Raw genomic sequence first — 58,468 nt, 5'->3', positions numbered from 1 at the left:
ATCCACTGAGCCAAACTGGTTAGGGCTCAGTCATTATTTTTTATGGCTGAATAATATTCCATTGTATGGATATACCATTGTGTGAATAGGCCACAATTTCTCTGATTCAACTATTGATGAACATTTGGGTTGTATCAGTTTGGGGCTATTACAAATAGTGCTGCTCTGAACATTAGTGGGTGTCTTTTGGGCACACATATGCATCTCTGTTGGGCATATACTTGGGAGTGAGATTGTGCGGCTTCCATGTATTCTCTGTATTTCCGGACTACAATCTACGGGCATGTCTATTTTATTCATTGTTATGGTCCAGTGCCTAAGATACTGTAGGTGTTAAATAAATATTGCTCAATGGGAAAATGGGATGCATGAATGAACGATTTTGTAAGGGAGATCATCGCTTCTTGTGTGTCTGTGTGGGGAGAGAGAGAGAGAGAGAGAGAGAGAGAGAGAGAGAGAGAGGTGGAGGTGGTCGAGGCTCTGGGAGGTCAAGTCGCTTGCACGAGGTCACACTAGGAGTCAGGACTCCTCTCAAACCTAAGGAAAGAAGCAGGTATGTGGCCGGCGTCCTTCTCCCGGGCCCGCGGGGTCACCAGCTGCCCCGTCCGGGCTGGAGACTCAGCGTGGGGCGGGGGCTTCGGGCGGGCGGAGGCGCGCCGCGCGGGGGCGCCGGGTGGGGGCCGGGTCAAGAGGGTCCCTCTCCCACCTGCGCGCCCGGTCCGGCCGGGTCCCCGGTCGGCGTCCCTCGCCGCAGGAGCCCGTGCCAAGGAGGGCGGGCTCCGCACCCGCCGCGCCAGGTGAGGCTGCGTTGGGCCCGCCGAGCCCGCCTGCCCCGGGCGGCCAGGGCGCTGGGTGGTAAACGGCCGGGGCAGCCGCTCCGGACCGAGGACTCGCGCTCGCGATGGCTTCGGGCGCAGGGTCCCCGCCCTCGGAGGAGGCGCCGGACGGACGTCCGATCGCAATGGCCCCTAGGCTCCGTCCCCCGCCGCCTCGGAGAAGGTTCCCCGCGCCGTCCCGGGGGAGACCCGGGGGCGGGGGGGGCTGTGCGGACCCCGCGAGCCGCAGGCCCCGCCGCCACCCCCGCGCCCGCTGCGGCTGAGCGACTCGGTGGGCCCCCCGAGCGAGCGCCGGCTGGTCGCCCACCTCCACCTGGCCCTGGGCCGCGAGGCGCGCCTGTGGCGGGGCGGCCACCACCAGGTACCGGTCCCCGCGACGGGGCCCTCCCGGGAGCACCCGCATCCCCCGCTTCCCGCGCGCTCGGGACGCGGCCGGGCCCCACCTGCACCCGCGCTCAGGTGAGCCGCGCCCGGGAGGCCGGGCAGAGCCCCCGGTGGTCCCCGCACGAGGCACGAGGCGGGACTCACTGGTTCTCTCACTCGGGGTTGCTTGCGAGTAGAGTAGGTGCTTGAAGGGCCTGTGGGTGGGGAGCTCTGCCCCCGCCGGGAAGCGGGCGCGGGGAGGCGCTTCCCCCTCCGCGATTTTTTCCCCTTTTTTTCTTTATTGATTAAGTTATTACATATGTGTCCTTATCCCATGAAGGCGAAGGGGCTGCTCATCTTAAGCAGGCGGCTCCTGCCACGGGTGGACGGGCCCAGCCGCCACCCACCTTCCCTGCCACCCCCACTCCCCCTTTGAGCAGGTGGAGCTCCGCGGCGCTTTGCAGGAAGTCGTGCTGCAGCTCGGGAGGCTGCGGGACTTCTTCCCCTTCTTCCACACCACTTCCAACCTGGCGCTCACCACCTGCCGCCGCCTCCTGGCTTCAGCTACGGTAGGGAGCCATGGGAGGGATGGTGAAGGGTGTGGGAGAGGGAGCGGACCTCCCCATGCTCGGCTATAAGTACCTGGCTGCAAGAGGGAGGCCTGGCATCGGACCCTCTCCGCACCCCGCCTGTGCCTGTGGCTTAGTGCTGTGTGGTCGTCAGGGGGGGCTTGGAGTTGGGAGAACCTCGCTGAGAAGGGACCTGCTGTTCGATAAGGTCTGGACCTGTCCAGCTCGGCCCAAGCCAGGATGGGACTGCGGGTTCCCTGAGAAGGGGTCCATTCCCGCTTCCAGTCAGTCCCCTAATGAGGAAAGGACTGACTGGGCATCTGCCCTTACTGATACCAGGAGCAGTTCCACTGGTCAAATCTAAAGCTGCCACCAACTTGTTTATGGAGGAATACAATCAGTCTTTTTAAAAGGGGGGTGGGGGCAGGGGTTGGGGCTTAATTTCTTTAAAAAAAATCACAAGTGCTTCACAGTTTGTCTCTGACATCCATCTTCTACTCACTGGTTCGTTCCACACTGCAGACAAGGGAGAGCTTACTCCACGTTGTCACCATCGCCTGCTTGAGACTTGCTGCGAAGGTCAGTGAAGAAGAGGAGGTAGGCACCCCTGGAGTCCACTCTGGACTGCTCTTGGAGGTCTCAGGGTGTAACACTGGAGCACTCAAGTTTCCTGTGTACTTGGGAATGGTGGGCGTTTTGTCTTTATTTTAAATATATCTTATTGATTACAGAGAGGGAAACGTCAGTGATGAGAGAGAATTATTGAATGGCTGCCTCCTGCAGGCCCCACACTGGGGATGGAGCCCGCAACCCAGGCATATGCCCTGACCAGGAATCGAATTGTGACCTCCTGGTTCATAGGTCGGTGCTCAACCACTGAGCCACACCAGCTGGGGAATGGTGGATATTTTGAAAAAGTTATTAACTTCCCATGATATCTGCTGTCCTTTCTTTTTTAAAAAATATGTTATTTATTTTTGGGTGCCCTCGATGGGAATCGAACTGGTGACTTTTTGGTGCACAGAACGATGCTCAATCAACTGAGCCACACTGGCCAGGGCTCTGCTGTCCCTTCTTAGGCTTGTTGGACTCTGGGAGCCCACAAATAGAGAATCAGAACAGCTGCATCTCCTGGCCCTGCAAACCTGAGCTCCTGGGAAATAGATCTTGCCTCATTGGTTGATGCCAGATGCCACCTCCCCCACTAAGCTGAGGCATCTGCTGGTGAGCTAAGAAAATGGCCTCACAAACCATGTGGCCTAATGTCCACGCCTGGACACTACATCTAAGAAAGGTGCTTGAGACTCTAAGATGTGACTGTGTCCATGAAACTGGTCCTCAGGGATTCTTGGACCCTTTTTGGAGAAGAGCAGGGGTGGAGGAGAAGCCTGCACAAGAGCTCCAGGCTTGCTTCACTTCTAAGTTTCACTGTGGCTTCTCTCAGAAGATCCTCTCCCAATGCCCTCCCCAGACCTCCTTCCCTCCCCTTTGGGTATACTGGAACCACTGCCACTTCCACGGGGTCTCCCTTAGCTGATCTCAGGGTCTGAGGGGATAGAAGAAGTCACTTGTGTCCAGTTCCAAACCTTCAATGAAAATACTTTTAATTTTTGTTTAATATAATTTATGCCCCCAAAAGTTACTTTGCCCAACTAAAAATCAAGTAAGTGACCTTTAAAAGAAAGATTTCTAAAGGTTATAGTAATACTTTATCTAAAAAAGCAGAACCAAGTCTTTAATACACTTGGTACTTGAATGTTTACTTAGAGACAAGCCTTATTAGTCCGGGGGGGGAGGGGGGGAATCAAAGTCTTTCCAAAACTGAACTGCCTTAAAACAAGGCTACGGGGAATATGTTTGCAGCTATGGTGTTGCCAAAACCGAGGCTGTCTGCTGCAGACCACGGAACTCAAAAGCCTACTTTCTCTCTCTACCACAGGCAATCCTGGTAGGGCTCAGGAACAGGCCCTGGAGAGCTTTGGGTGAGTTCCTACCGCTGAACAGAGAAGATGGCATAGCCCCTGTCTCCAAAGCACCTTTGGGTGTGAGCTGAAGTGCAGGTGGGACTCAAAAGCTGTTTGCAGAGGGTGACCATGTGATATTCACTACACATTGTAACAGCTACAGAGGGACTTGACAACCTAGATCTGGGTTGGGTTTTCCCTCAGAAGTAGTTTCTGTCAGGTCACTTGAAGACAATTCTATTAGGCTCACGGATGTCCAGCCCCATGGATAAGAAAACAAAAGCTACCATGACGTGTTACAGGGCTTTGGCCTCTTTATTGTCTTTTTACAGTTAATTCCACGCATAAAGGACTTCATCAAGTACTGCGGCTCTGACTATACCCCGAGTGAGGTGCTAAGGATGGAGCTGGCTATTTTGGACAAACTGCACTGGGATCTCTGTATTGGGACGCCGCTGGACTTCTTGAACATAGTGAGTACAGGGAGTTTGCAGAGTCTACCCTAGACTCATCTGTGCCTTTGGAACAGCTCACAACAAAGGACGGCCAAGCACACGCGTGCACACGTCCTTGCACATGCACCACAAAAAGGTGGCCCACAAGGCTCATGACATATGGAGCAGTGAAAATGTATCTTAAATCCAACACAGTTCCACCAGACTTCCACTTCTAAAGGACATTAGAGTAACTTTACAAAGAGTTTTAGACGGCACTATTATGGTGAGTTTCTCTTAAATACACATTGCAAAAATATTTAACTTTCCATTCTATGAATACTGTACATAAAAAGCTGTCTGCTCTTGTTACACTTTACACACATTCACTTAGCTGTCTTGATTCACCTACACACAATCCTTATTGAGGCTTTAGACCATATTGATCTGGCACTTAAAAATATCATATTAGTCGGTATTTGTGTTAGTTAGGGAATGATGGTCATCTTCAAGGATATGATTCTGTTAGTAAGGCAAAATTATGCAGTGTGGAAATGTCATGGGGTTTTGGTTTGTTATGAGGCATGAAGATTATATCACCAAGGGCTGTTTCATTATGAAAACCGGCCACTGTTGCCAAGTTGCAGTTTCTTCTCCTATCAGGCAGATACAAGTAACTTTCCTGCTACTTTTCAGCATTGAAACATTGTTATCTGGGTACTTCGGGCCTCTTAAGGCCAAGTGAGAAAGCAGACTGCCTTTTCTCTCCAAGGTTGAAACTCAGCTTGACCACAGAATGGGCATGAAGCCTCGAGCCCCTTGTGGGGCCATGGATGGAAGTGAAAGGGACTGGGCAACATCTGATGCTCCCTGATGAAAATTTAAGTTGTTTGCACTTTTGGTCATTGATATATGAAAAGTATGGGGTTTTCTGTTCTAACATTAAAAACCACAATCTCCAGTTCCACGCCCTGGTGGTCGTGGGCTGGCCCCGCCCACAATCTCCAGTTCCACGCCCTGGTGGTCGTGGGCTGGCCCCGCGTGGTGGAGCTGCTGCCTCAGAGGAATCCTTCCCTCCACGTCGCGTCCCTGACCAAGCAGCTGCAGCACTGCATGGCGGGCCACCAACTGCTGCAGTTCAAGGGCTCCACACTGGCCTTGGTCATCATCACCTTAGAGTTGGAGAGGCTCATGCCCGACTGGTGTGCTCCTATCTCTGATCTGCTAAAGAAAGCACAGGTAGACATCAACTTTGCCCCCAGACCAAGCTCTCAGTTTTGTTCCCTGAGCTGCCACGCTCTGTCTCCGAAAGGGGACCCATGGCCCTGCTTGGCCCTCGGCCCAAGATGCTCTGGCCACGATGACTCTGGGAAGGGTCTGCCGCAGGGCGAGGCTCTCCGCACTTGGCATGCCCTCTGGACTTGGGTATGGGATACACGTTCTCCTCACTGGGCCCGTTGGTGGATTTCCCTGACGGTGAGAAAAGCTTTATCTCGGTGGCAGCCCTTATAGCCAAGAGGAGGGGGGGGGGCCGTGGTGTCCAGTTCAGAAGGAAGCAACCCAGAGCTTAATACTGAGGAGTGTACATTTCAGACCTCTCACCATCTATGAATCTATGATCCCAGGCATTGGGGGCGGGGAGGGGGGGCGGTCAGAATCTCTCAGGATGGACAGAGTAGGGTGGAATGCATAGTTAGACTCATGACAGTTTTACTGGGGTTGGAGATGGGTGTCCCTGAGGTGATAAGGTTAATGTGCTTATGTTTTGTGATTGGACCCCTTTCTGAAATTGCTCCATGCTAACATCTGGACGCTCACTGCTCATTCCTTAGAATGTAAAGTGGTTCCGCACCAAGATGACCACTGTTTTAATTACAGGTCGGCATTGAGCAGTTTGTCCACTGCAGCTGACAAGTGTTTAGTCCTCCTCCTGCACAAACTACTTTTTCTTCCACCTGCCAGCCTGCGCTCCTACCCCAGTGCCCTTCAGAGCGTAATGGCAACCTCTCCTTTTTTGGCCTCCTCTGAATTCTTGGCTGTATGGATTTTATAACAAGAAAGGGAAAAAGTCCTAGAAGAACAACTAAGAAAAAAATTCCTGGGTCCTTAGAAGAAAATAAAGCGGAAAAAAGGTTGGGGTCACTAGAGATAAGGGCCCTGCTCCCTTCTTTCCCCTGGACCTTTTCCCAGGGAGAATGAATGAGCGCTTATGCCGCAGCTTGGTTTTCCTTCCCCAGCAAGGGCTGGTATCAGCCCCAAGCGAGCTGGAGTATGAAGCCAGGGGAAGGCCTTGCTCAGGGCTGAAGGGCCGGGCTGGTTGTTTTTTTGTTTGTTTGTTTTGTTTTGTGTGTTTTTTGTTTTAGTGCCAGGCTGGTTTTGACTGACCAGGTTCTGCTGCTCTACCCCCCAGAGGTGGCCAGGTCCTTCCGGCCTCCCAGGCTCATAGCAAGCACATGTGCAGCACCTCAAGCCCCAGCCAGCCTGCCTGCCACTGCAAAAACAGGACAGTCCCTCCAGATACAATTACCCTGATTTGGCCATGACTTATGTCTTCTCTTCACAAGGACTGTATCATAAAGTACGCTTTGTTTAATGTACGATAATTTGATCAAGCTTTAAGAATATTTTCCCTTACTCTTAAGCAACGTCGTTGATCGGCATAACTAGAGAAATTTTTATGCTGAAGAATATTTCAAGGTGTGACCCCTGTGATGGGAGGTGCAGCTCCAAGAGCTTTTGTTGAGATGAGCAGGTTCTGAGGCCGAGCCTGCTCCAACCACAGTGCTTCCGGAAGGAGGAAGAGGAGGAGGAGGAGGTGATTAGCATGGCTGTGAGGGAGACGCCAGCTGCCTCTCTGAAGCTGGGACACTATAGAGCCATTTTTTAAGCAGTGGAGTCCAGCTGGCAGAGATGCCAGCTGGAGCTGTGTAAGTAGTGTTGGGATGTGAATGACTGAGCCACACATTTAGAGGTGGTTTGTGAAGTCTTTCCAATGTGAACAGTTTTTGTAAATGTGCTAAGCCATGGGGTGTATGACCTGCTACTGGGTGCAAAGTGGTCAAGGCCCAGATATTCTATAATAGTTGTCTGCACTGTAGTCAGTACTGATCCTGACCTTTTCTTGAAAAAAATTTGCTTGTTGGAGCTTTTGTTAAAATAAACTTTAAGTCCTTGCAACCCTGTCTGAATATTTTACATATAGTGGGTACCATGCACTTAGACTTGCTAGAGTCAGGCACAGTTGGAATACCATCTCCTGGGCCCCATCAATAATTGTCCTCAGCACAGATGGAGATGCCAGGAGCAGCATGTAGCTCATGGCCACAGCTCTCATCAGTGGCCAGGACTGTCCTCTGCCTCCTTCTCTCCACTGTCAGTGGGAACTGCAGTGGGTGGGGTGGGGCTCATCCTGAGCACCCACACCAGCTCAGGCTACCTTTGACTTTGGGGAACTGGTGGGAGGTATCTGGACCTCTTAGATGGGTAGCTCTGGATGTAAGCTGAGTCCCCAGAGCAAATCCAACTCTGAATTTAAAAAGATAAGGTAAATCTGTGAAGCCCAGTATTGGGCTAAAGGACAGCCTTGTGGCTCCATCTTTCTGTAAATAAAATTCCTGTTCTTTGGGGAAGCAAACTTCTGTATTGCCTAAGTATCATTTGTAAGTTAAAAAAATTTTTTTTGATGCTATTCAATATTGAGCTGGGGTCCCATCCTACTCTCCTCTAACATTTCCTTCTCTCTCTCTCTCGATTTGGAACTCATATTCCACCTCAGATCAGAGATTGGGGATCATTGTGGTGGGAGAAATATGGACACAATCCATCTTCCTTTTTCCCCCCAACACAGGACTGTGGCTGCAGAAAATGGAGAGGGGAGAAGGCTCAGATGGGCTAAGGGTTGGTGGGCATCATGTACCTATCTTAAACTTGGCCAAATATTTCTTCCCTCTAATGGGTGAGCCGAGTTGTACAATGCTGTCCCCTTTACCAACAAGGCCCTTCTCCCCTGGTTCCAGGAGAATCTGTCATTCAAATCTTGGTGAAGACTTTCCTCCCTGCTCCTTGCCTCCCCGGGGGTAGAGTTGAGCTGTACCTTCATTAGGGGTGTCTGCATACCAGTCTCCCTGCTGGGCTTTCAGTTCCCCAGACTTCAGTCCCAACCTACTCATTCTGGTCTTCACAGAGATTAGTCTAGTGCCCAACAGAGAAAACTCAACAAATGGACCCATGCGCTTGTCATCACTTCCTTCAACCACAAGACTACCTTCCTTAACCAACTATTTGCCTGCCTACCACAGCATCCCACCTCTACAAAACCATCTCAGGCCCATCCACCCACACTCAGACTGAACACTTTCATACTGGCTGCATTTCCACTGTTCTCCCAGCATTCATAAGGTTGCCAAAGAGCAGCTACAGCTCACGAATTAAGGGTATAGGTTACCAATATTCCAATCCCAATACCTCCAAGTTACTAGCTGTGTGACCTTGGGTAATTAATTAGCCTCTCTGTGCCTAGGTATGAAATGGGGGAAATGGTACTTAGTCATAAAATTGTAAGTTTAGAGGGATTAATGCATGTACTGCACTTGGGAGCAGCGCCTGGCACACAATAAGAATTCAGGTGTTAGCGGTCCCATGTCAAGCCTCTTCCACAAGGGTGGAAACTCTTCAAGGGCAGGCTTTGCCTTCTTCGTGTCCTGCATAATCCCTGTAATTCCTATAGAAGCTGATCCACCCCACAAAGTTCACAGAAAAGACAAGCTGTATTTTACCACAGTGGTAGCAGATTAATAGGCTAGAAAACTTGTTAAATCAGAAAAGCTACTGCCCAAAAAAGACACCACAAAAAAACTCAAAATAAATGCAAAATTTAATGGGGGGAGAAAACAAGTACAAAGTGAATGGAAAGGAACAAAAACAGTCAATGAATGAAGGAGTAAATGAATTGACAAGGGGAGCGTTTTTAGAAAAGCATGTTAACGTAACAGACTAGCAAGCCACACTTCCCTCAGGCCCCTTATCTAGTAATATGAGCCCCACTTAACAGGGAGCCCACACAGAGGCATGAAAACATCCATGCAGTCCGTCTGCACCATTACAAACCACCTAGGCTCCAGTTCCCCATAACTGGGGTGACCATACTTCCCGGTTTGCCTGAGATAGTTCTGGCTTATGCCTGTTGAGCTGGAATAATTAACAGCATCTCCTTTCACTCACTTTCACCTCTCAGTTTGGACAATAAATTATATGGTGATTCTACCCCAAACCAACTTGATTCTTGAAAGACAAATGCCAGCATGATCCCACTGACATCCCAAATAATGCCAATCAATGATACTGAGAAACAAAAGGAGGGGGAAACAGACTCTGCAGGCAGGGGCCACATTCCACGAGGGGTAGCCAGTTAAATAATGGCAAGTTTTAAACTCACCTTGTGCACCAAGGATTAATTTGGTCTCAGCTAATGATGACAAAATTCCAAACACAAACAGCGCAGGGAAAGAAGTGTAGTGAGGTTCGCCAAAGCTAATGAAACCTGTGGAGGCAGCTCAGACCCCAGAAAGTGCAATTGGAACCAGCCACCATCTGGCCTTCCAGCGTGCCCCGGGAGTGGCCCGCCGGCCATGGTGGATGGGTAGCAGAATCTGCCCACTCGAGTCCCCAAATGGGCGCATGAACCAGGAGTCCTCATTTCTTATAAAACCAGTGAACCCACTGGGTCATCAAGCCTCATCCTCAGAAATACATTAGCTGACAGCGGCTATATCTTCAGGTCATACTTCTGCCCAAGTTATACTTTCACATAATGGCTCTAAAGACAAGCCACATCTGCCTTAGATATGCTGATTGTGCCTGTTTGGATGCCCACATGATCACAACCAGAGGTGGATGTCCTGAGAGGCTAATGAAGCCCAGTCCTCAAGGCTCCGTGCCTAATTGTGTATTCATGTGCTTCTTCTTGAAGAAGGCTTCTCCAATAGTTCAGGTTTCTACCCCTTCAAAATCTGGATCCACCGTGGTCATGGCGAAACACTGGGAGAACTTTCACTTTGAGCATCAATAACACCTGCTCTGCTCCTGGCAAGTGGAGCCCCTCAGGTGCAGAGGCTGCCTTTTTCTGGCCATGCCTCAGTGGACACAGGCAGCTCACCCCTCCTCCCCACTCTGAAGGGAGCACCATCTCAGAAGGGCAGGAGGAAGCCAAGACATGGTCCTGCAAATCAATAAAGCAGGCAATGGGGGAGGTTCGGGGGGAGGAAGAGGACATGAAAAACAAACTATCAACCCCAAATCAATCAGCACGGCTGCCGAAGCCTCCAGCCCGGGGGTGCACTAGGCTGTGATGTCCTCGAGAGGTGGGCTGCGTGTTACTCTGGAGCCTGTGCCCAGCACAGTGCTTCATCAACATCCAACAGAATCCTTCCCTCCTTTCATTCATTTCTTGTCTCCCATTTTATCAGCCATATTGTCAACCCTGACCCTCTGGGTGGCTTGCCAACCAACAGGAACATAGAAGAATCAATGATGCTAGTACTTTCTTAAAACAACCCCCTTAAGAATGCAGCTGAAAGGGAAAAGCTCTTTGCTGGTAGTTTTTTTTCTTAAATTGTCCACAGACATCAGACACCTTCATCTTTTGCCCTGTGACTCAGCCAGGAAAAAAGGAAAGAAGGACCTTGAGATAAAAACCTCTTCCCGGCTGAGTACTTTGGGCCTTAGGAACACGCAGGACTGGTTTGGGAGTCTTAGTCCGAATAAAGAACACTTAACACACACCGAGTTGGTCCCTGTTTACAGGTAGCACCTCAGGGGCACAGACAAGGGCTTGGGGCTGCTGTTCCATTTACATTCACAGTGAAAACTCCGGACGTGGTCTTGTTCATGTTCCGCTTTCATCCGTAAAGAAATTCCAAACACTGTCATTACAGGATGTTTATTACCATCTCTCCCTATATATGATAGGGATACTTTTACAAAAAAAAGGCTGAGATGTTTTTAGTCTTTAAAAATCGGGGTATCTGTGTTACGTATGAAAATAAGGGGAGAGGGTATTATTTGTCTTTACGCTTGTGACAAAATAAAAATTTAGAAGTGTTTTAAAAGTTGTTATTGAAATTAAACTCTAGGTTAGAAAAATTAAAACAAAGTGAATCGGGCAAATTTTTGCAGCATGTATACCACACCACACGGCCACACCTAAGGCACCAATCTTGACGCTGAACAATTAGGCCGAGCATCGCCGGTGGGGGGCCTTCGCTAGAGCGGCACATAACTGCTCCGTCAAGGAATAGTGACACTGTAAATGGAAGACCAGCCACTGGCTCTGAAAAAAATAAGCCTCGTCAGTTTGGGATTCCAGCATTCGTATGGCTTTGTCATGTTTGCATAGAGAGGGGGGTGGCCTGTCCGGCCCGGCATAGCCTGGGGCGGGGGTGGGGACAGAGCAAGGCTGTAAACACTGGAGTCTGTACCGGCTCCCAGTCCGTCCTCACACCATGTTATGGGAGAAGGGTCACAAGGTGTAACTCAAGCAACTTAACACATGAAAGTCTAAAGTCCGCTCTTGACATGTAAGTCTGTGCGTGCGTTAACTGAAAAATAAAAATAAAACAAACAGAACAAAAACAGACACATTAAAAGATACGCAGACGACCAAATCAAACAGAACCAAAAGACAGCCAGATGGACACTGGGAAAGGGCAGTCAGTTTGGCATTTGTCACGAGTAAAGCAGAGAATTCGCTTCAGTTTGTGTAGTCCCAGGCTGAGGGTCAAGATCTGATTGGGAAATAATTTTGCAAAATATGGATTAAAATTTAAAGAATAAATACAACCAATCAAAGCCATTTAACTAAATGGTCATAACTGCCCCCTCGCTCCCCCACAAAGGCACTCCTGACTCACCCCGCTCCCCTGACCAGGGCGGGAGGGAAGGGTGCTCCCAGCCACCCCACCTATACCACTCCTGGCCTCCACAAGGCCAGCCTGGGAGGAGAGCTCTCTCTCCCAGAGGCCAAACTGACTGAAGCTTTCTGGCATGTCCAGTAAACAGAAAAGACCTGTTTTTCAGGCCCAGGCCACACGGGATAAGCAAGGAGACCTGGCACCAGTGTCCAGCCCCCACCCTGAGAGCTGTGCCGGTGCCCATGCAGGCAGCCTGCCGCCCACTCACTGGTCCTCAGACCCTGACCTGGCCACAGGTCCTTGTCTTCGTTTCTGAGTGGTTTCTCCATCGCTTATTTTCTAGGGGGACTCTGCCTGACTTTTCTCTATGGCCTGGGCCACGCTGGCGGGGAACGGGACAAAGTCACTTTGGGTGTCAGCACCTGAGTCATAGACCTGTGTACCCCCTTCCAGGAAAAAACAGATTTCTGAGCCACTAGTTTATAATCCACACAGATTCCAATTAACAGAGCCCCCACACCCACCAAGCCCAGAGCTGGACAGGGAATGAGGGCTGCAAGCAAAAGCCAAGCAGAGGGGAAATCCATATGGCTGAGGGGAGTGTGGGGCTGTGTGCTCCCTGGGGCCAGGCAGGGGCTCATTAATCCCAGCAGTCAGCAGGATGGGGGAGCCGACGGAACAGAGGAGGGTCCGTTCCAATGCAGAGAGCAGGCCTTAGGAATGAGAACTAGCACCCAATTCCTAAATGCCTGGCTTTGTCCCCCTCGTGTCCCCCAGGGAGAAACTCTCCCAGTTTCATTTCCTTAGATGTGTCTGTGCTTCTGTGCATGCGTGTCTGGGGACGGGGTGTGTTGGCAGGTATGTGCCTGAGCCTGTGTATGTGATGAGGCAGGAGAGGAAGATAGTGTGCACGTACATGTCTGTGTGTTCATGGGGGTGTGTTTTGGGGAATGTAATACAGCTATGCACTGCATGGCCTTCATCATGGGGCTCCACTGCCACCAAGAAAGGAAGGGCCTGGTACACACATCCCCAAACATTTCAGGGGGAAACAGGCTACCTGCTTAGTTCCTAGGATGGCAAGGAAGGAAGGTGCCTGACACAGGCCAGGGGCTGGGAGGTGCAGGGATGGGCAAGATCCCCACAGTGTAATGTGGTGGGGGGCACTGAGTGAAGTGAGTGGGGGAGGGAGATCCCCAGGAGCCAGGGCATCTGGACTCCAGCTGAAAGGGCGGAAACAGCCTATGAAAAAAATACCAAGGAAAGGGGACTCCGAGATGCCTGCACCTGGCCAACCTGTTGACTGACTCCTGGAGGCTGGGGAAAGTCTCCTTGCCATCCCCCCTTCTTCTCTCCTGAGTCTATTCTCAGGAGAAATACCTCCAGCCTCTACTTGAGGGACGGCCCCTTCCCCACCCGGGAGCTGCTGTCCTTCCTTCAGCCAGGAAGTGATCATGGGGTTCAGGGGGTCAGTGCTGGTTGGGATCAAGTCTCCGCTGTTCTCAGTCACCACCTGCCAGCCAACAGGGATCCCACGTCCACTGCCTCAGGGACAGGGTGGGGGAAGGGGGAAGCACCACAGCTGTCCAAGCAGAAACCACAGGAGCTTTTGGAATCTGTCGGGAAATGCTGACCTTCCCAGGCCCTGTCTTCTGGCCTGAAAGACCTGCTCTGAGACCCCTCCACACTCTCCGGGGCCACTCCCTGCCTGTGCGGCCCAGACTTACCACCCCCAGCTCTGTGGAGGCTGCAGGAAAATGAGAGGAGGGAGGGAGAGAGAAAGAGAGACATGTGTGCAAGAGTGCACAAATACCTGATATCTTGAGATATCAAGATCACTAGTGAAAAAGAAAGGTGAGCAAGAAGGAGGTGAAAGGGCAAGTGAAAATGAGAGGAAAATGGTAAAACAAGCAAGAGTGAGTGAGAATGAAAGTCAGCGTGAAGGAGCCGAGGGAGGGACAGGGTGAGAGCCCAGGAGAGAGCGAGAGCCAGGGCAGCGCAGGGGGCCCACACCTACTTCTTCTTGTCCTTGTCCTTCCTCAGGGGCTGCTGCAAGGTGGTGTGCAAGGCCTGAGACTGCAGGGCCTCCACGGCGGCCTTCCTGCGGTTGAAGGCGTTGGTCTCCTCCTCCAGCTCCCGGCGCTTTTCCTCCACCTTGCGTTTCTCCTCCTGGTGGACCCGCTTGAGGTGCTCAAACTTCTCGTGGAGCTGGAGCAGAAGCGGGGAGTCGGGCTTCCATGTGGGCCGGGAAGGTGCCAGGCCCCTTCGGCCACCCAGCCAGGCCCGGCCTCGCCCCCAGAACCCCAGCCCAACACTCACCTCCCTTTCCTTTTCCTTCAGCTCCAGCTCTGTCTCCTTCACTTTGTTGACGAACATCTGCCTCATCTCCTCCTCCTTCCTCTGCAGCTCACTCAGGAACTCCTTCCTTTTGGCCTCGTATGTTTCCTGCAGGCTGTGGAGACCCAGAGAAAAGAGACCCAGGGTGGGATTATAGCGGGGTGGGGCGGCAGAGCCCGAGAAGCCGAATCATGTGAGCGCTGGGGGCAAGAGGATGCAGGATCCCGACAGCCTCACTCCCTGGCTCACAAGACCCCAGAAGCAGATGCCAGCACGGCAAGTGTGGCTGAGGCTGCGAAGACAGGTTCGCTGTGTTCAGGACGTCACCTGAAGGGGTGGCTGTCTCCATCGCTGTCCTGGAAGCCCATCTCCTCCAACTTGCAGCGCCGGTAGAGCTCGTAGTGCCGACTGTGGGTCTGCTCGCGGAGGTCCTCCATGTTCACCCGGATCAGCATCTCCCGCAGCTTCACAAAGTCACAGTGATTCTCGTTCTCCACTGCAAGCAGAGGGCACACGGCGTCAGGCTGGCACACGGACGGGCACAGGACAGCAGCAGACTCCAGAGGCAGGACAGGCAACAGGGGGGCACAGGGAGAGCACAGGACGGGGGCTACAGGCAGCAAGCAGGACAGGGGACTGTTTGGGCCCCCAGCTGGGGATGTGCTCTCCCCCCCAGCACTCACCCTGCACCACTCCCCACGGGTACTGCCGTGCTCGGACCAGCTTGTTCCCCACCTTCACCTCCTCGGTGCTGCCCACCACAGCGAAGGGCAGGTGTGCCTGGAAAGGGGCCCAAGGACATGTGAGCTGAACACGGTCTGGCCAGATGCTCACTTTCCGGCTATCTTTTTTATAAGTATCCTGGGACCTCCAAACAAGGGACCGGGCTAAACCCACAAACCTCCTTCCTCGTGTTCTAGGGTGTTCTTTCAGCCCTTGGGCTCCCCAGGGGCCATTAGAAGCTCCCTCAGAGGACTGTGGGCCTTGCTCTTCCTTAAGTTCCCAGCCCTGGCATCCTGCCTGCTCACTCCTACAGGTTTCAGGTCCCCACCCTGACTCCGTATCTTGTGAAACTCAACTCTGGGGAAGCCCCAGTACCAGCCCAATACCCAACTCCTCCCGTCCCTTGTCCACAGGACACAGGACTCGGCCAGCTCCCAGATGCCCACCCATCTCTCCTGGAGAAGGAGAGGCTGAAATCCTGGGGAAGAAGTCCCCCAGGGCTGTGTCCGAGATCTGTGCTGCCTGCAGGCCCTCTGGCCCCACAGTCCTGAGGCCCTTGCCCAACACTCACATTCATGACTGCATTAATCTCTGCAACTGCCTCGTCATCAGTGGGAAACTGGTAGATCTGGACCCCATTGCTGACCAACTCGCCCATGATCTTGATCTTGAACTTGTGGAGCTCACTCTTGGAGATGGTGTCAGCCTTGGCGATGATGGGAATAATGTTCACCTGCCAGGATCAGGCGAGAGGGGGCAGCATGTTAGTTATTCCCCGACTGTGGACAGCCCTGCCCAGGCCACAACCCTGGGCAGAGGGCAGGAAGCAAGAGAGATAGAGCTGCTCCATGGGGAGGCCCAGCCTGCACCCAGCCACCTGGGGCCATACTGATGGGTTGTAGCAGCACTTCTTAGAGCCCCTATTCCCCCAAACCCACCCCCAAATTAATCTCCTGGGCATACTCAGCTTTGACCCAGAGTTCTCTGAAGGTCTTAACGGGCCTGGGACATGATACAAGTAGCGGTGGAGGGCTGAGCTCCCACCTAAGCAGGTAAGATGACCCATCAGCAGTAGCCACAGGAAGGCCTCAAAATCTCGAGGGCTATGGTTATCCCGTTTTCACAGTGAAAATGAACTCCTGAGATGGGAGGGCAGTCATGTTGCTGACAGTGCACGCCTTCTAGGGCCCCAGGCCCTTCCCATCGTCCCCATGAAGCTGCCCTCTTAGTCCTTACTCAATTCTGGGCCTTAACTCTCCTCTCCCGAGTGGGCTCAGGAGACCCAAGGGAAATGCATGGCAGGAAAGACAGGGGAAGTGAAGGGAACAGAGGAACTAGGAATTGAGAGAGAGGAAATGAGCAGAGAATTGGGATGCTCTGGGGAGAGGGTCAGAGGGTCGAGGAGGGAGAGGAGGCCAGGAGCCAGCAGGCTGAGAATAAGAATTCAGCCGGCATATAAGCATAACCAATGGACACAAACACTAGGGGAGTGAGGGCCTGTGCTGGGGGGCAGGAGCAGATGGGGAGAGGTCAATGGGGGGAAAAGGAGACATATGTAATACTTTCAACAATAAAGAATTTAAATTAAAAAAATAAAGGAATTCAGCTGGAAGGAAGGGGCTGAGGGCCAGACCCGGGGGACAGAGCTCTGGAGAAAAAACCCAAAGCAGGGTGTACCCACCAGAGGAGTAGGGACAAAGAGAAAAGAGAGAGGACCGAGTCAAGGGGGCTATCTTCTGCAGGCCTCCAAACAGCAGAGCCCCTGGTGACAGTAATGGACAGTCACACTGCAGCCAGCACACCCAACCCCAGCGGAGGACTGTGGAGCCCATGGAACAAGTTGGGGAGGCGGGGCAGGGGGCCAGTGGTGAAGCGCACCTTGCTGTCTAGTTTCTTCATGGTCACCAGATCCAGGGACTTGAGGGAGTGGCCGGTGGGCGTGATGAAGTAGAGGCATACGTGGATCCTCGTGTCATGGTAGTCGAAGAGCGAGCGGCGGATCTTCAGCTCCTCTTGCAGATAATTTTCAAACTGCGCATCGATGTAGTCGACGATGGGCCTGTAACTACAGACAGCTCCATCACCTAGGAGGCAGGCAGCTGAGCCTCACCGCGGGGGCTTGGATCTCGGTCTGGACCCCTTCTCCTGATTCTTAAAGGGTCCTCAGGACTTCAGCGATTCCCCGACAGGCCCTCCCCTGGCCCCCATGGAGTGTGGGGCTTGGTTATTCATATGGGGACGGATGGCAGTGAGGAGCGCTAAGGCAGAGGGTTAGAACCACGGCCAACAAGGGTGGGACAGGGGATGAGGTTGGGGGAGCCGCCCTTCCCGCCTCTTGCCTCTCATCCTTATTGATCTGATCCCCGAAGCCCACAGCATCCACGATGGTCAGCTTGAGGTGCACGTTGCTCTCTTGGAGGTCGTAGGTCTGGGGCCGCAGGCGCACACATTCCTCGTGGTGACTGGCTTCCTCAGTCTCGAAGGTCGTGTTGAAGAGCGTGTTCATCAGTGTGGACTTGCCGATGCCGGTCTCCCCTGGGAGTGGGCGGTGGAGGGGAAGGGATGTCAGAGGCGGGAACTGGGGCTGCCCCTGGCTGTTGGCTAGGCTGGGTGGGGCTCAGGCATCCTCAGCCTCCACAGAAGAGAAAGGGGCTGGGCTCCCACTGCATCCCTCACTGACCCTGTCCCCAGGAACCATCCCTTCTCCGTGGCCTCAGAAATAATGTGTGGAAGGAAGAGTCATAGGCTGACGTGGACATGACATGTGGCTGTGCAGAATGTAAGATGTTTCCTCAGGGAGGGGGAGAGGCAGAGCCAAGCAGCTGTGACGCTGCTGGACACTGACCTTTGCTGGCCTCGAGGGGACCCAATCACCTGCTCTGCATGCCATCCCTTCCAGAGCCAGGATGGTCCTGGGCCAGCAGGGCCTGGGTCTGAAGCCCAAGGAGACTTGGCCCGGCTGCTCTGGGTGGGCGGCCCCCGCACCGTTGGCTGTAAGTGGGGTTGAGGAAAGTTGCTTCCCAAGGGGCACCCGCAGCCCGGCAGATGCTAAGGCTTAGGCACCCGTGATCTGGCCGAGCTCTTTGTGCCTCTGGGAGTTCCCATGCCCGGAGCTGCGTGGCCTCTCCCAGAGCCTCCCAGTTTGGGGCTGTACTTGTTCAGAGGTGTGTGGGAGCTCATAGTGCATGATGCTAGGATGGGGGACAGTCTTGTTCGCCATGGAGTCCTAGACACACAGTGGGAACAAGTCAATGTGTTTTAAGTAAACAAACCACCTAAATCTCTGATAAATACTCCGTTTACAAAGCACCTTCACATGCCCAATCCTGTTTACTCTTCGAGGCAACTCTGAGTCAGGCCTGGGCTCCAACTCTGTCCTTGATCCTGGCAGAGGCACCAACCAAAACCTCATTCCGAACCCCCAAAGTGTGACTCTGCCTGGGAGGCCCCCTTGCAGCTCAACAGATGGCCAGGGCAGCAGTGCCCATCTCCCAGAAGGCCCTCGTCTGCCCTCTGTCTGAGGCTGCCCCCTGGCCAGGCCATGATACACTTACCCACACAGAGGATGTTGAAGCTGAAGCCCTGCGTGACCGACTTGCTGACCAGCTGGTCGGGGAGGCTGTCGAAGCCCACATGGCCGCCCAGGGAGAGGCTCCGGGGCTCTGGCTCTGCGTTCTGCTGAGAGAGAAACAGAGCGAGGCCGTGAGCCCACTGGGGAAGTGGGGACAAGTTGGGTGAGGATAAACCTGAGTCAGAACCCCTGTCTGAATTCTCAGCAAATCTCAGGACACAACGCAAGTACACCAGAGCTCCGATTCCAGGCCCGGTTCCCACAGAGGGAGCCCAAGGGGCCTCAAGGCCCCTGAATCCATCTCAGAAAAGGCCCTTAAACCCATGGCTCTGCTCCACCTGGGCTGGCAAGGGATGCTGGGGCCTGGGGCATCTCCTAGCGACTGCCTCTGAGGGCTCACCCATCCATCTGCCCAGAAGAAGGCCCCAGAAGGTCCCTGAATCTTAAATAAAGATTTTAAGAGGCCAAGCCTGAAGAGTATTATGTTCTTGGGGTCCCCTCCCAGACCTTCTGGACCAGCGGTTCTCAACCTTTTTAATGCCGCTACCCTTTAATACAGTTCCTCATGTTGTGGTGACCCCCAATTTCATTGTTACAAATTGAACATAATTAAAGCATAGTGATTATCACAAAAACAATATGTAATTATATGTGTTTTCCGATGGTCTTAGGCGACCCCTGTGAAAGGGTCGTTCGACCCCCAAAGGGGTCGCGACCCACAGGTTAAAAACCGCTGTTCTAGACCCTCCTACTCAAGTAGGACTAAAGCAGAGGCAGGTCTGGCTCTAACCCTCACTCAAGCTCCATGTAGGGACCTCTATGTACACCCCTTGTTTCTGATACACCCAAGTGTGGAATGCACACATGGGCCCTGCCAAAGGGGCTGGTGCTCACTCGGACCCACCATTGGATCTCAGAGCCAGCCTCCAAGGCATCATGACCCTGAGGCCTCCTCCTCTTGCCTCAGTGGGGTTCTCTAGGGACCTCAGGCTCTGGTTCATGCCACCCTCTCCCCGCACCTCACCCCTGGTTGTTGAGGAAAGGATTCGGATGAGAATGTGGAGACCTGGCCTTAGCAGAGAGGCAGGCAGCAGGTCCCAAGTAGCCTGGGGCCACAAGAGCAGGCCCACAGCACTATAAAAAGAAACCACCACAACCCAAAGCAGAGAGTCAAGGTCAGACTCCAATTTGCATGGCTACCCTGGGAATGGGGGTAAAATGCTGTCTTCCGAGGGGAAATTCCCAGGCTCAGCCTTCCGGGGTTTGGCCCCTCTGGAGGGCAGGCCCCAGACAGCTCCATGTTGGGCAGAAACACGCCTCCTCCATTCCCAGCCGCCCTGAGCTGACTGCCCGCTAGAAAGGACAAGACAGGAAAGGGCAGTGGGTCTGAGTCTCATCCTGCCATCCTGCCATCCTGCCCACAACACTAGAGGGGAGGAAGCAGGCCCAACTGAAAGCAGCCCCAGGCGCTACTGATTAGGACAATGGCAGCCCTTATGCACTGCAGATACAGGCACAGTGGCAGAGGGGCCCTGGCTCCCTGCCCTCCCGCAGAGGGGTGGCCCCAGCACCTGAGCTCTCCCTGACCTCTCTGCAGCCCTACCTGTTGCCTCAGCCTGAAGCCCTCCAGAGCCCCCTGGCATTCACACCCAACCTTCTCTTCTCCACTAATTATGTCCCCCCCCACCCCCCCAATCCCACCCCAGCTAAGTCACTGTAGCCCGGCATCGATGACTCCCAAGTGTGTGTGTTGCCAGCCCAAACCCCATGTGGCCCCCTCTGGGCAGTTATACTGTTCTCTCTAAAAGTCAGGGTTACCCCTAAACCTGCTCTCTCCAATGACCCTTTCTCAACTAGCCTCTATTCTTGTAGCTGACCCTTTTCCCTATCCCCTGTCCCCAGTGACCATGTCACAACCTCCCCACTCAAGCCCAGGTCCCCAAACATAACCCAACAAAGAGGCCCCAAAGGCAGGTTCCCATCACTAGTGCCCACATCAAATACAGTAAATGGAGCAGGGGATCTGCTGGGTCAGGACCAAACCCCCTGGCGTGGCATTCCGGCCCTTCACACAGTCTGAAGCCTTTCTCATGAGCTCAGTTCCGCCCAGCTGGTTACCTCTGAGTTCACTTTCCAAACTCGGCCCCTTCCCTAGGCTCCAGAGTTCACTCTACCTTTTCCCTGGCACGTGCTCTGACCTGGCCCCTAAGAACTTACATTCCTGACCCCTCACTTGGCAGTGACACCATTTCCTTGCACTGTTAGCTGTCCTTTTTCTGTTGTCGTTAATGCATCCTGGTTCTCCATCTCTTCAATAAACTCCTTGAACTTGGCTGCAGGCCGGGGGAGTCATGTTTTCCATTTTTCCCCCCACTATGCCCAGCATGCTAGACAACCCGACCATTTATAAACTAGACAACGCCGTCCTCAACCGCTACAACATCAGGGCTGTCTGCTCACCTCACACCGAGCTGCACTATCTAGTCTCTGTCCTACCTGCTCGTGGCAGCCTGAGGGTCGAATGGAGGACAGAACAGTTGGTCTAGAGCTTTTTTTCTTTTCAGATGAGACTGAAGGCGTGCTGTGCTTGCAGTATTTATTCATCCTTTCATTCCAAGGGTGACACAATCAGGATGCAATCCAACATCCTATAGTCTGCCGCCAAAACTCCCGGTCATTTGTCTGGGAACCACAGGTGTGCGCATACACTCCGGGGCAGAGTACCTACCTGCACAGAATCAGAGGCCACCCTGTTCCTGGGTGTCCCCACATTCTTACAGTTCCAGGCTCCAGATGCTAAAAGCAGGGGGGTTGTTACCACATGAGCCATCTCTCCACGCTCAGCAAGCCTGCCTGTCTTCACTCACATAGCGTGGTTCCCTCTGGGGACGCATGTGGAGTGCAGGGAGGTCTTCATACCTAACTTGTCCCGGCTGCAACCTGTCACTCCAGGGCCCACAGCCCTGGGGCAATCAATGCCTGCCCAGGAGCCTCAGGGACCATGGGAGTGCCAATCTCCAGAGCCTGCATGTACACACACACACACACACACACACACACACACACACACACAGAAGAATGGCCACTGGCCCTGACGGAGACAGAGTGCTAATCCCTGGTTTCAGAAGATCGATCTGACCTCCCTGCTCTACTAAGTCACTAATGCCAACCTCCCTGATCCTATATTTGGCATCAATAACATCTGATCCAAGGTGCCCCGCTTGTTCTGACACCCCAGGTGTCTCTGCTGACCTTTGTGGGATCCCAGTCTAGGAGGAGCCAGCAGCTTCCAATGCGTCACTGGCACATCTCAGCTGGCACAACTCAGAAAGAACCTTCATGTCCCCCACTGGCTACCTGGCTATCAGCCCTGCACTCTGGCAGGTAAGACCACAGTTCCAACTATGGGGGTGGGGCCTAATAGTCCTGAGCTAATCAGCATAATTCTACAATTGGTTCAGGAACAGGCACATGACCCAAGTTCATGACCATCTTGTGACCACTAGAGGAGCTAGCCTAAAGCTGAAGCCCACTCAGAGGATGGCAGATTCAAGAAAATCCCAGAGGAGAGAGCCAGTGTCTGCCCTCCCTGTGGGCATGTCCCTTGACCCCTGGCCATATCTCCCCTTTACTGCTTAAGCTAGCTGAGTAGGGCTATCTATGTCTTGCAACTGAAAGCATCTTGACTGCTACAGTCTCCAAAGGAAACTCTTTGAATGGCGGAGGGTGGGGCGGGGGTGCAGAGTGTGAAAAGTAAAACGCCTCAGGGTTTACAACCAAAAGAAGAAACATCAAATGATGACACCACCACCTCGCTGAGGACCACTTGTGTCTCCTACACAGTCCATTCCATCCTGTGTGGCAAACACTTACTATCCCCATTTATAGGTAAGGAAACTGAGGTACACAGAAACCGGAGAACTAGTCAGGGCAGAGCAGGGCTGTGAGAGCAGCCAAGCCCTTGCCACAAACCACTCTGCGATACTGACTCTCCCAACTCATTCATTCAGTCACTCAACACACGCGCACTAGGCACATCTGCCGTGTGCCAAACACCAGGATGGCTGCCAATGAAAAGATGGGGACAGCAGATTCTTGACCTCAGAGGCCCAATCTAATTCGGTCTAAACTCAAAAGGCTATAGAGGCCACACAGGTAATGTAAATGGGTGAAAGGGACCCGTATAGTAAAAACAACATCAGCTAACAGTTATCGAGTGCTTACCATGCATGACTCTAATCTTTTAGTCCACACATCGGCCCGGTGAGGTAGGCTGCAATATTATCACCATGGTACAGATGAGACCATTGAGCCACCAAGAGATTAAGCAATTTTCCCAAGACCACACTGCTCAGAAAGGTGCAGCCAGGATCTGAATGGACCCACACCTCCAGCCACATAACTCCACGCTGACATAGCAGAGTGTGGGGTCCGCCAGGGAGAGGTGGGAACGGTGGGGAACAGCAGAGCCTCTGCTCAGTCCACACCGGCCATGATTCTGCGATTCCAGCCAAATGTGGGAATGCAGACCTTGTATTGCCATATCTTCCAATTTTTCATGAGAATCCAGAAATCTAGATTTTTTTTTAAAAAAAAACACTAATATGACTTTTAGGCCTTCTTAGTTGTTTTTTAAAAATATATTTTATTAATTTTTTACAGAGAGGAAGGGAGAGGGATAGAGAGCTAGAAACATCGATGAGAGAGAAACATCGATAAGAAACAGCGATCAGCTGCCTCCTGCACACCCCCTACTGGGGATGTGCCTGCAACCAAGGTACATGCCGCCCTTGACCGGAATAGAACCTGGGGCCCTTCAGTCCACAGGCCAAGGCTCTATCCACTGAGCCAAACCGGTTAGGGCCAGAAATCTAGATTTTTAAGTGGAACCTCTAATTTTTATTTTATTTTATTATAGTTTCCTTTTTGTATTTATTTAAATTCTTTATTGTTTAAAGTATTACATAAGTCTCCTTTCCCCCCCATTAACCTCTCCCCAGCTGCTCCCTCCCCCTCTAATTTTTAAATTAGTTGAAAACTAATACAAATTGAGAATACCAGGAGGGCACAACACAACATGTCTGGGGGTTGTACCTGGCCCATGGCCTGACAGTCTGCAACCTCTTCTACCCGGGGTCTCGTAGGGAGGGACAATATACTCCGTCTCCCTGTGTGGGGCATGGAGACCCACAGGAGACTGCTCCACGGGAGGAGCCTTTGGGCTGGACAACTGAACGTGGCTCCAAGGAGAGGCGGTGCCAGCTGCTTCTGCCACTTTCACACACCCAGCTCCCTGGGGTGCTGGCTCAGGGGGCTCCAACTGTCTCCGCAAAGCTCCAGGACAGAGAGCTGGCAGCACCGGGCTCCATGCACACAGTGAGAAACCCCACTGGGCCATTATCCCCTCTCTAATCACTCACAAGCTTTTGGCTCCCGCGCCAGGCTCCAGGCTTCTATGTCATCATTTCTTTGGCACATCAAAGACAACAACCAAAATAATAACTGCCCGGGCCAGCTGCGTTCCTCCATGCCCGGCCGTCCAGAACAAAGTGGAGAATGGCATTTTGTTCTGCAGCCCAATGGATAACTAGGACATCCTTTTCCTAACCAGGAAATGCTCTGTCTGGGCCTCGGGAGCAGCCCGAATCACCAGCGAGAGAAGCTGCCTCTTGTACCAAGAAGAGAAGTAGAATTCGGGGAGAAGCCATGTCTCACAGCTTGCCCACACAAAAACAGGTTTTTACGCAGAAGGAACTGGAAATCTGCTGAATGTCTGAACTGACAGGATCAAGGAAGCTGTGAGCGAATAAATACCTCGAAGATCAAACCTCTCAAACTAGATTGGTTGTTGGGGTGGGAGAAGAGGTGCTACCGCACCATAAGTGTACTTGGCTCCTGAATCCAGGACAAAGAGCAGCCCCTAGCCCAGGCCTTCCACAGAGGTTTCTTCTCTGGTGCCTTGGACTTCCGACACTTGTCCCCTCTCCACCCCCATCCCCCAGGCTCCCATGCTTGGCACCCACTGGCCTGAGCACCCTGCCAGGCAGGCAGGAAGTCCACTCCCCAGGAGAGCTATTAAGTCATGCAATGGACCCAGGAGTCACTATGCCACTGGGAGCTTCTCCACTCATGTTTCTGGCACAAACCACCGACCCCCCACTCTAGCTACTCTTAGCAGCCTGGGCCGTAAATAGCCAGAGCAGAGGCCTCTGGCCAGAACCCATGGTCACAGCACAACTGTCCTTGAGTCTGATAGGAATCCTAGGAATTTTCCCAGGAAAAGCTTAGGCTCTGATCCCAGGATTCCACAGCAAGCCACTAAGCTGAGGTCAAAGGTTACGGGAAACAACCAAAGGGATATAGGTGGGAGGAGTCAGGGTGAAAACGCTGCTAACCTGGCCCAGGAAAGAAGAACAGAGGCAGGATATACCTGTCCCAAAGCAAGAGGCCACCTGGGAACCAAAATGTCAACAGAAAGCTGGGGAGAAGACAGGAGTAGGGATCAACCTTCATGGCGCCAACACAGACAGCCAGGGCTGCCGCTTAGTAATTTGGGGTGGCTTGTTTCACATTTTTTCATTTCAAAATCAGGTTTCTAAGATGCCAAGAGCACAGTTATTGGTTTCTGGGTCCACCCACCCCACTCCAGGCCAAGGACACACTCACATTCCTGGGCTTTGCTGTGTGGCCTGAGAGGGAGGGATCCATCCCACCAGGGAACTGGAGGGCGGGCGGGGGGTGTGGGGGGTGGGGTGGGGGGTGCTTTGGGCCTTGGAAGGTACTGGAACCCCAGGCAATCATACTTTCCCACCTGGCTCAGGGACTCCAGTGGCAGCCCTCAAGGCCTTGCAGCAGGGAAAGCCACAGTGGTCTGGACATTGCTGGACGGGGGCACCTGTGCTCCACCGTGAATGGGATCCCACCCTTGGAAAGGGGAATGGGGCAGCAAAGGTGACCCTGACCCCTCCAGCCCCAGGATGGATGCTGGTGCTGGGAGGGGACAGAGGAAGGCATGGGCACCAATACGGGCCAGCGGCAGCTCGGGTCAGCACTGCTATACTTCTCCATCGCTTGCCCCATTCACCCCACACCAGACAGGGTGTCAGACTAACACCCAGGCCCCACAGTCTGGTCTAATAAGTGCACTTGGGTCCATGTCCACAGCCCCTCCTGAACCCTAGGCTCCAGGTGCCCTAAGCCCAGGAGACCCCTCACAGAGTAGCCACTTCCTGAAATCTGAAATAGGCCTTTATTCCCTTCTCCCCTGGTTCTGTCCCTCTAATGAGGCCTCCAGGATAGGGACCAAGGACCACCCGGAAGCCATATGTTTTTAGGAAGAGAAGATCTAATTTGGCCCAAGACCACCCAGGGCAACTGATGTTACAGTGAAGATGCCCCTTGCGCTGTGTTCCACGACCTCTTCCCAGCCATGGTTCCTCACACAAGCCATGAGGAAGCACATGGCTCCAGCAAAAAACACCCCAGGTCTATCACAAGGGCATGCTGACCTTGGGAGGCATCCTTTCCCCAGGCAGATGTGTCTCTCTCCTCCCTGCACAGCTCCACATCTGGTTGCTGGCAAAGCTCATGCCCTGGGGGCCATGCCTGGGGATCCTGTTCCCTAGCTAGCAGCACAGAGGCAGGAAGGCTGAACTGGCTACAAGGGACACACGGAGGCCAGCCAGCCCTCAGGCCCTTTGCTCTGTCATCCTGCAGCTACTTGCTTCCAGTAGCTGGACTCAAGCCACAGAGGCATTCATGGTAGGTACTGCCCCAAATAGGCACCTTCACCTAGCCCACCCTTAGGGCTCAAAACTCAGAGGGGCCCACCCTCTCTGCCATCTCAAGGGATACCAGTGCCGGGCTTGGGTCTCAGTCCCAAACTTGTCAATGACCAGTCTGCATCCTTACCAACTACAGGCTGCTGGTATCAACGAGGTGATGGACACAAAGCATCCAGTGCCCTCCCCGCCATTCAACTTTTGACAAAACTCAGGTCCTGCGTTCCCAGCCTCAATCCATTCTCCCATCGCCTTGGCATTGTGATCAGTCTCCTTCTTGCTACCCTCCCTGTTCCTAGCCTGGTTGGTTCCTTGTCATGTGCTCCTTTGGATCACAAATGCCTCCCACCAGCCTCCCTACTCTGACCTGTCAAGATCCCAGGCAGAACTTACTAACATGAGCATCCATAGCATGGCACCATGCCCATGAGGGAGGGAGGGCAGGACAGACCCACCTCCCAGGGGAAGGTGGGGCTCACGTATGACCCCTCAACACCATCAGGCACTGAGAGCTACACAGACGTCTCTTGCTCAGCTCTCATTTCTCCTTTGGGACAGCTCAGCAAGGTAACTGGCCATTTTTACAGGACAAGGAGATACCACTCTGTGACAGAGTTCCATGTGGGTGAGAGGGCTACCTCCCACTGTCCCTTCCCACCAGCTCTAGCTTCAGGGAGGGAATAGGCACTCCCTAGATAGTCTGCTTCTTGGGGAAGTGTCAAGATTACAGGGGTGACAAAAGGAAGTGACAGATGGTGCTGGGGATAGAGCTGAGATGGGAGGGGGGAGTGACGGGCTGGGAGGAATGCCAGGTGTGAGGCTGCCATACTGCGGCTTCTTCCCTCTCCCTCTCATATCTCTACTTGCCCCTACCCTACCACCACCTCCCACCTCCCACCCTTCCAACCCCGCCCTGAAGCCTCCCTCACCACAGTGTGGGAACCCTGCCCCATGAGATTCTGACAGGAGATGGCCCTCAAAGGCAAGACAGGGTAAGCCCTGGGACTGGGACCCAGTGAGGAGGAGGAGCAGAGCAAGAGTGGATAGAAATCTGATTGCCTAAGGAAGGCTAGAGGCAACGGAAATCTTCTGATGGCTGTCCCAGACGCACTAGTCCAGGAGATATTGACTGTAACCCACGGCTGATCTAGGGTTGAGCAGGACCAAGCCAACATGTAAAGGCTGCAGAGCCTGTGGTGTTTACATCACGCCATGTGGGGAACGGGAACTCAGCATGCATTGACCTCAAAGTACAACTCTGCATGCTCATCTAAGCTCTAGGTTAGGAGTTCCCGGCCCTCCAGGGCTGATCTGACCACTGAGCCAGCCTGAAAGGCAGTGTAGACCTGCCATAGCTCAATTAGATCAGAGCCTCATGGCCACTGCTTAACACCAAAGTCAACCCTGGGGCTAGAGAGACACCTAAGCATATTTCTGAACACGCCATAGACTGCAATTAACCTTCAATGAACTCTTTAAAGAATATCGGTAGGGTTGTGCCCATTTACAGCAAGATAAAGGAAGAAATTATTTTCCCAGGACGACAAGCCAGGAGAGGTGAAATGGAGTCCAGACTCCTAAATTCAGGCCCAAACCCCACCCTAGGTCTCCACTCAAATTCAACCCTCTCCAAGTCCTCCCAGGAGTCTGATGGCCCGGAGTGTAGAGGGCATGGATGGCATCCAGCCAGCCAGCTGAACCTGGCACAGTCACCCAGGCCCCAGAGCTCAGGCTGTACACCCTCACCAGAGCCAGGTCCCTCTCGGTGCCTCAGCTCACCATGGGGGTAACACCCAAACTCCTCCCAGAGAGCAAACCTAGGAATCTGAAGGAAAGGGCCTTCAGCCTGGCCTCTCAGCTCAGCCTCTGGGGACGATCTCTGGACAGGCAGTGATGGGAGCCCCTCGGAAGGGTGCCATATAACAGCCAACTCGTTCTCTGCCTTCTTACACAGGGCCAGTCCTCACACCCACATGGGCTCTGGGTATCATTTCTCATGTACTGTGTCTTACCATGTGCCAGACATCGCTCTGAGCACCTCACCTGGATCCTCTCATTGGATCCTCACAATAACCCCCTGAGGGACGTAATATTTTCATCCTATTATTCAGATGAGAACACTGAGGGGTTAAATAACTTGCCCGACATGGCCAGCAAGTCAGGTGGTCCGACTCTGGTTACTCTACATACCACTCCCACCTGCAAGACCAACTGTTGGAGCAACCTCTGGCCACAGACAGACAAGCCTCAGACATAACTTTCTGGTCAGCTGGGCAGAGAAAATGCACACAGACTCACACACTCCCAGGTCTCCTGCCTCCCACTAACCCGCAGGTCTGCTAGGACCCAGGCACTGCCCTCCTTGGGAACATGAATTCTGATGTGCAGTGCAGAGGTGAGGAGAATCCCGGATTTATCCAACCTCTGACTCTCTCCTCCTGTACCTACACTTACTTACTGACACAGTCCTCTCTCCAGTGGAAACAAAACACCCCGGTCTAGAAGTTACGAAACCAAGAGCTCCTGCTTTAGTTATGCCTATTTCCAAAGTAGACCAACAAATGTATTTTCAGGTTAAAGGGAAAATTTACATAGATAAATTCAGATGACTGTATTTATAGCCGTAATTACATAAGTCCTGGCTCCCTTATTTAGCCCGAGGACCGATTCCTTATCAGTCACATATTCAGCATTCCCCCTACCCTCTCCCCCCAACCGCCCAGGGCTCTCCCTCCCCCTGCTCCTGCCACCAGAGCTCACAGGCAGGCAAGAGGACACAGCTTCCTCCACTGTCACAGCCCAGCCTCCCAGACACACCCAGATCCAGCCTTAGACACCAGGGCACATGCAGACACAACCCCCATAAGGGCCCCGTCCCCCTGCCCCCGCTGAATTAGAAAAACCTTTAGGAAGTTGGCCATTGGAAGGCTCAGGCCCAGAGCCCCCTGCGGAGCCCCGAGTCCTGCAGAAAGCATACCCGAACTGGGGCCCAGACAAACACCCACTGGGCCAAGTCTGGCACCGCTCCAGTTCCTGGGGAACGGCTGCCTCAGACCCGACCACTGAGCCCGATCCTGCCTGGAATCGCACCCAGGATTCCGTCGCTTGTTGTGGGGTGGGGGTGTGGAGGGGGGAGGAAAAGCAGGCGCAGGGTCTTCAGGACCCGGCCTGTCACTGCCCTGAGCTCATTTGGGGTCCCCCTGGCATCCCTAGGGCTTCATCCTCACTGGTGGTGCCCATCCAACAGCACCTGCGAGGCCAAGATTCTCCCCAGCAGCGCAGAGAGAAATGCCGAGGCACACGGGGGTGCGGAGTATTGGGGAGCCCCCCTCCCGCCCTCCGGGTCCCAGTCTGCACTCGCACCTGGCCGGAGCTAGGCGGGTGGGTACAGGCTTCCTTCCCGCGAAAGGGGCCTGCCTCTCCTGTGCCCCAGCAGGGCGACCCCGCCAGCTGCCTGGCGAGGAGCCCCCGCCGACGCCCCAGGACCCCCGGCTGACGCTGCGGAGAGCCCGTTCCGGTGCCCCCAAGCCGGCGGGGCGTCGAGGCCCGCCGCGCGGCGCTGACAGCCCGGCTCGCGCCCCGGCAGCTGCAGGGCGGCCCCTCCCCGCGCCCCGCGCCCCGCGCCCCCGCGCGCACCGCGGCCCAGCCCGGCCTCACCGAGAAGCGCTCCAGGTCCGTGGCCGCCATGGCGAGCTCCGCAGGGGCGGGCGGGCGGGAAGAGCAGCCGGGCCGCGACGGGGACGAGCCGGCTGCGGGACGCGCTCCGCCCGGCGGCTGCGGCTGAATGGATCCAATATGGCCACTTCCTGGAAACTCCCCTCGGCGGCGGCGGCGGCGAGAGGCAGCGGAGCCGCCCCCACCCCGCCCGCGGGACCGGCCCCCCCCGCCCGGCCCCGCCAAGAGCGCAGCCCGAGCCCTGCAGCTGGGACGCCGGGGGTCTCCGCGGCGAGGCGGGAGGTGCCGGCTGCGCGGGCTGCTGGGACTTGTAGTCTGCGAGTTGGGGGGCCGGGGAGGGCAGTGCTGGGGGGCCAGTGCCCGCCGGCCTGCCGCGTGTCCCTGGGCCGAGCCCGTGGGAGTGCTGCGCCCGCGCCCTAGGAAGCCGGTTCCGTGGGAGGAGAGTGGGGTGCTGCGTGCGCCCCAGGGGTCTACCCGACCAAGCCGCCTTCACCACGTCGGAGCCTGCAAAGGCACTGGGACACCAGCCAGCGTGTCGGTGCGCCGGCTGCGCCGCTTCCGCCTCTCAAGCCGGTGCCCTGACCCCCACCTGATGCTCCGGTCGAAGCCAGGGCGGGACCCAGGGCGGGACCCGCGCGTCCGGCCCGGCGGCCTTCCTGGGCCAGGCTCCAGCCTTCAGCGCCTTGCGCAATGGGAATGCGCGGGAGGCGCAGTTCAGGCCCGGGATTGGAGCAATAGAGAAGGCGAGCTCGATGGTCAAGACATCAGATGGCAAGCGACCATCACCCTACCTGCCCCCAAGGGCTTAGGGCAACGTCTTAATGGAGTCTGGACAAAGAGGACCGCAGCTCCCAATGCATTCTCGCTGCTAATCTCACTACCCAAAACGTGCCCAAAACTCAGAAAGCTAACACCGCTGCCCAAGCGGAAGTTGTCAGGGGGCTCTGATCCTTTTCACTGACTATCCCTATGACATCCAGCTCCCAATCCTCTGAAACCCACCTTTTCTTTTCTCTCCCCTCTGCTTTTCTGTTCAGCCTTTGAGAATGTGGCCAGCATTGCCTCCTGTTCCTCCACTGGCCTCATCCACCCTACACACCACACACACACACACACCTGGCTCCCCAATATCTTCCTGAGAAACAACTGGCCTGCCCTCCTATTCAGAAACGTGTGCTGGCTGGAGATGCCCGAAGACCACATCTGGACTCGGCACACCTGGCCTTCAGAGGGTGTCCTCGTCCTTCCACCGGACCGTGTTTCCACCAGCTTTCAGGCGGTTGGCCTTCTCACCCTGAAATGGCTTTCCTCTCCCTTCTCTCCCAGGCAGCCAAAGCTTGTCCCTCCGGTGAACTCACATCCCACTGGGCCTTTCTGACTCTGTTTTCATTTCGTTCCCCTCGAAATCATGGTGTTCCACGTGCTGCATTATGTATCTGCAAAAAAACGGGCAGAGCAGTGGGTAAGGGAGCTGGACTTAGGGCAAACCACCGGGGTTGGAATCCTGTCTCCATCCCTTGCTAGCTTTTAACCGTAGCAGTTTAGTTAAGGGTGCCTCCTTTTCCTCATCCCCAAAATGAGAATAATTATAGCACTTCTGTCACAGGATGAAATGAGATAAAAATAAGTAAAGGGCTTTAAACTATACTTGAAATAAAATGTTGAATAAAACCTCCCTCTCTAGACTACACAGGCCTTACTGTTGAGTTGATCATCTCAGGCCCTATCTTTTGTTTCCTTTTCTTTTCATATAACTGGTAAGAAATCTGTCCCAATTGCCATTTTCTGCATCACAACGCCCTGGGATTTGCCCTAAAGTATCTTTAAAATGGCCTTTTTTTCCCCCTAGTTGGGCATATTTCAAAATATCTGCTCCTAGCAGCCCAGCTGATGGCCATGAGAACTAAACACTCAGATTACAGCTGACTTCCTTCCAAAGGCTATGTTCACTTTACCACGATAATTTATACCTACTCCCCAAACCTCCAATTTTTTTCATTTTCCTTCTTTTTCCTCTTTTTCCCCTCCTTCTTCCTCCCCCTCCTCCTGCCTCTTCTACCTTTTCCTCTCCCCCCTTACTCCTTCCCCCATTCAATACTATTGCTGATCAGAACTACTGAAGGAGTATATCACCTGAGGGGACAAAAAGGTAAATGCAACAGTCATTTTGCATGAGTCAAAGTGTTATTTCTTATGGCATCATTTCTAAGTGTCCCTTATACACCCAGGAGAAGTTCGCAGATGATACATACACACCCAGAGTGGGCCCACAGTCAAATAACTACATGTGTGGAATGCTGAGTTCCACACAGAAAAAGATTTCCGCAGACGTCCTCAGAGATTTTGATAAGCTGCTATGCAGTGTCACTGTTACAGTGAAAGGAAATATGCAGCTCTCCTCAAACTTAGCTGATCACTCCTCTGATCCCACCCCATACACACCCAGCACTCACTGAGCTTGAATATGACAGACTTCACTGTTGTTTGTCTTTTACTTTTGGTTATAGTTTCTTTTCATACAAAAGTTTAAAATGTTGATGTTGTAATATTTTTCTGTTATTTCCTTTATGGTTTTCCCTATAATGCCACTTAAATAAAATAAAATAAAAAACCTTTCCCCTATCTCAAACTCATAAAGCTATTCTCTTCGTATATTCTAATAAACATTAAAAATATTTTTGTCGCATTTAGGTCCATCAGTGATCTGTTTATGTGTGTGCCAAGCCAATGGTTCCATTTTCCCCAGCGATCTACAACGCAAATAGTACCACAGACTAAATTTCTAACGTGTGTGGCAGTCTGTAGATGAGTTAGGATTATGTTCATTTGCCTCAACAAGACAGAAATGCCTTTTTTTCTCAGGTTACCCAGACAGGTAGTCCAGGGCATGTGACATTCTACACACACCTTCTATATTGCTTGGCTTTGAAAGGGCTTGACCTCTTGGTCCCATAGAATGACTTTTGCATTCCAAGCAGCAGGAGGAAATGACAGTGATGAAGAGAAAACGAGTAAACACTCTCCAATGACTCCAGAAGCTGCCACATGGCATGTCTGCTTACATCCTCTTGTCCAGGGCTGGGAAATGGGTCTTCATTCTAGCATCATGTGTGCAGCTAAGAATTCCATACGATGTGAGCAGGGTCACCGTTGAGAGATAGCAGCAATCTCTGCCAAATCTGTTTCTGGACTATGTATCTGTTCCAATGAGATGCCTGGAAATGTTTTTTCTAATATTTAAAAAGTTTTGTTCATTTATTGGAATATTAAAATATTTTAAAATGACAAGCAAGAAAATATAACCAGCTGTATGCCACCTTTGAGAATCAACTACAAAATAACTATTCTATTTTATTTTTAAATCATAAAAAAAGCTTTCTATGCTTGTTTGCAGATCGGAGGAAATTTCATCAGGGATATTTTTATAAGAATTGGACCATAATACATATGCTATTTCAATAAAAAGTATTAAATTTAATTTTACTTGAATTTAAAAGAAGTTGAAGTGAAACTGAAGGAAGAGTTGAACTTCAAATAATGTGCCTTGACCACAAGAGATATTACTTCCTAAAAGACACCGCTGAGGTTAAACAGAAATTGTGAAAAACATTAAAAGATTGGAGTCATTTTTTAAAATATATTTTATTGACTTCAGAGAGGAAGGGAGAGGGAGAGGGAGAGAGAGAGATAGAAACATCAATGATGAGAATCATTGATCAGTTACCTCCTGTACACCCCCTATTGGGGATTGAGCCTGAAACCCGGGCATGTGCCCTAATGGAAATCATAGGTGCTCAACCATTGAGCTACACAGGCCAGGCAGGAGTCACTTTTTAATTATACATTTCAATTATGTGTGTATATTATTAGCTCCCATGATTCTTTCCATCTCCTTTGACCCTGCCTCCTGACTTTTGTTTCTTATGCTATCTACTAGAGGCCTGGTGCACAAATTCATGCACAGGTGGGGTCTGGCTGGCCCACCCCGATGGGAGCCCATCGGGCTGGGCCGATGGGAGGGAGGGGCCATTGGTGGTTGGCTGGCTGTCCCCATCCCCGATCAGGGTGTTGGGGGCCGATTGGGGGCTGGGGCAGGGGTACGATCAGGGCCCGGATCAGGCTGGTTGGCTGCTGTAGTGCTTGTCATAGCCACTGGTTGTTCTGGTCGTTCTGCTGTTCTGGTTGCTGGGCTTTTATATATGTAGATAATAATAAAAGCAAAATATGCTAATTAGACCAGACGACCTTGTTGATGAAGCCAGGGCTGCGAGGGAAGCCCGGGTCCTGGGTGCCAGAGGGAAGGAAGGAAGGCCTACTTTTGTACGAATTTCATGCATCGAGCCTCTAGTTATCTTTATATTATCCAGGTTAATGATAATCATTTTATATTCTGTAAAAACATAATTGCATAGTTATGCAATTTCATTGTGATAATGGGGAAAATGGAATAAGCATTACTAAGAGAGTCACTTAAAATTTAGTCAGGCCCTGGCCAGTGTGGCTCAGTCGTGGAGTGTTGTCCTGTACACCAGAAGGTGGCAGGTTCAATTCCCTGTCAGGGCACATACCCAGGTTGCAGGTTCTCTCCCTCTCTCTCTCTGTCTCTCTCTCTCTCTCTCCCTTCTTCTCCCTGGAAATCAATGGAAATGTGTCCTTAGGTAAGGATTTTTTAAAAATTGAGTCAGGAGGCTGTTAGGTTACTGGGGCCTTTGCAGCCTCTGCATGGATTGTGCCTCAGTGGCTAAACTATTGTTAAACTCAGCTCAAGGCTGAGTCATAAACACTCTGGAACTGCTGCATGGACACTTATGAACTTTACATCCTTCTTGTAGTTTTCACTTCCCTCGTTTGCATATCAGAACTAACCAATCCCTGTTAACCTAGTCAGCAACCCTCATTTGCATGAAATAATTATACTTTGTGATTTTTGCCTTTATAAAACCAGCCCTTCTTTGTTCTCTCCCCAGAGCAGTTTGGATTGTTACCTATATCTGTGTCTCCTGGGCTGCACCTTATTTTTACTCAAATAACTGCTTTTTATTCGTTATTACAGCCTAAACTTTTTGGGTGACACTTGGAATACAGTGTAGATTTAAATGACTTCAATACTCTCCACTGGTCTTTTGATCAAGGCTTCCCCATTGGCAAGTGGTTTCAATTCATCTCTTAATAGACTGAATTTCATTCTTAAGCTGTTTTTTGTTTTTTTTTCAAGAAGGGTTTTGGTTATTAAAGAATGTCTTTCTGCCGAAACCGGTTTGGCTCAGTGGATAGAGCGTCGGCCTGAGGACTGAAGGGTCCCGGGTTCGATTCCGGTCAAGGGCATGTACCTGGGTTGCAGGCACATCCCCAGTAGGAGATGTGCAGGAGGCAGCTGGTCGATGTTTCTCTCTCATCGATGTTTCTGGCTCTCTATCTCTCTCCCTTCCTCTCTGTGGAAAGTCAGTAAAATATATTAAAAAAAAAAAAAAAGAATGTCTTTCTGTTGCCATTACACTAGGACCACCTTGACTGCATGTAATATTTTTCTATCTCAATTTCTTTCCCGTTGAATATGGTAGGTTTAGCTCCTTTTTCTTCTGGGAAGAGACCTGAGGCCAGCCTGAACTTCCCCCTCATGGGTGACTTTTTCCCCTGCTTGTACTCCTAAAGATGTCACTCTTCTTCTTCTTAACTAAGGGATGCCTTGGTGTTAAACATTCTGAATCAAGCTTCTCTGGAACATTACATGTCTCTCAATCTGCAGTGTTTGTCTCTTTTCTTCTGCATTAGACATGCTCTTTTGTCTCTATTTTTTATTTCTCTTCTTTAGGGATAAAATACTCCTTATATGGGATCATCTTCGCCTGCATTCCGTTTCTATTCATTCTGATTTCTTACATCTCTTTACCTTGTTTACAGCCCCAACTCAGTAATTGGAGTCTCAGTGGGCCAGTTCTCTTTCCTATTAGTTCTAATGCATTTATTTGTTCTGTAATCATATTTTTTGTTCTCAATGTGTTTCCTTTCCATCAATTTCCTTGCTTTATCATCCAACCTTTCAGCTCCCAATCTATTAAATTCATGTTCTTATTAAGTCATTTTGTATGTGAAGCAGTGGTGAAGATTTTCCTTTTGTGGGGGCGGGGGGTGGGGGGGTGGAGCCCTTGTCTTTTCCCCACTGTCTTCCCTCTATTTATTTCCCTCTAATAATTTGCTGCCGTGTGTTTGCACCCATTGCTTGTCATCTTGGCTTGGTCGCTCTGTCCAGAACTTTTTGATGCTGTTGTAACATGATAGGAGAGGGGGGCTTGCCGACCATCTCCCCACTGTTGGAGGCCAGTGTATTTTCCCCTTGGAGCAAAGTGAGAGGCTGGGTATTTGGATTCCGTACACTCTTTGGTCGTCTGGAGGGGGGAGGGGAGAGGAGCGCTCAGCAGGAGCAGAGTGCAGTCTCTGCTGGAATCGCGAGTGAGCTCCTGCCCAAGGGTTCTGATTCGTGTCCTGCACAGGCTCGTGCCACCCGACTGGGGCTGGAGAGGAGGACACTATCCCCAAGGAAGGGGGTAACCCAGGCTTTAGATCCGTTTCTCAAACCGAGTGTTGCTCTGGAGACTTTATTTCCATCGGCTGAGTCAGCGCAGTAGATCATGTTCCCTGCTTCCCCAATTCCTCCCCACGCACATTTTAATGCTGTTCATTCAGAAGAGGAAGAATATAAGGGCACAACTCACATCTGTTTCCTTTCCTAGCCGGCGCTAGGGAAATGCTCAGGATTTTGTCAATGTCTGGGCGTCGAGGACAGGGCAGGGAGCGGAGCTATGCTGTGCCACTCCTCACCCGCCCCCCCAAAGCCTTTTGGATCTTTCTTCGGGTGCCAAGTTTGAAGTTTATTGCATTGGTTGCTCACAGTACGTTTCCCCTGTGTCTTATCTACTTTCCTCTATTTTGTTGGGAATTGGGAAAGAGCAGCTCTGGGGGACGCTTTAACCCACGGCCTGGGTTGGGTGCTCCCTGTCTCTGCTTTCATGCCTGGCCTGTATCAACGCCTGTGAAACAATACAGAGCAAGAGCAGACCCGCGGAGCCTGCTCAGTCCTAGGCCTGGGTCACACGTCCCCGAGATGCTCTAGCCAGGCAGGCAATCCTGCCCATCAGGCGAGATTTAGGGATTCCAGTGACATGGCGGCCCTGCCAGGCTGAGGCCGAGCCCAGCATCCTGGCCTGGTGGAAAGCTGTTCCAGAGAGAAGCAACCATTGTCTGACTCCTCCTCCAGGATGTCTGGCCAGAGTCTGCACCAAGACTGGATGTGGAGCCCTGCAGGGGGTGGAGGTGGGGTTCACCCAGCAGAAAGCAGCCTCCCTGGCTTCCCGGTTTCTGCCTGTCCCCGCCTCAGAGTTCCACAGCAGATACTGCGTGGATGGGCTGGGAAGCCTGTCAAAACGTCGTCCTTGCTGCCTTCCGCCAGAGCATCTGGCTTGGACGCCCGGTACACAGAGCACTAGAGATGCCTCGGGAAGTCCTGGGGAAGAGAATCTCTGCCTGTTTTCACAGAAGAGGCTCCTTTAACACACGGATCCCTGGGTCCCCTGGGAGAGCCCCGAGACCAGACTTCCCAGGGACACATCCAGGTTTTGTGGGGCCTGGAGTTTATAGAATCTGGAAGGCTTTCTTTGAGAAAAAGAATACACAATTATACATACAAGATTAGGGATGGAAGTAATTAGTCCTTCAAGATGAGAAAAGAACAGGACCAGGAAGGGACTCCATGCCAGGGAAAACGTGAGCTTCCTCTGTTGCAGGATGCCCTCAGGTAATGGGCCACAGAGACGCTCACAAGTCCTGGTCCTGGCATCTACAGGGCCTCCTGAGGCAACCCCTGTGGTCCAGAGCTGCCGGCTGGGGAGGGAACCCCACTCCAAACCTGGCGGGGGGCTCGAGGACAGGGGTGGACACCAACTTTACAAGGGACTCCATGGGACTTGTCAGAAGCTCTTGCTCATGGCTCTGCCCCACCCCCAACAGGCACATTGACACCTGGGCCTCCCTGAGGTGGGAGTGTTTCTGCTCCTCCAAAGTAGTTGTGACCAAAAAGAATTCCCTGGAAAAAATAGGTCAATGCCCAGTAACCAGAGAGCTCCGCTCTGAGTAGAGGTCAGCCCATTTCAGCATGGCCTCCATCCCTGCAGCCATGAACAGGTAGGATACAAGCAGGTGAGAGGAAGCCCCACATGGCAACACATGAGGCAGAGACGAGGACGTTAAAATGTTGTGCTTTGGGGGTAAATGTGTCCTTCAAAGAGCATGAGCCGAGTGAAGAGAGAAAAAAAGGCTCATGTTGGCAGAGCCAATAGGGAAAGAGACAGTTAACTGAGGAGAAGCCAATGGGCAGGGCCTGGTCTTCAAACGGGGCCCAGAGGGGCCCTGGGAAGAGTGGGGCAGCGGAGAGGCCCGGCTGGGGGTGCGGGCTCTACCCCCTCCCCAACGGCTCCATTCCATCTGCTTTATATATTAGGCTTTCATTTCAACCAAGGTTCTTCTGCAGCTAAAAATAAGTCTGAAAACCACATCTCTGCGGGGAATTTATTCAGACAGACAAAACGGGTCTGGAAAAGGCTGCTGCTGGGAGGAATCCAGGGAAACCACTGAGTTGGAGTCAAGATGACCGAGAGGTAGTTTTACCTGGAACCACGGGGTGGGCCAGGGAGATTGGAAGAAGGAATTCAAGGGAGCTGAGAGAAATTACTCTAACGTGAATTAGGAGCTGAATAAAAGTAAATTGGCACTACAGGGGGCGCGCGCGCGCACACACACACACACACACACACACACACACACACACGGATGGGGTCAGCTGACCGAGGAATGAAAATAGAACTAAGAGCCTGACCAGTGTATACAACCCAATCTAGATGAATGAATGCACACACACCAAGGCCCATAACTCCCCCGTTTGGTTCACACCACTGGTTTGCTAAGTATTCCTCCTCTGCTTGGGGTGGGTGGGGATGTACATGGGGGAGGAGAGAACAAGCCAGAAACCTTTAGGAAAGCAGGCAAAGGTCTGAGGAGACAGGCCTCGATTCCTTAGTGTGGGACAGAACTTGGGCCCTGTTGGTCCAGGACCTGGCGAGGTACAGGATACTGGACCGGCACAGGCAGGATGGTGTGGTAGTCAGAATAACGACCTCCCAAGGTGTCCTCGTCCTAACCCCCAGAACCGGCAAACATGTTCCCTTACACAGCAAAAGGGACTTTGCAGATGTGGTTAAGAATCTTGAGATGGAAAAATCATCCTGGATTATCCAGGGGAACGCAGTGGAAACACACAAGTCTTCATAAGAGGGAATCAGGAGTGGCAGAGAAGGGAATGTGACAACGATAACAGCGATCAGTGATGCAGGCACAAGGCAAGTGATTAAAAAATAAGAGCTGGAGCCCTGGCCAGTGCAGTTGGTTGAGAGTCATCCTGTGCACCAAGAGAGGTCGCTGGTCAGATTCCTGGTCAGGTCACATGCAGGCTTGCAGTCTCAATCCCAATGGGGGTTGGGGGAGGGTGCAAGAGGCAGCCAATCATTGTTTCTCTCTCATCATTGATGTTTCTATCTCTCTCTTCCCCCCCCCCTCTCTAAAATCAATAAAAACATGTTCTTAAGAAGAAAGGAAGAAACGAAGAAAGGAAGGAAGGAAGGAAGGAAGGAAGGAAGGAAGGAAGGAAGGAAGGAAGGAAGGAAGAAAGAACGAACTTGAAATGGTGAGGTACAGTGTTCTACCCTACAGCCTGCAGAAGATGGCAGGCCTGCCAACACCTTAATGTTAGCCCTGTGTTGGACTGCTGACCTCCAGAACTATAAGATAATAAGTCTGTGTTGTTTAAAGCTACGAAGTATGTGGTAATTTGTTACAGCAGCAAGAGGAAACTAACAGATGACATCGTGTCAATGTGGGTGCTCTCTGAACTCTCATTGTGTAGATTCAAATTCCAGGGCCACCACTTGCCAGCTGAGTGACTTCAGGTAAACTGCCTGATATTCTGTGCCTCAGTTTCCTCATATGCAAAATGAGGATAATCATCACTCCCACCTCATATGGTTATTGTGGGAATGAATGTGAAACACTCGGAACCATTTCTGACACAGAATGAACTTTCAAGAAATGTTAGCTGTTATTATTATTATTAAATCATCATCATAAGATTCTTTTCTCCATCCTGCTTTCACTTTCCCAACCCTGGACTTAGAAATGAAGAATCAGAAGAGGAAGCATGACTTGAAGTCACAGATGTAAGGCTGGACACCAGCATTATTCACTCACTTATTCAACCAACTATTTGTTGGGTGTCGATTATGTACCAGCCATTGTTTCAGTGATGAAGGGAGGAAGGGAGGAAGGGAGGAAGGAGGACAAAGGACTTTTTCCTTGCATTGCTCTTGTCTTTTATCAAGGAGGAAAATCTTTCCCAGATGTCCCCTAAAATCTTCCCCTGGGGTCTCATTGACCAGAAATGAGTCTTAGACCACATAGAAGTTTCCGGATTGCCAAAGGTTGGCCCAGGCTAATGTAATGTGTGTTGCCTATATTATGGGGAATATTTAGATTTGCTGTAGAAGGCAAGAAAAATGAAAAACAGGCAAAGTGTCTATGACGTGTTAAGTATAGATAGTAAGTTGGTAACTTGCGAGACATGCTAGACTAGAATAAATGAAACATATGGACGTGGAGCCCAGATAAAAATGATACAGGAAGACAAGAGTGTTACCTGTAGACAGAAAGGGACGGATAAGAGAACCAAGATGGCGGCGTAGGGAGCGGACCTGTGTGTGCTGCTCTCTCACAGCATCATTGAAACTATCAACTATGAAGTAAACAACCGCCACTCGGAACCATGGGGAAGTTGGCCCAGTGGGAGATCTACAACTGGAAGAAAAGAAAGAAGTGCAGTGAGACTGAGTGGGAGCTACGGAGGCACCAAAACCAGAGGTACGCAGTCACACGCCACACGGGCTGCAAATGGATTCTCGGTTTTTTACGAACCCTCGAATCCTCTGGGCTTGCTCGGGGCGGGTCTCTGAGGCCCCAGATCCCACAGGGAGAGGCGGCCATGGCCTTGCAGTGGTCGGAGAGCGAGGGAAGCTCTGACACGTGGCTGCGCGCCGGCACCAAGGGACAAGAAGTCCTGGTGTCCCGGGGAGGCGAGGGGCGCGGAGACGCCGCCATCCCTATTTCCTCCACGCTGGCGACTCCCTGTGACCCCACCCTACCCTCAGGGCTGTGCCAGAGGCACAAGAGGGAATGACTGTGCTTTTACAAACTCTCAAATCCACTGAGCTGGTTCGGGCGTGTCTCTGAGGCCCCAGGCCCCAAGGCGAGAGAGGGCACGGCCTTCCAGCGGTCAGCAAGCGAGGGAGGCTCTGGCGCTCGGCTGCTCGCCGGCACTGGGGGACGCAAAGTCCTGGTGTCCTGGATAGGCAAGGGGCCGCTGAGTCTTCGCCCCGGCGACTCCCTGTGACCCCGCCCTACGCAATTTACATTCCCATCTGGGCTGTGCCAGACTCACAAGTAGAAACGCCTTTTCTTCTGCAAACTTTCAAATCCACTGAGCTGGTTCAGGCGGGATCATGAGGCACCAGACCCTACGGGGAGAGGCAGCACGGCCTTGCAGCCATCAGAAAGCGAGGGAGACTCTGTTGCACAGCTGCTCACCGGCACTGGGGGACACAAAGCCCTGGCAGAGATTCAAGGGGCCGCGGAGACTCAGCCAGTGCTATTTGCTCCGCCATGGCGACTCCCTGAGACTCAGCCCTAATCAATTTACATCCCCATCCAAGCTGTGCCAGGTGCACAAAAAGACCCACCTGCGCTTTTGCAGCCTATCCCAACAAATTGCAGACTTCAACTGCTCGCAGCCATGGGAGACACACTCAAGAAGCAGACCCAGGAGAACCAGGATGGCGGCATAAGGAAGAGACCTGTGCGTGCTACCTCACACAACAACATCGAAACTACCAAATATCAGACAAACACCTATCATACAGAACCATGGGAAAGTTGGCCCAGTGGAAGCTCTACAACTGGAAGGAGAGAAAGAACATTGAGACTGAGTAGGATGTGACACCAAGTACAGAGCCCAACCCAACAAACTGCAGATTTCAACTCCTCCCATAGAAAGAAGCGCATTGAGACTGAGTAGGATGTGCAGAGGCACCAAGTACAGAGCCCATCCCAGCAGGCTACAGATTTCAGCTCTTGCATCTGGGAGGGATGCAATCGGGGGGCGGAGTCGGGTCCGGGGCCGGCCAGGGCTGGGCCTGACTGGGCTGGCACTGTGGAACTGCTGTACCAGCAAGCGCACAAACATGCCCACTGGTCCCAGTCTCTTGTGGGGCGCTGGGGGACAGCAGACAGGTAGTCTGTGCACTTGGTGGAGGGCAGGAGTGCTGGATGTTCAACCACCAGGAACGTCTGGAGATTTTGTCTGGTGGGGAGCCTCCGGCAGGAAACAGAGGGCCAAACTTCCTGTTTCCCCGGTAAGGCTGGGATGGCCCCGGTGAGGTCGGGATGGCCCCGGTGAGGTTGAAACGGCCCCGGTGTGGTAGGGACGACCCCGGTGAGGTCGAAACGGCCCCGGTGTGGTAGGGACAACCCCAGTCAGGTTGAAACGGCCCCCGTGAGGTAGGGACGACCCCGGTGAGGTCGAAACGGCCCCGGTGTGGTAGGGACAACCCCGGTCAGGTTGAAACGGCCCCGGTGTGGTAGGGACAACCCCGGTCAGGTTGAAACGGCCCCGGTGTGGTAGGGACGACCCCGGTGAGGTTAAAACGGCCCCCGTGAGGTAGGGACGACCCCGGTGAGGTTGAAACGGCCCCCGTGAGGTAGGGACGACCCCGGTGAGGTTGAAACGGCCCCCATGAGGTAGGGACGACCCCGGTCAGGTCGAAACGGCCCCGGTGTGGTAGGGACGACCCCGGTGAGGTTGAAACAGCCCCCGTGAGGTAGGGACGACCCCAGTCAGGTCGAAACAGCCCCGGTGTGGTAGGGACGACCCCGGTGAGGTTGAAACGGCCCTGGTGAGGTCGGGACGGCCCCGGTGAGGTTGAAACGGCCCCCGTGAGGTAGGAACGACCCCGGTGAGGTTGAAATGGCCCCCGTGAGGTAGGGACGACCCCGGTCAGGTCGAAACGGCCCCGGTGTGGTAGGGACGACCCCGGTGAGGTTGAAACAGCCCCCGTGAGGTAGGGACGACCCCAGTCAGGTCGAAACAGCCCCGGTGTGGTAGGGACGACCCCGGTGAGGTTGAAACGGCCCTGGTGAGGTTGAAACGGCCCCCATGAGGTAGGAACGACCCCGGTGAGGTTGAAACGGCCCCTGTGAGGTAGGGACGGCCCCGGTCAGGTCGAAACGGCCCCGGTGTGGTAGGGACAACCCCGGTGAGTTTGAAACGGCCCTGGTGTGGTAGGGACAACCCCGGTGAGGTTGAAACGGCCCTGGTGAGGTCGGGACGGCCCCGGTGAGGTTGAAATGGCCCCCGTGAGGTAGGAACGACCCCAGTGAGGTTGAAACAGCCCCCGTGAGGTAGGGACGACCCCGGTCTGGTAGGGACAACCCCGGTCAGGTCGAAACGGCCCCCGTGAGGTAGGGACGACCCCGGTGAGGTTGAAACAGCCCCCGTGAGGTAGGGACGACCCCAGTGAGGTTGAAACAGCCCCCGTGAGGTAGGGACGGCCCCGGTGAGTTTGAAACGGCCCTGGTGAGGCTCAGACGGCCCTGGTGAGGTTGAGACTACTCCAGTGAGGTTGGGACAAATAAAGGGGACCAGTATGGACTGATGAACAGGGGTAGATACAGAAGCAGAGCAACATTGAACAGAATGTTAAACTACAGTGGGAAGCCTGGGGAGGGTTGCGGGGGGGATTAAGAGACCAACTGAAGGACTTATATGCATGCATACAAGATTAACCAATGGACACAAGACACGGGGCGGGGGGGGGGGGGGGCGGGGGGTAGGGGCCGGGGGAATGTCAAGGGGGGGAAAAAAGGAGACATATGTAATACTCTTTGTAATACTTTAAGAAATAAAAATTATTAAAATATTAAAAAAAAAAAAAAAGAAAGAAAGAAAGGGACGGATAACCCAAGTTATAAGGTAAGGATCATGCTAATTCCAGATTGACAGCTGTCACCCTCAAATCAGCCACCTTGGTGACCCCCATTATGGTCCCATTCTGGCCCCTCATGTGCTCTTCTCTAGCTGTCCATGGGGTCACCCCCGTGCCGTGGCTGTAGCAGGGGTACTTGCCCTGTGTTCTTCCGTAGAGTGTGTGTTGGCTCCAGGCACCATCTGTTTGTTGAGCCTCTTTGTTCAGTCTCGGTTCTGGTTCTCATAACCACACTGTCAGTGTGGAAGGCTGATGGGCGGGGGGGGGGGGGGGGGGGGCGGGGGGGTGAGAGAGGGAGGGGAAAGGGAGGAAAGAAAGAACACAGATTTCAGCCAGGGTGCTCCTTCCACACTTATACACCTTACCCTACGTGGGTTCACCTACCCCAATTATTTCCCCTTGCTTCTCACTGCTTTGAATTACAACATTAAGCAGGGCAGTCTTAAACTGGCCTATGAGTCCTTCGGCACATGACCTCTGGCTGGCTTGCTCAGTAAAGTACTTGGAAGTTTACAGATAATTTCCCACACAACAAACAATAATGATTCGGCCCCTCGGGCGGGGCCCATTGCTAGAAAGAAGAGAGTGGCTGTGGGTCGGTGCCTGAAGTCAGATGAGTTCACTTAGTCTGCTCTTCTGACTACAGGTCAGATACACTGAGTTCATTTCAGGTAAGAGTTCATTTTTCTGATAACTTGCAGATGTGGGGCCATTAGAATTTGTTCTCATCTGTGAAGTCCCTCTTGGAGGGAAGGGGAAGGACAGGCTCACTTCTCAGGATCCTGCTGGACCAGGCTATTACGATAATAAAAGTTCTTGGACTGACAAAACACTGAGGCCATTTGGTCATTCACGCCACAAAGATTCATCGAGCACTTACCGTGTGCCGTGGGCATGGGGATGATAAGGCATGGCCACCGCCTCTCAAACTTCAGGGCTCAACAGGAACAAAACCATAAATATTATTAATTATGCCCGGCTCATATTGCTCAATGGTTGGGTGCCGACCTGTGACCCAGGAGATCACGGTTCGATTCCAGTCAGGGCACATGCCCCGGCTTCAGGCTCCATCCCCAGCAGGAGGCAGCTGATCAATGACTCTCTCTTATCATTGATGTTTCTATCTCTCTCTTCCTTCCTCTTTGAAATCAAGAAAAATATATTTTAAAAAATTTTAAATATATTATTAATTATAATCATTTACTTGGCTACTCACCCCCCTTTAAGAACCTTCCCTCAGCAAAGCAACATGTGTTGGGAGTCAAACAGAAGGGCCCGTGCCCCAGCAATACTTAGCACAAGTCCTGAGACCACTTGTGCCAGCAACCTGCTCCAGCCTTCACTGCCCGCCTCCACCTGCTCCCCTCACATCTGCCTCCTTCACCGGGCCTGCCCGTGTGCCCTGGACTTTGGTTCTCTATGGGCCTCCAGAACCCTGTGTCCTGACCAGCGCTCTCCTTGGCTCGGCAACCCCACCGGTCCTGCTGGTGGAGCCTGATGGCTCAACCTGGCTTCCGACCTCCCAGTATGTGCCCTGTCCTGGCAGCTCCTGTACCCCCAGCCCAGGCTTCCACTCCCTGCCTGGGATCCAGGGGAGGGAGAGGCAGGAGAGGCTTCCCTGGGGGTGACATTTGGACTGAGGCTAACGCACTAATTTGCTCTGGTCACAGCAGCTACCAGCACAAAGGATGAGCCCACCCAAGGCAAGAACACTCTCTAGGAATGAAGCCAGGGCCTCGGGGAGCTACACGAACTCCTCCAGGCCTCCGCTGGGAGGATGACAGCAGGTCAACTCGCAGTACAAAACCCCATCTGCTTTCCCGGCACGCTCCTGCAGGCCGGCGCTGTGTGAGAGAAAAATACCACCAGCCCCGCTGCCTGACAGCATGACCTCCTGATGGAGCCTTGCTCAGCAGACAGAGCAGAGCCGCTTGGAAATCCTGCACTGGTTCCTAATCACCACCCTGTCCCATTCCCATGGCAGCTGCTTCAAAGAGTAGTCACTTCCCCCACTCCATCCCTCTTCACTCTCAGCTGAGGCCTGGGCCTCTTTTTCACAAATAAAATCCGTCCATTCAGCCAGCAAGCATTAACTGAAGGCCTACTGTGTGCTAGAGCCAAGGGGATAGATACATCAGGCCTGGTTCCTGCCCTCACAGTCTAGCGAAGGGTCAGAAAAGTACGACAGGAGAGATGTGGGGCAAACAGGCCACACTGTCACTGAAGCTGCTGGGCGTGGGTCAGCTTCTAAAGCCCTTAGCCCCACCGTCCACCACTCACCCAGCCCAACACGGTGTCCGAGAGTGCCGCCTGGACCACCCTCCCTCTGGGCTCCAAGAAAGTCGTCCCCCAACTCTTCCCCAGGGCATTTCCTTCCTTTTCTCATAACTTAAATCTCTCCCTCCCTCCTTCCCCTACCCTCTTATGTGGCCAATATCCTCAAGTCTCCTCCATCTAAAAAGCCTTTCTTTTTTTCTTTTTTTAAATATATTTTTATTGATTTCAGAGAAGAAGGGAATGGGGGGAGAGATAGAAACATCAGTGATGAGAATCATTGATTGGCTGCCTCTTGCACGGCCCCTACTGGGGATCGATCCCACAACTCAGGCATGTGCCCTTGACCGAAATCGAACCTGGGACTCTTCAGTCCACAGGCTGACGCTTTATCCACTGAGCCAAATCGGCTAGGGCTAAAAAGCCTTTCTTGACCCCCTTCCCTCTTGTGCCCACTCCTTATCTCTCTCTCCCTCCCTTTCCTGTCTGACTTCTTGAAAGAGCAGTCTACTTTTCAACTCACTCATGTGTCCAGTCTTTTATCAATCTGTCTTTTGTCTCCACAACTCCAAGGAAATTGTTGATATCGCCTCTTAATGGATCAACCTAGTGGCTTCTTTTTAAAACTGCTTCTATCTGCCCACTCTGCACTAGGCCCCTGCTGCTTTCTCTGTGATTTGTGTGTACTCATGGAGAGAAAGAGCCACATATATCAAAAGGACATAAAAAGAGAGGGAGACCCCTGCCCCAGCCTCCCACTCCACACCCTGGATGGATGCATATCTTTTAAAATATTTATCCAGAAATAAACAAAGTAGAATTCATGCAGAGTTTGGATTTCAAAATTTGTTAGAGCACGAAAAACTACAACTCATTCTACAGGCTCCGTCCCACCACCTGATTTCCCACGGTGGGTCTGGCTCCAGGCCCCACCTGGTGAGGAGTATTTTTAGCTCTTCAATAACAAGATCACGGGAGCCCAACTCCAGGATATCTCCACTCTGACTGAGTCTCTGAATTTACGTTCTGCTCTGGTCCACAGAAATGTCTACCGTGTTTGAGTGTACCGCTGACTTCTGACTGTTCTCCTTCTGTGCTTTGTCCATCAATGCCTTGGGCCTTCAGAGCATGAACTTTCAATGGCAATTCTCTTGCTCAGTGAGTGATTCTGATGAAGCACAGTCAGCTCCTGTTAGTCCCATGCCCATAAGCCTGCAATGGCTCCCACCTCCCACAGAGTAAAAACCTCAGTTCTCATCATGGCCTGCAAGGTTGTACATGACAGGAGCCCTCTGACCTCTCTCCACTCGTCACACTGACTCCTTGCCATCCCTTGAGCACTCCTGGCCCATGCCTTTCCCTTCCTGGCACACTCCTCCACCAGATATCCACGGGGCTTGCTTCCTCACTCTTTGTGTCTCTTTTCAAAAGTCATCTTCTCAGTGTGGCCTTCCCTGGGCCACCCTGTATGAAATTGCAGCTCTCCTACACTTCCTATCCCTCTTCCCGGCTTTGTTTTTCTCTTTAGCACTTGTCACCTTCTAACACACCGTGTATTTCATTTTCCTTATTTGTCATCTGTGTTCGCCACTGTAATGTGAGCTCCACGAGGGCAGGGATTAGAGGCTGTTTGGCTCACTAATGAATCCCCAGTACCTGGACACTTAGTAGGTACTCAATTAACATTGGTTGCATGAAACAAGTTGCTGGGTTCATTTAGCAAATACCATAGCCTGCACTTTGACTCTTGTCAGTACCTACAGCTCTTCTCATTCATGTTCCAACGGAATGGCCATGTCACAATTTAGCCATTTCCCTATGTCCTTATTTCTTAAAACTCTTTCCTCCCCTGGCTTTCCTGCCTCTCCATGCACTCCTTCCTCTTTCCCTCCATGGCTTATTCCTTCACCTGCCCCTACAGGACTGGGATTCCCCAGGCTCGTACTGCTCCTTCCTGCCCTTCTCCCTACATGGGCTCACCTGCACCCTCATGTTCTCCACCATCTAGAATAGTGGTTCTCAACCTTCCCAATGCCGCGACCCTTTTATACAGTTCCTCATGTTGTGGTGACCCCCAAACATAAAATTATTTTCGTTGCTACTTCATAACTGTAATTTTGCTACTGTTATGAATCGTAATCTAAATATCTGATATGCAGGATGTATTTTCATTGTTACAAATTGAACATAATTAAAGCATAGTGATTAATCACAAAAACAATATGTAATTATATATGTGTTTTCCGATGGTCTTAGGCGACTCCTGTGAAAGGGTCGTTTGACCCCCAAAGGGGTCGCGACCCACAGGTTGAGAACTGCTGATCTAGAAGTTCATAACTCCCATAGCTCCAGCCCAGACGTCTCTCTTGAGCTCTAGATCCTCATTTGCAGCTACCTCCCTGGTGACCCACCACTTAACTTGTCCAAACTCAGCTTGTACCTTTCCTTTCTTCAATCTTTCTACCTCAGCAAACAACAGCACTGTTTTCCTCTTCTCATAAGACAGACACTGTGGAATTATCTTTGAATACTCATATTCCCTCATCACTATATTACTAGTAAAGGTCACCAAATCCTGATTGTGTCCTCAGAGACAACCAGGCTCTCTTCTCCGCTCTCCTGCCTCTGCCCTAGTCCAGGGCCCTCTCATCTCCTGTGGACTCCAGCAATAGCGTCCTCATCGGTCTCCCTGACATCGCTCTCTGCAGCTCATCACCCACATTGCCCCCCCCCCGCCCCCCCGCATGGACTCATGGCTGCTCGCTGAGACGTCTTTGAAGCAGGACTATAGCCCTGAACAAGGAAGACGAGATCCCGATGTCCAGAAGATCCGAGTCTGAAAACAGAGACTGAACAAGCAATGGCAGGAGATGGAGACGCGTGGTGACAGGGAAAGCACAGAATGTGAGGGGAACAAGTAAAAGGGGACCTGATTTAGTGGAGGATCAGAGACGCCTCAAGGAAGAGGCACAGACTGGAGATGAGCAGAAAGTCGGTGTGGGTGGAGGCAGAGAAGGAGAAAAGTTCCAAGATGAAGAAATCGAATTTAGAGAAAATAAGACCCATTCCAGGAACTGAGAAGAGCTGCAGGGCAGGGGGAGTGCTGAGGGGCAAGGCCGACTCCCAGTTCACGTTTACCTCCTCTCTTTTCAAGATTCCTTTACAAAGATTGTAAGGGAAAATTTTAAAGTACCTTTACTCATAGAGGGGTTGCATCCCCTGTCCAGACACCCCTCCCAGGCTCTGGACTTCTAAGGCCACAAAAGCCATGGAGGCATCAAGACAGGAGCTAAAAGCCAGAGGATAATCGATCTCTTGTATACGGAATACTTTTCCCCCATCCACCTTCCCAAGCAAATGTGGATCAAAGTTAATTTAAAAAGACCCACACCTAGACATGTCATAGTGGGATTCCAGAATGGTAAAGACCAGATCCTAAAAGCTCCCCTAAACTGAAAAAAAAAAAAAGGCCACATACAAGAAAAATGTTTGAATGGCACTATACTTCTCATTAGCAACGTTGCTTGCTTAGAAGAAAACAGAGCAATGTCTTCAAAGTTTTCAGGGAAAACTGTTTTCAACCCAGAACTCTCTACACCAAGCCAGGCTGTCAATTCAGTATAAGGGAGCCTAAGAAATGTTCATACATTTATCTCATGTTGGGTGTGGGAGAAAGGAGATATAGGATCTAGAAGGTCAAGTAAAAACCCTTAGTCTTCAACATGATTCAGATGCTTAGCATAAATGTATGATGTATTTCCCCTTTAAAAAATGTATATCTAGCCCAGTCGGCATGGCTCAGTGGTTGAACATCAACCTATGAATGAGGAGGAGATGGTTTGATTCCCCGTCAGGGACACATGCTGAGTTGTGGGCTTAATTCCCAGGAGGCGCATGCAGGAGGCAGCCTATAAGTGATTCTCTCTCATCATTGATGTTTCTCTCTCTCTCTCTCTCCTGCTTCCTTCCTCTCTGAAATCGATAAAAATATTTTTTTTTTTCAAAATGTTTTTCTAGTTGTTTACGGAAAAGGCCTAGACAAATGATCAAACCAGTAACAATGAGACACGGTTTATCCCAAGTTCATTATATTACTTTGTCTCCTTTTATATGTGTTTGAAGTCTTTCATAATAAAAAAGGTAAAAAAAAATAAATGACCCTCTAAGCATCTTTTCTTAGGCAGTTACTTGATAGCATGCTTCAGCAATTGCCAAGAGAAGGGATAGATAGGACATTCAGAAACAGTTCATCCACCCCAGGAGAGCGGTAAGGGGAGTGCCCGGAGGCATGCTGGGAGCTGTGCAGCACGCCTGGACGGCCACCAGGACAGGCTGACCTGAGGGCTCTTGGAGAGAGTTGGGACCTGGGGGAGGAGGGAATTCAATAGAAGAGATAGTATGACTGATGGCTTGGGAAACTCACAGAATGCAAAAGAAGGAGAAGGAGAAGAGGAAGAAACAGTTACACTCTCAGATTTTTTTTAAAAAAGTAGATGAAAAGGCAGGGGTCACAGGTGCATCAAACTGAAACACAGCACGGAGGTGAACTGCAGTGAACACCGATGGAAAGTTTCACTATGGTTAAATGGAATGCAAACATCATCAAACTGCATAATGTGTACGTCAAGGTGCGGGCAAGGAGCGGTTGGGGTGTGGAGGGCGAATGGCTGGATGGGAGCTCTAACATTCCCATCTTACAAAGTGGTAAGTTAGTGGTCTGCCCAAGATTGAGGAAGCAAGACATTAAGGTTTAAGTATATATTTTGTGGTTTCCAAACAGACCTGAGGAGGAACTAGGAATACTCTGAGGCTGGATAAGAGAGATAAAAGGCAATAAAAGGCAACTGGACTCTTATTTATTGCACTAGGATATTCAAGATTGATAAGTCAAGAAACTCCAGTATAAGCATAATACGGGGATGTGGAGGTAACCAGCAGCAGTGCCCAAACCCAGAACTGGCCAAAAGAGGCTCTGCAGCCAGAAAGGCTGTGGGTGGGCACTGTCAGGGCACTACTGCTCTCCATGTAAGCTCCTCTGTGCTTGTATTGTTGTTTTTTATCTGAAGTCTTGTGAGTCACTTAGAATAGTTTCACACAGACAGTGATATGAGTAGATCTGTGTTCTTTTTTTTTTTTTTTTTTTATTGATTTTTCACAGAGAGGAAGGGAGAGAGATAGAGAGTTAGAAACATCGATGAGAGAGAAACATCGATCAGCTGCCTCCCGCACATCTCCCACTGGGGATGTGCCCGCAACCCAGGTACATGCCCTTGACCGGAACCGAACCCGGGACCCTTCAGTCTGCAGGCCGACGCTCTATCCACTGAGCCAAACCGGTTTCGGCAGTAGATCTGTGTTCTAAATGGATCGCAGGTAAGCATGGAGGGGAGGCAGTCACACTGGGACAAGAAGATTGGGTGTGAAGGGGGGGCAGGGAAGGACCACTGCGGATGTCCAGGCCGGAGGTGACGATGGCCTGGCGCAGGGACGGAGAGAGCCGGGTGGATTCGGGGGGCAATGGAGAGGGTGAGGAAGAATCACGCCCGGTGCGCAGGTCCCTGCCGGCCGGGTGGGTGCTGATCCCTTTCAGGAGCTGCAGCCCCTGCGGGAGGCAGAGGGGGCTGGGAAAGACAACCCGTTGAGTTTGGACACGTTCCGTTTGAGTCATCAGGGATGTGTGTGGCCCTTAATAGCCTGGCACCACCCACCTCCTCCAACCTGTTTCTGTACTTACTCCCATCCTCGCTCCTGTCTCTCATGACCCTGACCTTCTTGCTGTTCTACAAACCTATCATGTGCCTTTGCTCGTGCTGACGCCTCTGCCAGAAGCCTCTCCCCGCCCTCCTCAGTCATTACTCACCTCCAATATCTTGTCTCAGAAGCTTCCAGTCTCCCGGGGAGAAGGGCTGCCTCCTCCGGGCTCCCCAGCACACAGCACATCTCTGTCTAGTCCTAAGCACACCCTCCCATAGCTCTGTTGCTACGTCCATCTTCCCCACCAGGTGATTGCTTTATAGTCTGCTACAGAGGACGGGAACAGTCACCTATGGTTCTTTACACCGGAAGTCTGAGATATTTCATCTTGTCTGTCAACTCTCTCGGCCTGGGGATGACTACCTGCAATGCCGTGTGGCGGATGGTTCCAGGGGGATGTAGGCAGTGCAGGTGGTGGTGGGTTCTGGGAAAGTGAGCCTGCCATGGGTGGAGTAGGAGTCAGGGACCTGCAGTTCAGAGAATGAACTGACAAGAAACACCCTCACCCCCGCCCCCACCCCCACCACCAGGCAGAGTACAAGTGCTGGCTGACCTGCCATCTCATCGCATCAAATACCTGCTAGAATGAGGAGCCTGCCTCTGGGTCTAGACACCTTTACACCAGTGGCTCCCAACCTTTTTTTTTTACCAGGCCCCACCTAAGCAGCTCTAAAATCCTGATGCCCCAATCCCGTGACATATAATTCTTATTATTCAAAAAAGTGAACTCCTACTCACGTGGAGGAAGCCTAAAAGGCCATTAACTTGGTCTAAACAAGCTTCCAAAGAACATGGCATCCATGAAAGAGAAAAATAAAAAAACAAAAGGACAGTTGAAGTACTAAGGAAGAAATCACTAAGAAACTGTTTAAAAAAAATCTATAATAATAAAAGTGTAATATGCTAATTAGACCAGATAGCCGAACAACCTTCTGGACATCATTCCAGATGTCTTTCCTAATGAAGCTGTGACGGCAGGGGCTGAGGCAGAAGCAGTTAGGGGCAATGAGGCAGGCAGGCAGAGTGGTTAGGGGTGATCAGGCAGGCAGGCAGAGTGGTTAGGGGCGATCAGGCAGGCAGGTAGGCGAGTGGTTATGAGCCAGTGGTCCCATATTGTGAGAGGGATGTTCGACTGCCAGTTTAGGCCCAATCCCACTGGGGGGTCCTGGATTGCAAGAGGGTGCAGGCTGAGTTGAGGGACACCCACCCTGTGCATGAATTTCATGCACTGGGCTTCTAGTAATAATATGAAAAACTAGCAAATAAAATTTCAAATCATACAATAGAGAACTGAAATGCATAAAGTTACTATATTTTATACTGTATATGAGGCCCCTAGAACCATAAGAAATGCAAAAATTTCTCTGTTAATAACTCATTCTAGAATTGCTCCCCTTAAAAATCAAATTGCCCCCCTGAGGGGCATGTGCCCCACATTGGGAACCACTGCATTATACCATCAGGGGACTTTTGCTCCTGAAATTTGGCCTACACATCAGGACTCTCCACCACAGTCACACCACAGGTTTGAGTTGAGCTATGCCTGATCTTCACAGCCCTGGGCCATCTAGTCCTGGACCTCAGGAAAGCCACTTCAGGAAGGAATCCTCCAGTTTGGTGAGATTTGGATAAATCCCCCATGTCCTCTCAACATTCTTTACTAGTTTCCTATATCTACCTTAACAAATTACCACAAACTGGGTAGCTTAAAACAACAGAAATTTGTTCTCTCAGAGTTCTGGAGGCCAGAAGTCCAAAATCCAGGTGCCAGCTGACCAAGGGCTCTAGAAGAGAATCCTTCTTTGCTCTTTGGTTTCTGGTGGCTCCAGAGTCTCTCGGCTTCCTCGGCGGCATTGCTCCAGTCTCTGCCTCCATCTCCACATGGCGTTCTCCCTTTCTGTGTCTTATCCTCTCCTGTCTCTCAGAAGGACACTTGTCATTGGATTTATCACCCACCTGGACACTCCAAGCTGGGTTCATCTTAAGACCCTTAATGTAACTATATCTGCAAAGATCCTTTTTCTAGGTAAGGTCACATTCTCAACATAGAGATATCTTTGGGGGGAGGGGGGTGGCACCATTCAACCCACTACACCTTCTGGAGCAAAATGGTAATAGGACATGGGATTTGTTACCTTTGAGACATAAACAATTCCTCTTAGTGGAGACATAAGCACCGTTCTTTAAAAATTTAGACTGAACTACCACGAAGAAGCAGCAGGAAAAAAAAAAACCCAGCCCTCACCAACAACATTAGCATGATTGTCTTGGTCTTTGCTGTCACAGACACACAGAAGGCTCTGTGCAGACTGTGGTCGTATTGTCTCGCCCCTGGAAAGTTTCTAAGGCCCAGTTATGTTGAGCTCAAAGGACATTAGGACATTGTGACATTTTGACAAAATTTTCCAGTTAAAAAAGAAAGGATTATTTTGCCCAGTAAATTCTGTCATCATTGTGAAAGAAGAGGAAGATTGGGGAAGGAAGAAGAGAGGACGGAACAGGGTGCCACACATCATGAGCCACCCTGCAGCCTCTATCCTCTTTCCAATAAGACAGAAGCCCTCAATGGTTTGTGTTTTAGACACGGGGGGAGGGGAGCGAGCCGAGCCTTTCCTCCTGCGAGCGCCACAAGCACCTCTGTATTTTTGTTCCTTGCTCTTCCTCCAGCCATTCTATCTGGAATTGATGTCCTGAAGGACTTAGTGCAGATGTTTGCGTTGCTAACTCTGCTATGCTCACTTCCATTCAATCAGCATCTAAGAAGATAACCAGGAGTTTACATCCAGAAAAGCGGAGAAAAGCAGCCCTCTCCATTGGCCACATTCCTGGCTTTAAAAATTCTCGAACTACGTACCCCTATTGTAACATAGTCAAGTTGTTCCCTGACTCAGATGAGAGGTATGTAGACAGAAAACTCTGACCCCCATTTTATTTTTTATCTTTTTGGGGGTTTTTCCTGTTTCTTATATTTTTTATGACCCCATTTTAAAAAAGAACAAAGTGGTGAGACTCACTATCATGTGACAAATTGTTACTATTTTATCATTATCAATAGTTGCTGAACATACTGCATAACTATTGAAGGTATTGACAACAGTGCCCTGTGACCCCATTCTAACAAAAGAAAACTCAAAGCTATGCAAGTCATTCTTATGTAACAAGTTGCCACTTCATCATTATCAATCTTTACTGAACATTTAGAACAATATTCCAACTGATGAGGACACAGCACCTTGCTCCCGGGAGCTCGAGCCACCTTGGGGATGGGTACCTGAGAAGAGACCTACATCATCCCTGTTTTCCTTTTGAACTGCTAGTATTTCAATGAAGCCAACACAGGTAAGTCAAACCAGTACTGTCAGGGACTTCTCCCCCAGACCCCACCGCCTCAGAGGCAGAATTCATCCTCCTGTTTCTTGCTCATTGTTCAATGTCACAAATGATTACTGAGGGCTGTTCGTAAAACTGTTTGCTCTTTGCTTAGCTGATAGTCTCAACGCAGCAAGCAAGTGCTTATCTTCTGAGACTAGCCTTTTGGCTGCCTGCCCACCTCATTCGTTCCCCCAATTACCCCAACTTCAGCTTGACTCCTCCCCCAACCCATTCCATCTAGAAGGGAGGATCTCAATCTACATACATACAACTTTCAGTCTCTCTCAGTCTTTTAGTCTAACTTATTTTAAATAATTTTATTTTGAGCTCTCTGTTAAAGAACTCTAAGAACTATTGACTAGGAAGCTGGGGAATTGATGTGTAAGGATTCTTTCTACTTTTACCCATGTTACTAAACAGAAGGCAAGCTAAACCTACAAGTATACTAGTCTAAGAGTTTAGGGAGGAGTTGAGCTATTGCTTAACTGTCTATCTGTAAAGCCAGATGCTGTTGGTGGAACTCTATTTCCAGACACTCAGTGCTGTCATCTCCAAGCCCAGCTGAATGCAATACCCAAATGGGTTCCTGATTTGTCCATCTTGTCCCAAGCAGGTGCTCCACTCTACAATGAAAGGAATGGTTAAAATAGGACTTTGCAGGCCTTTCAAACTAAGCTCTCCTAATTTAGATACCGACCAATGTGAAAGGAAAATGGAGCCCCAAAATGTCCCTCGTGGGGTAGAAGAAAAAAAACTTTTAAGTCAAAACTCACCTATAAGAACAAAGCATGCGTCACTGAGGGCAGCAAAGGGCAAGGTCTGCTCCTGATCCCCCACCAGGACACAGCCTTCCGAGTCTTTGCGGACCAGGCCTACTGGTTCCCTGCCTAACAGCCAAGCAAGTCTGAGGAATCAGATCAGCGGCCTGAAAAGTCAACCACAGATACAAAAACTCAGTTTACAACAGAGGCCAAGGATCTGACATTTGTCACTGAGGTTTAGAAATAAGCTCCCTTTGACCTCAGAAAAGACTGGGCTTAAAAAGTCGCAGGCATGACAAAGAAAAGGCCCGTCTTGTTCCCCGATGCTGGTTAGCAGGAACAAACATGATTCCTTCCAGAAGTCCTGACTGCAAAACTTGGTATCTGGGCAAAGTCCCTTTACTGCCACTCTGAGGAACCCACCCCACCTCATGTCCCTGAAGCTCCTGCCTACTGGGACCCCAGACGCTCATGGGGATACTTCGGTGAGACACCAGGGAGCTGAGGAGCCAGACTGTGGTGGACTAAGCCTAATGGAAGAAAGCGACTCATGCTGTCCTGAGAGGACAAGACAAGACAATCACCCACAGAAAGCATCCACTACGGCTCCCTGTGGGGTTCACAGGGCAGTGTGGGTTGGAATAGGCACTGCAATATAACATAACATAATATAACATAGCATAATATAATATAATGCAGGTTATGGATGGTTTTTAATTTTATATTTATTTAATAATGTGATTTTTAAAAATATGAAGTGCTTTCTACCCTGACTGCCTCCAAATTTAAGATACTGAACTAGGAACAAATGGCTTCCTACTTGTGTTCACCCATATTCAAGACACATTACAGACTTTCATCCTTGATAGAAATGGACATTAAAAAAATATTTTTATTGATTTCAGAAAGGAAGGGAGAGGGAGAGAGAGAGAGAAACATCAATGATGATGGAAAATCATTGATTGGCTGCCTCATGCACACCCCCAAGGGAATTGAGCCTGCAAATAAGGCATGTGCCCTGACCTGAAAATGAACTGGGACCTTCTGGTTCATAGATTAATGCTCAACCACTGAGCCACGCCAGCTGGGCTAGAAATATACATTTTGTATTTGATTTTCCCAGTGTTTCTGGGCAAACTGCTGGTCGCTGGAAGAATTGATTCCATGGCCTCAATGACAGCAGGGTACCAAAAATTAAAAGCCGCCTGAGGAACTCAATGTCATTGGCATCCTTGCTCTAATGTTTGCTCAAACTATAGACCAATCACTGAAAATACTAAAGCAGAGTATGTTCAGATGCCCACGTACAAAGGTTTAAGCTAGATTTTGACTTGAGGAGTTTCCCCCTGTAGTTGTTAACATTCAGAACATTGATTTTAAGTGATCGGTGACCTAATTTTACACAGTAAATGAGCACAAGCTTTGGAATCAGCCTGGGGTCCAAGTTTGGGTTCAGCCAATTAACTGTGACCTTGGGCATGATTCTTTGTATAGCTCAGGGCCTGAAGCCTGTTAAGCACTGTCAATGAACTTGCTTGTACCAGCAATTCCTTTTCAATCAGTACTTAATCCCTTGTCTATTCTTAGTGGTCACAGTTAAAATGAGTTCAAAATGAGTTCACATAAATCAATAATGCTCTTGAACTGGGGACGCTTCTCCCTCCTCCCAGTGGAGAGAGGAGGCAGGAACAAAATTCCAAGTTGATTGAGGCTCCACTACCAATGAGGTCATGGAAACTATTTTTCCAAGGGAACCGGCAATTTGTCCCGAAAAGGCTAAGAAAAGAAAATATAAAAAGTGGCTATTGAAATGAAAATTGCAATGAAGGAAATGTGACTGTGAAAATGAAAACAGGCAATATAATACAAGTTCTGTTTCTGAACTGTCTTTGGCATCCATCGCTGTCTTTCTGCCCCCACTGCCCTAGCTTGATGACCCTCAGCAGCTCTCCCAGGGAGCCTGCCATCAGCTCCTGCAGGGCCCCTCTTCCATCCACTACAGCAGGCAGTAA

At 51.4% G+C, this 58,468-nt stretch overlaps 1 protein-coding gene across 9 annotated transcripts; it reads right to left on the bottom strand.

The window, feature by feature from the left end:
• Window positions 1-4,023: 4,023 nt before the first annotated feature.
• Window positions 4,024-30,398, bottom strand: SEPTIN8 (septin 8). Of its 9 annotated transcripts, none has more exons than XM_070415014.1 (10): window positions 30,143-30,398; window positions 18,688-18,811; window positions 17,473-17,668; window positions 17,012-17,192; window positions 15,705-15,866; window positions 15,094-15,190; window positions 14,738-14,906; window positions 14,393-14,525; window positions 14,091-14,281; window positions 4,024-5,390 (listed from the first exon to the last, which is right to left on the bottom strand). In XM_070415014.1, exons 1-10 carry the CDS (start codon window positions 30,170-30,172, stop codon window positions 5,225-5,227), a joined length of 1,449 nt encoding a protein of 482 aa, XP_070271115.1. In that variant the 5' UTR covers window positions 30,173-30,398; the 3' UTR covers window positions 4,024-5,224. The 9 variants fall into 9 exon arrangements, with proteins under 9 accessions (XP_070271115.1, XP_070271112.1, XP_070271114.1 ...); XM_070415011.1 differs by having other exon boundaries at window positions 17,012-17,198; window positions 30,143-30,397; XM_070415013.1 differs by having other exon boundaries at window positions 4,024-5,387; window positions 17,012-17,198; window positions 30,143-30,397.
• Between the last annotated feature and the right edge of the window lie 28,070 nt (window positions 30,399-58,468).

Source organism: Myotis yumanensis, unplaced genomic scaffold (assembly GCF_028538775.1).
Source record: "Myotis yumanensis isolate MYYU_CA2020_CCGP unplaced genomic scaffold, mMyoYum1.0.hap1 SCAF_5, whole genome shotgun sequence".
Lineage (NCBI taxonomy): Eukaryota > Metazoa > Chordata > Mammalia > Chiroptera > Vespertilionidae > Myotis > Myotis yumanensis.
The sequence above is the reverse complement of the archived record's forward strand: the minus strand, read 5'-3'. Positions and strand labels throughout refer to the sequence as shown.

Excerpts from the sequence above, each read along its gene's own strand:
- SEPTIN8 (XM_070415011.1), bottom strand. The coding sequence starts at position 30,172 with ATGGCGGCCACGGACCTGGAGCGCTTCTCG. Across the intron at positions 15,867-17,011 it reads TGAAGAAACTAGACAGCAAG|GTGAACATTATTCCCATCAT; the intron begins GTGCGCTTCACC and ends TGATCCTGGCAG. Across the intron at positions 15,191-15,704 it reads AGATTAATGCAGTCATGAAT|GCACACCTGCCCTTCGCTGT; the intron begins GTGAGTGTTGGG and ends GCCCCTTTCCAG.